Raw genomic sequence first — 72,089 nt, forward strand, 5'->3', positions numbered from 1 at the left:
AAATTCTTTATTTTATTTTAATGCAGGTTAAAGATGTATTATTTAGGGATACTAAGATAATATTGTTAGATGTAGAAATATAATTGTATTACAATGGTTTAGTTTCTAAGACTTAAGTTGTCAAGTGAAAAATAGAAGTTTATATTTGTGCTCAAAATCGTTAACCAAACTTTGATGTTTAGAGATATTAAAATAAAAGCGTGATTTAAATTGAGTTTTCACTTTTCAAGCACAAGTGTGATTTTTCAGTTTTAATATCTAATCATGGTGTCCTATTGATTAGAATTACCATTGAAGAAATAGGTTAACAAACAAACAAGGTTGAAATAAAATGATAAAGTAATTTAAAAACGATGATATTATAGGGTTTCATGACATCTAGAGGAGACGAAAACTACATCAATGCAAAGTGTTGACCCGTCGCATCGCGCGGGCACCATACTAGTAAGGTAAGAATATAAGATTAGTTCACAAAATTCAATCCTTTCATCCCAAACTATGAAACACCTGTTTAGCCTGTCAGCTTTGAATTGAAAAGCCAAACATGCCAAAAAATAGATTTTCCCAATGAAAAGACACATGATTTAATAGTTTAAAGTATTTAATAATATTCCAATTTTCCTCTCAAAAAGTTAATCTTTATCTTTTGTGTTTCCGCTCTGTATCATTTACCGAATTCATTAATAATCAAGAAAGTATAAAAGCTCAAACCTTCCTCGTAGCACACATGTTCTTGAAAGGAAGTAGTTTTTCGTATGCGTCACATTCGACTTCCTGTAAGCTATCACCAAATCCTCTCGCACTTGTGAAACCGAAACCAAACCCACTACAAAAAGAAGCTGAATTTTCCATCTAACATAGACTTAATATCATATGAAACACTAACCAACCTTTATTAGGAAACTCACTTTGTGTCGGAATTCTGGTGATTTTTGGTCGAATGAAGAACAATCTGAACAAAAGCATACCCTCTGGAACAAACTTATCCAATGCCCATTTAACAACATATTTGTTTTTTTTTACTTCCATTGACGGCTAAAGCGACGACCAAATACGAAGGCGTCGCTAAATTATCTAACCCTGTAATCTTTCCATCCTCCATGCTTAATGTTTCTGCAAAATTGCAGATAAAAACAGTGTTAAAATTCAAATTATAAAAACACAAAATTAACCAAAATTATAAACTTCATAGTCATGATTTGAATCCTAAAATTTAGAACCCAACACAATCATAAAATTCATGAAACAGAGTAAATATATTAAACAAATTAAAACCCAAATAAAGTGATTCAAAACACATAAAAAAGATGAATTTAAAGGTAAAATATTGTGAAAACTCGAATTATAAAAACAAAAAATGATAAATTTTATACCCATAAATTGAATCCCAATGTTAAAAACCCAATAAAATCAAAAAATTCTGAAACAGAGCAACTAAATAAACCCATAGCCATAAGACCCAAATAAATTGATTCAAAAGCCCAAAAAATTAAACAAAATCATAATCTCCATAGTTTAATCACAAAAGTCATAACCTGTTAAATAAGTTCTGAAACAAACGTGTAAAACAGAGCAAGTGTGTAATTGTGCACAATAAATCAAGTATTTCTTGTGTTATATCAAAACCCACAAATAAATTGTTTCAAAAAACCATTAAAAACATGAATTTAAAGATTAAAACAAAGCTTAAACTCATACCAAACCATTTGAAGAACATAACATGGATTTAACGAAACCCTAATTCGCGCTTGTAGTTCACAATTTCTCAAAACTCAAATTAAACTACAATCAGTAACCAGATATCATCATGCTTACACGAAAGAACAAAAACCAGATCTGAACAGAAAACGATTACCTAGATGAAGAAGAAATCGATGAACTTGTGATGGCAGATGAATGCGGCAAACAAAAATTGTCAAAGTGGAACGATCGCCTTAGATTAGGGTTTGTGATGAGGATATTGTTGAAAGGAAAGATCTTCAAGAATAAGAATATGGAAAGTCTTTATTTTTGGAAGATGATTTGAGAGAAGATGAGAGGATGATTGAGAGGGATTTGGGAATTCTTCTAGTGTAAGATTATGAAACGTAGAATAGGAAGAGTCTATTCAATTTGCCGCTCAAAGGGAAAAAGAGGAAACGATAAAGTGCCACGTGGCATCTAGTAGCTTAAGTTCATGCCATGTGGCCTAAGCTTGTTTTGTTTTATTATTATTATTATTATTATTATTATTATTATTTATAGATTATAGATTTTTTTATATTTTTAAATATCATATATAATTTTTATAAGATAAGATTTTGAGTATCTGTGTTTTAGCCGTTATACTTTTTTAAAATTCCGTATATATTTTTTATATTTTGAATTCACCTACTTTACATTACATATAGATTAAATTAATCTTTGAGTCCCCGTATTAGTTTAACCACTTAAGTTCAAAATAAAAATGTCTAACATCCAAAGTATCTGATTTTCCTATTTATAACCATCTGAGTCTAATTTATTAACTTTGTTAGATTTTCTCAGTTAATTGTTGTAAATGACCATAATACTCTTACTATTAAAATTAAAAACATAAATTATAACCACACATGGCACACCTCTCTTACTCTACCAGCCCCGGTTTGACCCAAGGACAATATTGAATATATATAGAGAGAATGGTAATATGATTTAATATATTAATAAACTATTTTATTTTAGTTTATTTTTAATGAAAAGGGTATTTTGATAATTTTATAAAAAAAGTAACTGAGAAAATCTAACGGGGTTAATCAATTGGACTAAAATTGTTGCAATTATAAGTAAATTGGACTTAGATGGTTAAAGATTGAAAAACCAGGGGTGTTCAACTTTTTAATTTTTGAATTCAAGTGATAAAAACCACTAAAACACAAGAATCAAAAAGTAATTTACTCTTACATATATATATATATATATATATATATATATATATATATATATATATATATATATATATATATATATATATTTAAAGAGCACCAGGGGGAATAGTGTCAGACAGTTGTCTGACACTTCCCCATTGACCTGAACAAATTACGATTTAACCCCCAGTTTAGAATTACAATTTTGTCCCAAATTCAAAATTACGATTTTGTCGATCGTTGTATCTTTTGTCAAATTACAATTTTACCCCCAGTCAATTACTATTTTGCCCCAATTTAGGATTACAATTATGTCATTGTTGTAGCTTTTGACAAATTACAATTTTACCCTAGTCAAAATTACGATGTTCTCTTAGTTCAAAATCACACTCTTTCTATAATTTTAGATTTTTTGGCAAACCCATAGCAGTGTTTTGTTTTAATTGGTTGACTCGATGTAATTTTTATTCATTACCGTTCATTCATTGGTCCTGACAAATTATAGTTTTGCTCCCAGCTAAAAATTACCCCATTGCCATCGTTTTAGTTTTTTTTTTCTACGAAAACTATGATAGTGTTTTGTTTTAAATGGTTGAGAAATATTTGGCCAAGCGCATGGCAAAACATAAAACTAGTAAATATTACCATATTATAAATTACCAACATTTTGGTGTTTAGTAGATTTGTACTTTAAGCTTTGGGGAGTTTTAAAAAAAAATTGGTTTTCCAAAAAGAAAGTTAATATTATTATACTAGGTTAGAACCCCGTGTATTACACGGGTTAAATAAATGTAATTTTATATATCAAATAATAAAAAAGTTATATCTTTAAAAACCATGTGTATTACACAGATTAAATAAATGTAATTTTGTATACTAAATACTAAAAACGTCGTATCTTTTAAAAAAACCCGTGTATAATCGGGTTGAATAAATCTACCAAATAATAAAAAATTACATCCTTAAAAACCTCGTATATTACACGTGTTGAATAGATATAAAAAAGAGTTATATCTTTAAAAACCATGTGTATTACACAGATTAAATAAATGTATTTTTGTATATTAAATACTACAAATGTCGTATCTTTAAAAAACTCGTGTATAGTCGGGTTGAAAAATCTACCAAATAATAAAAAAATTATATCCTAAATAAATGTAATTTTTTATATTAAATACTAAAACATCGTATCTTTAAAAAAACCCGTGTATAGTCCGGTTGAAAAATCAACCAAATAATAAAAAAATTATATCCTTAAAAACCTCGCGTTTTACTCGAGTTGAATAAACATAATTTTGTATACCAAATAATAAAAAAAAGTTATGTTTTTAATAAATTAGGATAACATTTAATATTAACTTATTATTTATATATTTAATATAAGATAAGTAGATAAGAGAGGTATTTGTTTTAAAAATATATTAAATTAACAATTTAGATTTGAGGATAATATTTTATTAAAGTATGATAAGATTTAATATTAATTTATTATTTATTTATTTAGATAAATATAAATTTGAGGATACCTTCAATGAATGACACGTAACTCGAACTTATACCGTCATATATTTTACTCGGCCTGTTTTCAAACAAAATTTACGTCAAAATGTAGAGTAGCTGAAAACGCACATAAAAATAAGCAAGAAAACTTATTATATTTGACATGACTCATTACCGAAAAATGTACATCAAAACATAAACCAACTGGGATCAAGGTTGGAGAACTCGCTAGTCGCTAGTCGGCCGGTGAGGTGGGGACTAGCGACTACTCGGGATTACTCGGAATTACTCGAGATTAATCGGATCGGAAATTGTATATGTAAATTTTATTATTTTTATAAATATGTATATATATACTCATACATCTATATCTATATAATACTTAAATAGGTAAAAGTAGGTCAAAATACAAACTAAACTTACATATAAGTCATAACATAACAAGTCTTAGTACTTAAAATTCAAACATTAACAAATAGCTCAAATGTAATCGTCATCCCCGTAGTGTTCAATGATTTCGACACCATCTGACTCGTATTCAATCTCCTTGTCTACTTCATCCTCTTTCTCCGACTCAAATTCTTCGTCATATTAGGGTAAGGGATAAGGAAAATGGGCTAAATTTGTAACCTTGGGCCTGTTTTGTAAGGATTTCAAATGGGCCGACTAGGGCGGCTTGGGCCGGCTTTGACCGACTAGCAATTTTTTGACTGATTAGTGAAAAATTACTCAGTAGGAGGCCGACTAGCGACTAGTCGGCGATTAATCGTCGAGTAATCGCGATTTTTGCAACACTGACTGGGATTGACATTTAACAAAGTATTTAGAAAGTTGAGTGAGTATAAATGTCAATGCTAAAAATTGAAGGGTTAAATACACAAAGAAAAAAACCCATAGGTTAGACGACGTTTTTGTAAATTTGACACAAAAAATTATATAAAGAAAATAGAGGTTGTCTTAGGTACTATTCCTAAGACATCCTCTTTTGTTATATTAACTAGAAGGAAAAGAATATATTGGTTGAAAAACCCAACATCACCGATCACGAACTAATGAATTAATTTATCCCTGTTATCCATTCGATTTCAACGCCTCTAATCACTATGTAACATGAGTTAAAGAATGTCCAAGAATATATTAATTGATTTTTGAGAAAAGGAAAGGACTTATTGATTGGATACGTGTTTTAATTTGTAACTAGTAAATGAAGCCGCGCGTTGCCGCGGCGCTTCGAACGTCGTTGTGTTTATTAATCACATATACTCAAAATTAGGCGAGCAAAACACTATAAAAGTTACTAATAAGTAATTTTACAATTTCTGGTTTAAACTTTATTTAAATAAAGTATCAAAACTTTAATTCCACGTTGATTCATCACAAATGTTTCTGTAGCACTTATGCAAAAATGAAAGGTGCATGATCAAGATTTATACCTTGACTTTCACCCTCCTCAACTACATAGAGAAATCATCATTCAAATCATCGTCTTCCCATTATTGTGTTACTTCCTTCTCTCTTTACATCCCCCTCTGCAAGTTTGATATCATAGCACACATTTGATCTATAAACATCTCCGGTTCCTTTTTGCCACTGATACTGCGTTTGAAGCTGAAACATACAACATGATATTAAAGATAAATCAGAATACCTTAAAATGTTTTATAGAGTTCAAACAATAGACTGATTATTAATAAATAATTAAATACACAATTGCATCCTATTTCTAATTTTCAAGTTGGAATGAAATTGTTTTGCCCCTAAAAAGTAAATCGGACATCAACGAACTACACATAGGTTACAACTCTAGTACTCCTATAGTCACGCAAAACAAAGATCTATAATAGTTCAATTGTTAATCAATCCACACAATCACATACTTTGGTGTAATACGATGCAATTAATCGACTGAATATGTTAATCGTTAGCGAAACATAAGCTCGCATCAATGAATCAACGAATCATTGTTGTTAATAAACTGAATGAAGATGGAGATACCATAATCGCCGGAGATGGTGAGTAGGGTTTCGCGTTCCAATAGGATGATGTGGTGGCGATGGGGATACAATAACCGATGGGAATCGTAGTTCCAGTTTGCGACGTGACCCTAACTGTTCGGCCGTTGCAGGTCGTTGGGGACCTCGACTTGAAGCCAAATCGATTGTAGGACACTGTACTACCGAACCGACATCACTGATGGAACGCTCGTCCTCCGGACAGCGTGGTATGGATGTAACCGCCGGCGTGCCGCCGGGTCTCCGCCGTAAGATTGGTGGCCGGCCCGTAAGTATCTCTCTCTCTCTTTACATTACTCTCTTTCTCTCTCTTACTCCCCTTTTTCCCTGTTAGTCACTCTCTTCCGTAAAGTATACATGGCAAAACTGTAATTTGCATCTTCATTTTGTCCAATAAATTGACTGTTCCTAAGGATCGACATAAATTGTTATATTTATATATTAACTAGGGGGTTACCCGCCCGCGCATTGCGCGGGACGCCCTTGTAAAATGCACGGGATGCCCTTGTAATCTGGTTGGTGTTCCCTGAAGTATTGAAATGGTCTCAGAACCCCTTGTAATCCGGTAGTGTTGAAATGGTCTCATTTCTCGCTTTGATGGGTCGGTACAACCCTCCACCTAAGAACCTTACACGGCCATAAAAAAAAATTTGGAAAGGCAAGCGAGGATCAATTTATTAACCACACCTCACTCTTAGCAAGGTGCTAAGAGCGTAGATAAAACATGACACCAGATTACAATACACTGACCATTATCTTCTTATATCATTCCACCGTAGAAAAAAACAATTCTACCCAAAAGTAATCTGCCCAAATCTTTGACTCTAGTTTTTCCCAGTTTAGTTGCTTCCACTTTGATGTTTCTTTTATGGCCTCCGTCAATTTTTGTTGAGAGTTTGAGCCTCCTTCGAATATCTTTTCATTGCGGCTGTTCATTTTTGTTAAGAGAGTTTGCGCCTCCTTCGAATATCTTTTCAATGCGACTGTTCCATATCTTCCACAGCGTGCACATTTCGGTTCCAGTTGCTTTCTTCTTAGCCTTGCTCAGATGTTTTTGTTCTATGTGTTGTAGTAGCCCATTTAGTCTCGAACTGAGCTGGGATAGGTAGTTGTAGCCATACACATACTTGCCACCAGATGCTTCTTGCCCTAATAAAATAACTTTATTTACAAATGTATGATTCTCAGAAAAATATTGTTTTAAGAGACATGTAAATAGATGAAAAAACTACTCTGCTAAGCATGCCTTTTTTTATCCAAGATATATAAATGCTAATGTGGAAATTAGTTTAAGTGTATAGTTTATAAATGATGAAAATGTTTCTTCTAATGCTCAAAGAAAAGTAAGTGGGTCCAGTCCAATTCACCTACATCGGTCAAATGAGTTTCGCTGGTTGAATTAATGAGTCATGCTTAAGTTGGCCAGTTGAATTGATGAATCCGAGCATGAGGCTTAAAGACATCTACTCTAATTCAAGACACTTAAAATTTTTCATCTTTAACATGATCCACGTAACCCGTTCATCTACACGGGTCAGATCGGTTTCGCGGGTTGGTTTAATGAATCATGCTCGAGTTCACGGGTTAAATTGATGAATCCGAGCATGACACTTTAATTGTGTCAAATACATCAACTCTAATCCAAAGACACTTGCACTTGTTCATCTTTAAAATGGTCCGCGTAACCCATTCATCTACACGGATCAAATGGGTTTCGCGGAAATCACTGCCTCTGTTATATGCATTGAAAACAGGGAGATTCAATCGATAAACATCTAAGGTATTTACCGTGATTTGTTTGTTTCTTTGTCATATGCAACAAAACCTTCTTCTATATCAGCATGTTTTTTTTTTTTTTTGGAAAAAAAGAAGCAGCATTCCACTTGTTTCAGGAGACAACCCGCCAATATAAAGCTTTCTTTGTGCTTGATCACGACTACTTGTGGTACTTACTTCTTCATAAGCTAGGGTGCAAACCTCCACTCATCCCTAAAACATATAAAAAACCATTTTAGCAAACAGGAAGCCACAAACAGAATAATCCGCTACCACCAGATCAAAGAAACCAAGTGCTTCAGCGATGCGTCAATAACATAAATCATGGGTAAATTATTATTGGTAGTACTATGATTATTATTATTAAAATAATTAAATAACACGTTTAAATTGATGCAAAAAGATGACCCTAGATACGGGTTCATGTAAGAAACATTGATGTCTCACTTGGTGTTTGAGCTTGTGCTCATTACTGTAGCAGTAGTTGTCTGACTTGGTGTTTCGCTATTGGCTTATTCACGTGTTTCTCGCTTTCTTTCAGGAATTCCAGTAACATTTTTTGATCTCCATTTCAGTATTTTCATTTATCATCATAAATTGACGTTAGTAAAGAGATTTATGAGGTTTTTGTGTATTTGAATACACCTGGAAGACGGGCAGAACAACTCTTGATTACCACCGGTCGATTGATCTTCAGGCGTGGCGGTTTGTTAACCACACAATGTGTACGTTTTCCACTTCCAATCTGCAAAGCATTAACAAATAAAAATATTGCCACCATATACTTTCAATAGAATTATTTTTTGAAGTACCTGTATTTATCAAACCTAACAATTACTTCTCACGTTCTCTTGAAGAAAACCTAAAAACGTTCTCCATGTTCTGCAAGTTCATAGTTTTCTAGTAAGGATCAGTCTCCAAATCAATTTATCCCCGATAGCAATTATGCCCTAATTTTAAGAACAATTAGGGTTACCAAACGGGAAAACAAATTGAAGAAGACACAAACATCTGGATACGAAAGATAAACTGGTAGAACATGAATAGAATACAAACCCAGAGCTATTGATTCGGAGGTCGGGTGGTATATTTCTAGAAAAGGGAGAGCTCAGGCGAGAGAAACTGGATCATCGGACCCTCATTTGTCTTCTGCTACTCCTGATTTTAGTCTCGTCACCTCTTCCTACCGCCGTCGAGGGTTAATGGCGAAACTAACAACCACCCCTTGCATCTAAAACGATAGAGAAGATCAAATATAGCACGCATGGTACCTTACCACCGGTTCAATCTCGACAACTGTCACACCCCAACCGATGGCGGAATCATCGGGGCGCGGCACTGAGCGAAACAGATTGTTCAGAAGTTTCCACAACAACTATCATACAATTCAGTTATATAACACGTCCCATACCGTGTCCCAAATAATAACAAGTTATCATAGAAATCAACCAAACAATATGGGAACTGTTCCGACAACTCAAATTCTTAATTATTACAGACCGAAAGTAAATATTGTTTTAAGACTTCTAGACGGCTATCCGTAAATCTTACTGACTACAGGTGCCAGTACAAGATCTACAGATAATTATGGCCCTGGGGCAGGTACGTGGACACTGTCCTAAGGTCACTGGCTCCTAGAAGCTTATTATTGCCTCGCTTCCCTAGCACGCTAGTAGCTTAAACACCTGTCACATACGTTAAAATAAAAGTCAATACATATAATGTAAAGGTGAGTACACAAGTTTGATATAGCATATAGAGTTCGAATAGTTTACGCATAACCAAGCACGTACACAAGGGCAAACGATGCATGTAAATTATCAACATGGGACCATCGATACCAATGACTTCGAGTTGACTGTCCGAGACAGTTCGCAATACATGATTACCACCGTAATCCATGCAAGTAATTGTCCTTAGCAACCCCCGTGTGAACGGGTGCTGAGTCCAAACTATAGTACTACGTTGCTAAAGCAGGCAGATAGCACTCCACGTGTAAACATAATAAACAGCAATCATTTAGACAAGTAATACATGCAAGTAGGTTAGCGTTCAAATAGTTTGTGTTGTTTGTGGATTTGATAGATTACGTATGTAACACCCAAAAGTGCTGAAAGCAAAAAGGGATCGAGTATACTCACAGTGGTTGATCGTGGATTGAAGGGAGCACTGAGAATAGGTTAGCCTGAATAGTTCGATAACACAACGATGAGTAACGCGGAAAAAGTAAACAATGTACTTGGATCGAGTAGGCCATTCGATCGGACAGCAGTTCGATCGAGTGGGCTGTTCGATTGGTTTGAAAGTCCGTTCGAACATCCATTCGATCGGCTGGCTGGCTCGATCGGCTGGTTTCTTCAAGTGGATTGTTTCTTCCTTTGATGTGAAGGATGTGTTTGTGTATGATGGTTTGTACTACCTTTCAAGTTGGCCGATCGAACAGCTGTTCGATCGGTTAGCTCAACCGATCGGTTAGCACTTCATTGTTCTCAATTATGTCACTCGATCGGCTGGCATGTTCGATCGGGTGACATTCCAATGTTTCGAAAAGTCTAAGTGTTTTGAAGTATAGTATCTCATGGTCCGAGCAGTAATGATTACAATCGAGTGGCGTAGTCGATCGAACAGTACCTCGTCAATACTACACTTCAAGAGTTTGTGGGACTAAGTGCTAGTCGATCGGTTAGCCTAGTCGATCGGCTGGCATAGTCGTTCGGTTGGGCTGTTCGATCGAACAGCCTAGCCGTTCGGCCAGCTTCTCGATTTGGTTAACCTATCACTTAACACTTGTTTCTTCCCGTTAATTGTTGATGTTTTAGAGATACTTTGACTACGAGTTGAATCACAAAACTGAAGTCCCCACTTAGCCTACTGACTCGAGCAGGAATCACCCAAACCCGGTCAGAGACGGTTTGGAACCCAAGTTTAACGTTTAACCCAGAATCGGTATATCTCTAGGTAGAACCCGAATCTTGAACCATGTGTTTGTTTAGATTGATTTGTAAATCGGTTCAAGTCTCGTTTTCACCTTTTTGAGTGTAAAAGAGTTGAAAGATAGATGAAAACCCATCTTCCAATCCTTTTCCACCGTGAATGTTAAGATCTTTGGAAGATTTTAAGTTATTGATGTGGAAATCGGTTAGATCTAGCTTATTCATGGTTGAATGAAGTCAAGAACATGAAGTTCTTGATGAACACCAAGAACACCATGATGACATCACTCAAGAACACCTAGATCTTGGTGATTTCATGGATGAAATTCAGATTTTGAAAGATAGAAAGATGGAGAATCGATCAATGAACAAAAACGTACAAGGATTAGAGTGAAATACTTACCGGTTTGAGAGAAATCTGAGATTTAGTGAGAAGAAGAGGCTGGTCGGTCAGAGCTTTTCCAAAAGTGGAAAGGTTGACAAAGACAGCCCTATTTATAGGCTTCCAAAAGAGGAAAGGGTCAGCTGATCGAACAGCATCCCTGATCGAGCAGCTGTCCGATCGAACAGCCTGTTCGATCGGCTAGCCTGTTCGATCAGGTTGCCCTGTTCGATCGGCTTGCCTGGTTCTGAGTGTTTCGCGACGATTTTCGATATTTCGAGTTCGATGAACGATGATTTGAGAATGATAGAGTTCCTAATCAAATTACTTTTAGTTCCAACTACGATATCTAACATACAAGCATCCTTACACCACGGTTTGGATTCGATTTCGATTGAGTTTGATTCACCTTGAGTCTTGATTGATTTGATTGATTCACCACACACTTTAACAGAAAAGTAAACATGCACAAGTAACACGTAAGGCACACACACACGTATAAAAGCATTAAAATCCCCACACTTGAGTTCGATGATTGATTTGATTAGCTTGATTATTGATTGACTAGCTTTATTGCATTGTTACTTCCTATCATTCACAGTCGGTCGTTGATTCACAGTTCGATTATCGGTCGATTAGTTTGATTATACAACACTTACTCCAAATAATACGAAAATCAAAATGAAACTAAAATGAAATTAATCTTTATTAATCTTAAATTCCAATAACAGTCAACACTTGACTTTGACTTTGACTTTTGGAAAACACGGGGTGTTACAGTCTCCCCTCCTTTAGGGAATTTCGTCCCGAAATTAGGCCGAGAACCGTACATCGCCGTGTGATTTTACCAATTCGATGCTTCAGATCTATCTGAATAACTGCGGGTACTTGGCCTTCATGTCACTTTCGAGTTCCCAAGTGAACTCCGCGCCTCGTTTGCCTTCCCATCGTACTTTTACAATAGGAATGCGAGAGCGTCTGAGTTGCTTGGTCTGTCGGTCCATGACTTCGACAGGCTTTTCCACGAAGTGTAGCGTCTCATTGACCTGAAGATCGTCGAGTGGTATTATTGCGTCGTGGTCGGCTACGCATTTTCGAAGGTTTGAAATATGGAAAGTCGGGTGGACATTGCTGAGTTCCTCCGGTAATTCGAGTTTGTAGGCAACTTTACCGATCCTTTCCAGAATCTTAAAAGGTCCAACAAATCGAGGCGCAAGTTTCCCTCTTTTGCCGAATCGGACTACTCCCTTCCAAGGTGATACCTTTAGGAGCACGTAGTCGCCAACTGCAAACTCGCGGGGCCTGCGTCGTTTATCGGCGTACATCTTTTGTCTGTCCCGGGCCTTTACCAAGTTTTCCCTTATCTGGTGGATCTTGTCAGTCGTTTCTTGCAGAATCTCGGGCCCAGTCAATTGCGAATGACCGACCTCGTGCCATACAATAGGCGAGCGACATCTCCTACCATACAAGGCTTCGAAAGGTGCCATTTCGATGCTGGAGTGATAGCTATTATTGTACGAAAATTCGACCAGTGGTAGGTGTTTTCTCCAACTACCACCAAAATCGATAACACACGCACGGAGCATGTCTTCAATAGTACGTATCGTTCTTTCAGTCTGCCCGTCGGTTTGCGGGTGGAATGCGGTACTCAAATTCAGCGTCGTACCTAGAGCTGCTTGAAAAGTTTCCCACAATCTCGATGTAAACCGAGCATCGCGATCCGAAATGATGTCTCGAGGCGTACCATGATTCTTAATGATCTCGTCGGTGTAGATTTGGGCTAGTTTGGCCACCTTATAGTCTTCTCGTATTGGCAAAAAGTGGGCTGATTTGGTTAGACGGTCGACTATAACCCAAATACTGTCGTGACCTGATGGCGTGGTCGGAAGCTTAGTTATGAAATCCATAGCTATGCTTTCCCACTTCCATACGGGTATCGGCGGTTGTTCGAGTAAGCCTGAGGGTCTTTGGTGTTCAGCCTTGACTCTTGCACAAGTTAAACAGCTACCAACATATAGAGCAATATCCCTTTTCATCCCAGGCCACCAGTACTTGTAGCGAAGGTCCTGGTACATTTTATCCGCACCGGGATGAATGGAATATCGGGATTTGTGGGCTTCGTTCATGATAATCTTTCGCAAATCTGTCCTCCTCGGAACCCAGATTCGGTCCAGATAATAGAATATCCCATTGGCTTTGCTCACGAGCTGAGTTCCATCGTGATAGATTCGTTCTTTCTTCAACGTACGCTCGTTAAAGCAAGCGTGTTGTGCTTCACGGATGAGAGCTTCGAGGTTATACTGAGCCTGGATGTTTCGAACACCTATCACGTAATTCTTTCTGCTAAGGGCGTCTGCAACTACATTCGCCTTGCCTGGGTGATAACGGATCTCACAGTCGTAATCGTTGAGAAGTTCTACCCATCGGCGTTGACGCATATTAAGTTCCCTCTGGTTAAAGATATGTTGTAGGCTCTTGTGATCGGTGAAGATCTTACACTTTGTACCATACAAGTAGTGTCGCCAAATCTTTAAGGCAAAGACAACTGCGCCTAGCTCGAGGTCATGGGTTGTATAGTTCTTCTCGTGGATTTTGAGCTGTCGAGATGCGTAAGCTATAACCTTGTCTCGTTGCATGAGAACACAGCCAAGTCCAAGGTTTGAAGCATCACAATAGACAACGAAGTCATCGCTTCCGTCCGGCAGTGTAAGAACTGGTGCATGGCACAGCATGTGTTTGAGGGTTTGGAAAGCAGTCTCCTGCGCGGTTCCCCACACAAAAGGCTTATCTTTATGAGTAAGGGAGGTAAGCGGTACAGCAATCTTTGAGAATCCTTCGATGAATCGTCGGTAGTAACCGGCTAATCCGAGAAAAGAGCGAACTTCCGACGGATTCCTTGGCGTAACCCATCCCTTGACTGCCTCAATCTTTGCAGGATCAACGTGTATACCCCGACTATTCACAATGTGACCCAGAAATTGAACCTCCTCCAACCAGAACTCACACTTGGAGAATTTGGCGTAGAGTTGGTTTCCCTGAAGCAACTCGAGAACCAATCGCAAATGCTGCGCATGTTCGGCCCTCGATCTGGAATAGATCAAGACATCGTCGATGAATACAATGACGAAACGGTCTAAGAACGGTTTACACACGCGATTCATCAGATCCATAAAGACCGCGGGTGCGTTGGTCAAACCAAAAGGCATGACAACAAACTCGTAGTGGCCGTATCGGGTTCGAAAAGCGGTTTTGGGTATGTCTTCCTCTTGAATCCGCAACTGATGGTAGCCTGAACGTAGATCAATCTTGGAGAAACACTGAGCACCTTGTAGTTGGTCAAACAGATCATCGATTCTTGGTAAGGGGTATCGGTTCTTGATGGTCAGCTTGTTCAATTCCCGGTAATCGATGCACATCCGGAACGACCCGTCCTTCTTTTTGACGAAAAGGACTGGTGCGCCCCAAGGAGAAGTGCTCGGGCGAATGAAGCCTTTTTCAAGTAACTCTTGGAGTTGGTTTGAGAGTTCTCGCATCTCAGATGGAGCGAGTCGATACGGAGCTTTGGCCACTGGGTTGGCTCCTGGAATAAGGTCGATTCGAAAGTCGATATCACGACTTGGAGGTAATCCAGGAAGATCATCAGGGAACACCTGAGGAAATTCTCGGACAACTGGGACATCTTTGACTTCAACTTTCTTTTTCTTGTCCGTCTCTGTTACAACAATGTTGGCCAAGAAGGCTCGATATTCCTTGCGGAGATATTTGCGAGCTTGAAGACAGGACATGAGCTTGAGATCTTTTGCAGTAGTTTCACCATAAACACATAGAATATCACCACTAGCTAGCACAAAACGAATCATCTTATCGGAACACACAACTTCAGCACGGTTTTCACGAAGAAAGTCCATGCCTACTATGACATCGAAACTTCCGAGTTGCATTGGGATGAGATTAATCGGGAACATATGGTTGTTGAGCTTGAGAGTACAATCACGGAGCACAGAATTGACAGCAATGGTTCTTCCGGTAGCGATCTCTACTTCGAAGGGTAACGAAAGATAAGAGCGCTTACGTCTAAGAAGCTTCTCAAATTCAAATGACACAAAGCAGTTATCGGCTCCAGTATCAAACAAACATGATGCATATATACCATTCACAAGGAACGTACCATTGACCACGTTGTTATCAGCTTGAGCCTGGCGTGCATTGATGTTGAAAGTTCTGGCGTGAGCGGCTTGTTGTTGAGGCTGTTGTTGTTGTTGCTGGGGTTGTTGAGCTTCTTGTTTCACCACCCTGTTCGGGCACCGGTTTGCGAAGTGGTTAGGGTCACCACATGCAAAGCAGGTCCGAACATTGGTTGTTGAGGCCTGTGCAGCTTGAGGAGCTTGAGGAGCTTGAGGAGCAGGGAGTAGAGCCTGGTTGGCAGTGACTTGGGCTTGAGCTTGACGGGGACCATAGCGGCAACTTGCAGTGAAATGCCCGTAAACGTTGCAGTGGGCACAGAATCGGCAGGCCACACCCACCGGGTGATGATAAGAACATGTAGCACAAAGTGGGTGGGGGCCGGTGTACGCACGCTTCGCTGGCGGCGCATTGATCACTGGTGCAGTGCGCTGTGGTTGTTGCTGTTGTGCTGGCACAGACTGAATGGGAGCAGCAGTGGTTGCGGCAGCGCAACTCTTGTTCTTCTTTCTCCTTTTTGAAGACTTGGAGGCTTGGGCAGTGGTGTTATCGGTTGATGCGGCGGTGACTTGATGCAGGGGCTTGACTTGCTTATCCCAGAAACCAGCCTTCACCCGCTTGTCGTTAATCTCAGCGGCGAGTAGGTAGGTTTCCTCGATCGTTGCGGGCTTGGAGGCGTGAACAAAATCTGCGACACAATCCGGAAGAGCACGGATGTATTTCTTGATGGTCATGTCAGAAGTCTTGACCTGGTCTGGACAGATAATACTCAATTGCTTGAAACGGGCGGTGAGACCAGCATTGTCTCCCTCCTTTTGCTTGATACCCCAGAACTCATCCTCCAACTTTTGGCGTTCGTGGGGAGGACAGAACTCGTCCATCATGATCGCTTTCAATTCCTTCCACGTCAGCTCGTATGCAGCGTCGTTCCCGCGCTTGTTCCTTTCTGCGGTCCACCAGTCCAAAGCTCGTGACTGGAAGACACCGGTAGCATTGAGAGTACGGAGGTGATCTGGGCATCCGCTTTGACGAAGGGTGACTTCTACCGAGTCAAACCAATGAAACAGAGCCGTAGGGCCATCTTCACCGGTAAACTCTTTTGGCCCACATGCCTTGAATTGTTTGAAGCTAAAAGTAGCTTTGTTGGAGTCTTTGGGCGTGAGGGTTCGGGATTCCTCAGATGACTTGCTCGCGTTCTCGAACACATCACTGACGGCCTTCGCCACGGTCTTAGAGATGATAGCAGCCAGACGTCGATCTCTTTTCTCCTGGCGGGTAAGACGCGAGTGTGATCTAGGTTGTCCAGATGACGACATGGTCTGCAATAGACATCGTCACAGGCTCAACACAACGAATTCGAGTCTCACACGTTCTTAGATCTCTAAAGCTTAGAATCACGTCGCATCTCTCGTCACGTAACACATATAATCACATAAGCACATAATCATAGAGGCACATAAGCACAGAAGCAATTAGGGCACATAAGCACAGAAGCAATTAGGGCACATAAGCAATTAAGCAAATAGAGCACTTAATTTCCTAAACACGTACGCAAGTTTATCACAGAGGCTTTCAGAAAACAGAAACCTATAGCCACAAGTCGAGTGTCGTTCGTTTTGCATATCGGATAGCATCACATTGTATCGTCTAACTTAGTCGTATAGCGTAGTATAGCACACTGGTTTCGTCTAGATCACATCAACAGGGATTTGAATCGAGATAGGATAGCAACAAAGGTCACGCAGATTGATAACAAATGGAGTAACCAACAAATCTTAAAACACGTAAACAGGTAAATCATATAAAATCAACAAAGCAACACTCAAAATCGGAAAATGGATTGTCTGCGGCTACTAGACTTTGACTAACCATGGCTATTTAACTATTCACAGTTGACTTGTCGTCACTTTCGACTCTAGGGGACATGTTTCTGCCTCGATTCTTGGGCATTATGCATGCGCATTCTAGGCCATACTCGTGAGTTCAGGTCGTTGGAGTCCGTCAATTGCCTTGGCGAGATAAAATAAAGTTGGAATAACTGCCAAGGTTAGGGTTTCACCCCTAGCTCAGCAATTTCTTCCTTGTTTTAAGAAAATTTAGAGGAAAGTTTTCATCAAATTACGGGTTTCAGCCCTAATTTGGTATAATTCTCCCCCGTTTGTTGATAGAAAATCGCACAAATAGTTAGCAATTATTCGTAATTTAGGCAGGAATTTGCGGGTTTCACTCCTAATCCCGTCCAAATTACAAAATTTGGCTCGGAGTTTGGATGTAATGATAGAATAGAAGGAAACAACATAAAATAAGCACATAAACTTGGTCTCTTGGTTCCTAACTATAGTCTAGGTCTCTAAGACAGCGATCCGGACTAGATCGTGTCTAACCTAATTCCCTATAGTTATGGCTCTGATACCAATCTGTCACACCCCAACCGATGGCGGAATCATCGGGGCGCGGCACTGAGCGAAACAGATTGTTCAGAAGTTTCCACAACAACTATCATACAATTCAGTTATATAACACGTCCCATACCGTGTCCCAAATAATAACAAGTTATCATAGAAATCAACCAAACAATATGGGAACTGTTCCGACAACTCAAATTCTTAATTATTACAGACCGAAAGTAAATATTGTTTTAAGACTTCTAGACGGCTATCCGTAAATCTTACTGACTACAGGTGCCAGTACAAGATCTACAGATAATTATGGCCCTGGGGCAGGTACGTGGACACTGTCCTAAGGTCACTGGCTCCTAGAAGCTTATTATTGCCTCGCTTCCCTAGCACGCTAGTAGCTTAAACACCTGTCACATACGTTAAAATAAAAGTCAATACATATAATGTAAAGGTGAGTACACAAGTTTGATATAGCATATAGAGTTCGAATAGTTTACGCATAACCAAGCACGTACACAAGGGCAAACGATGCATGTAAATTATCAACATGGGACCATCGATACCAATGACTTCGAGTTGACTGTCCGAGACAGTTCGCAATACATGATTACCACCGTAATCCATGCAAGTAATTGTCCTTAGCAACCCCCGTGTGAACGGGTGCTGAGTCCAAACTATAGTACTACGTTGCTAAAGCAGGCAGATAGCACTCCACGTGTAAACATAATAAACAGCAATCATTTAGACAAGTAATACATGCAAGTAGGTTAGCGTTCAAATAGTTTGTGTTGTTTGTGGATTTGATAGATTACGTATGTAACACCCAAAAGTGCTGAAAGCAAAAAGGGATCGAGTATACTCACAGTGGTTGATCGTGGATTGAAGGGAGCACTGAGAATAGGTTAGCCTGAATAGTTCGATAACACAACGATGAGTAACGCGGAAAAAGTAAACAATGTACTTGGATCGAGTAGGCCATTCGATCGGACAGCAGTTCGATCGAGTGGGCTGTTCGATTGGTTTGAAAGTCCGTTCGAACATCCATTCGATCGGCTGGCTGGCTCGATCGGCTGGTTTCTTCAAGTGGATTGTTTCTTCCTTTGATGTGAAGGATGTGTTTGTGTATGATGGTTTGTACTACCTTTCAAGTTGGCCGATCGAACAGCTGTTCGATCGGTTAGCTCAACCGATCGGTTAGCACTTCATTGTTCTCAATTATGTCACTCGATCGGCTGGCATGTTCGATCGGGTGACATTCCAATGTTTCGAAAAGTCTAAGTGTTTTGAAGTATAGTATCTCATGGTCCGAGCAGTAATGATTACAATCGAGTGGCGTAGTCGATCGAACAGTACCTCGTCAATACTACACTTCAAGAGTTTGTGGGACTAAGTGCTAGTCGATCGGTTAGCCTAGTCGATCGGCTGGCATAGTCGTTCGGTTGGGCTGTTCGATCGAACAGCCTAGCCGTTCGGCCAGCTTCTCGATTTGGTTAACCTATCACTTAACACTTGTTTCTTCCCGTTAATTGTTGATGTTTTAGAGATATTTTGACTACGAGTTGAATCACAAAACTGAAGTCCCCACTTAGCCTACTGACTCGAGCAGGAATCACCCAAACCCGGTCAGAGACGGTTTGGAACCCAAGTTTAACGTTTAACCCGGAATCGGTATATCTCTAGGTAGAACCCGAATCTTGAACCATGTGTTTGTTTAGATTGATTTGTAAATCGGTTCAAGTCTCGTTTTCACCTTTTTGAGTGTAAAAGAGTTGAAAGATAGATGAAAACCCATCTTCCAATCCTTTTCCACCGTGAATGTTAAGATCTTTGGAAGATTTTAAGTTATTGATGTGGAAATCGGTTAGATCTAGCTTATTCATGGTTGAATGAAGTCAAGAACATGAAGTTCTTGATGAACACCAAGAACACCATGATGACATCACTCAAGAACACCTAGATCTTGGTGATTTCATGGATGAAATTCAGATTTTGAAAGATAGAAAGATGGAGAATCGATCAATGAACAAAAACGTACAAGGATTAGAGTGAAATACTTACCGGTTTGAGAGAAATCTGAGATTTAGTGAGAAGAAGAGGCTGGTCGGTCAGAGCTTTTCCAAAAGTGGAAAGGTTGACAAAGACAGCCCTATTTATAGGCTTCCAAAAGAGGAAAGGGTCAGCTGATCGAACAGCATCCCTGATCGAGCAGCTGTCCGATCGAACAGCCTGTTCGATCGGCTAGCCTGTTCGATCAGGTTGCCCTGTTCGATCGGCTTGCCTGGTTCTGAGTGTTTCGCGACGATTTTCGATATTTCGAGTTCGATGAACGATGATTTGAGAATGATAGAGTTCCTAATCAAATTACTTTTAGTTCCAACTACGATATCTAACATACAAGCATCCTTACACCACGGTTTGGATTCGATTTCGATTGAGTTTGATTCACCTTGAGTCTTGATTGATTTGATTGATTCACCACACACTTTAACAGAAAAGTAAACATGCACAAGTAACACGTAAGGCACACACACACACGTATAAAAGCATTAAAATCCCCACACTTGAGTTCGATGATTGATTTGATTAGCTTGATTATTGATTGACTAGCTTTATTGCATTGTTACTTCCTATCATTCACAGTCGGTCGTTGATTCACAGTTCGATTATCGGTCGATTAGTTTGATTATACAACACTTACTCCAAATAATACGAAAATCAAAATGAAACTAAAATGAAATTAATCTTTATTAATCTTAAATTCCAATAACAGTCAACACTTGACTTTGACTTTGACTTTTGGAAAACACGGGGTGTTACAACAACCATCTGCCGCAGATGTACATATAAGAAATCGATCGGTGGAGAAACTGTGTGAAGTAGATAATCAACTGTGCAAGTAAAACACGTGGCTAACTAATGACTGGCAGATATAGGTTACTAAAACATAGAAACCGGAACTGTTGTTAAGAGCTTTCATCAATTGTTAATATATAAAATTAATAGTAATACAAATAGATATAGATTTTGATAGCCGTGTTAGTGTAATACACGCGTTTATTCAACCCGAGCTAAACACAAGGTTTTGATAGCGTTCACTCAGACCGTGTAATACACAGGATTATAACCTAGTAAATAATATAACAAATCGTAAATTTTGCTTATAAATATAAAAATGTTTTATCGGATAAAGTAATAACAAATATTTTCTTTCTTCTTCATTTTTTTATATTTTATTTACTAAAGTATGATAATTGTAAGTGGTAGATTAAATACGCAGTCGGAATTATATGAAAACAACTCAATAAATCTAAAATTGGTAAAGATTAGGATGCAATTTATTTATTATTGTTAAATAGATTAAATAGATAAATAGATAAAAATGCATTATTAAATATTATTCTAAAATACATTTTTTAAAATCATTTTTATATTAATTTATTATAGTTAAGGAAATATAAGAAATCGCCATGTGGCATTTAGTGGAGTCTTTTATTATAATTTAGATTAGATATTATCAATTTGTTTAGCATATTATAAATTACCAATATGTTGGTGTTTAGTAGACTTGTACTTTAAGCTTTAGGGGGTTTCCAAAAAAATGGTTTTCCAAAAAAAAAAAAATTAATATTATTATATATTATCAATTTGTAATAGGTGTAGGCTTCACAATTTTGTAACATGTGCTTTATCTTTATTTCATGCATTATCACTTGTACAACATGCTTTTTTCTCTATTAGACCCTCACTATTAAAAAACTGTTTTGTTTATACTAATAAGTTGCATGCATCCATTTATATACTATTAATTGGTAAGATTGTTAGGCATTAAAACTTGTATTTTTAGCTTATAAAGTTGGAAATTGCTTTATGATAAAACCATGTACTATAGTATTTATTTATTTATATACTATTAATTGGTAACATTGTTAGGTAGGGATGAGCACGGTACCCATTCGGTACCGGTACTGAAAAACGAGAAAAGTGGGTACTGGTACCAAATACACCGGCCGTAACATGGAGCTCATGTGTAATGTTTAGGGGTTGTTTGGTAACTTTCGAATGGTTAAGTGATGAATCAGTAAGATGTCTGAACTATTAAATAATTAAGCAGTATGAGGTCTGAATTATTAAGAGACAGTATAATGCTTAACCGTTCAAAGGCAAATGTCTGACCAATTCAGATTAAAGGTCTTAACCATTGAGACTCAGTATAATAATTAATCATTTAGATGCAAATGTCTGAAACATTCAGACATTTACTTACGAAACAAACAATATGAATCATTAGTGTTGAACCAGTAAGAGGTCTGAACCATTCAGACCCTCATTAAGAGGTAAATAAACAGCCCCCTAATAATTAACTAACCCATACTGGCTGAATTTGTAAGCCCCGGCCGCAACGCGGCGGGGGTCTTATATCTAGTTTATATTTCATTTTGCATTATTCACTAAATAAATAAATTTGGGCACCGAGTGTACAATCCTTCAGCCACATATTAGGACCACTAAATATTAGCCACGTAGGCAAAAAGAAAGTCTTTGGGGGGTATAATGCACAGCCAAATAGCCACGTAGGCAAAAAGAAAGTCTTTTGGGTATAATGCACAGCCAAATTCTTTGGGCGACTGGTTGGTTCTTTAGGCAAAAAGAAAGTCTTTTTATTTGATTAATGTTTACTTGTGTAAAAAAGTAATTAATAATAATAAAAAATAATGTGTCCATTTTGATATATATGAGCAGTCAAATGTTATTTTGATGAACTCTCTTTTAAAAGTCTTATTCTACTGAATTTATAATGTTATTAAACTTCATTTTACCTAGTTATTAATAAACTAACATTTTTATCGTGATTTTTATTTATCAATATGAATTTATATAAAACAATATTCTTTAAATTTATTTATTAGTTAACAACAATTTTCAATTTATGTGTATAAAACATCTTGGTGTAAACAATAAGCCTTAATCTTATTTCCTTTCTATATTTTAAAAGTTGACATAAAGTGTTACCTGAGTCCAGCTTTAGCTAAAAAAAACATAGAACTACTGACACAAAAGTTGTCGTGTTTTCGTGCCTTGTCAGAAGTTTAGATAGATATTTCTGTTTCAAACATTTGTCATCCACATCTTTCAACTTTTTTTCAACAATTTTTTGAACACCTAAACTACCAACTTCTGCATACAAGTATTTAAACCACCCAACAGTTTTGTAAGGGGCAATCACTATAGTACCACATCATTAGACACTAGGCAATGATATCTACATATTTAACTAACAGTTAAAGTTGACATACAAAACATTTGGCTAAACAGTTTTATTAGCGAGACAACCAACGATCCAATTCGTTAACCAATGGCTTGGTTTTTGGTTTCAATCTATAAAATCTTTTTAATACATAAACTACAATAAGTTCTACAAGCCAAGAAGTAAATCAGAATACAAATATGACAAAGACAGCAAATCTAATTTAAAAACACACATAACTGAACCTGACCCAGAATCCCTTGATAAAATTAAGGCATGTTTGACCTAAGCTCATGGAAATCAACCAATGTGGTTACTTGTTCTTGACGGTTATGCGAACTCGGTGGACCATTTGACCTCTGTCGGCCACGCGTATTGGTTCTGCTTCTAGTGGCTCGTGCATTCTCTCTAGGCGCACCTGCGTTATGAGTACTAGTCGGTCCTCTTGACCTACCAGATTCTTCGATCTCCGACTCATGTGATGACGGTGATGGTGATGATGATAAGTTAACCCCGTTATCTCTGTTATCCCAATCATCCAAAAACAGATTACTGTTATCTGCTGGCGAATCTAACTCTGGAAAAAAACTTCCGAATTCCGCTTCGAAAGCGCTAAAAAAGTTCAACATGTTCATATCCGGATCCCAGTTCGGGCTAGCGAGCTCGTAAACACCGTCCATGATCGCAATCGCCTCGTCGTCATAATCATCATCGTCAAACTCGAACTGCATACTGAGCATATCTTGCTGCTCCATATCTTGTTCCAATTTCGTCCACTCGAGTTCACGTTCCGGGTCTACGTCTGTCGGTCTAACACGTGGGTGTTCACGCCTCGCATGTTTCCTTAACTGCGAATAATTTCCGGAAAAATCACAAGTACCCAATGAACAGCTTCTCGTTTTCGAGTTCATGAACTCGCGAGCACGGTTGACCACAATCCACTTGTTGATTTGACCTCTGCAAAGCGGGCAAACAAGCTTGGTTTGTGCGGTTTGTTCTCCGTCGTCGTTCAACATCTTCTGAAACTGATCGAGACAGTTCGAGTGGCGCGCGCTTGTGTCGCAGATGTACGGGAGACATCCTTTTTCACGTGACGAACAGACTAAAAGGACGGCGTTGTGAGGGTGTTCCATACAGATACAACATCTGGTTTCTTCCCATTCGTTCTCGTTCCCGATCGGTAGAGATGGAGATTTGGGTGTCCTTTTGTTAGAATTCTTGTTGTAACGGGTATATGGAGACGCCCTATACCTATGCGACGAAGATCTTCTATCGTTGGGCATCTTTATGGCTTTCAAGTGTCTGCTTATCAACAATATATATTAATATTGAGATTAAACATAAGTGCTCAGAAATTCATAAAGAGCTATAAATCATAATCACAAATAGTTCTTACCACATTATTGCCTTATTATATGAAATCATAGAAATAATTGCATTAAATTCCAGTTCTTAAAAAAAAAAAAAAAAAAAGAAATTAACAAAAAAATCTGTGTTCACAGATAAGATGGCAAAAATTGTTCATCCTGATCAGCCAAATAATACAGCAACTGAAATAGGTGTAGCTGCAGCCCAGGGGTGAGCAATAACCGACACGTTAACTGAAACTGAACCGAAAACTAAACCATTCATATTTTCATATATTTCTAATTTTTATACCTCAATTTCATGTATTTCATGTTTAATGCTTCTGCTTCATATACCTCAATTTCATTTACATGTATTTTAAGCAAAAAAATTTAGTGCCAAGTTTGGTTTTGGTTATTAACCAAACCAAATCGAAAACCATGGATGAGCAAATGGTACCGGGTACCGTACCAAACAATTTCTGGTACCCACTTTTTGCATTTTTCGGGATAGATACTTTCAGTTTGATACGGTACTGGTAATTCTGGTTTATTTACCTTCGAAATACCAAGCACTTTCAGAACCGGTACCAATTTTTAGATATTTTTGGGATCGGCACTTTCGGTACCAGCACGGTACCAAGCTCATTCCGAACGAAAACCAACAAACAAACCGAATAAACCGAACTAATTAACCGAAAACCAATTGGTAAATAAAATAGATTAACTGATGACTACGGTTTCGGTTGAGGCTAAAAAACGAACCGAACCGAACTTAACCGCAGACATCCCTAGCTACAAGTATATCTAGCGTAAAATTCAAGGTTAAAACTGGAATTAGGGCTTTATTAATTAAAAAATTCAAACAACTAATTTTCTCAAAACTACAATAAAAAATTCAAAAGTCATAAACCATAATCTTAGGGTTTCACCACCTAAATTAACAATCAAACATCAGATAAAGTGATAAACAATAAACCTCTTTCAAAATCACCTTCATAGATTCTCAATTTCAATCTAAAACATCAAAACCTAACAGATAATCCTAACCACCAGATCATAACAAGAACGATCTAAACATCTAAAAACATCAACATACAAAACCTAGTTTACAACGAAAGCGACATAATCGAGCAATTAAAACATGAAAAACAGTAAACATAGGTTCGATTTACAAAGGTAGGAGGTGGAAATCGGACCTGAGTGGTGATCTAAAAGCCAATTTTTGGATTAGGTGAAGAAGATTGTGGAAATTGCAGGTTGAGAAAGTGCGTAAGCGACATGAATGAACTGTATTTGTTTAGGAAGAAAGATGTTGGGTGTGATTGTGTGAATTTACATTTATAGCCGTACAGAAAACCATGGACCCTCTTTGCCACCTCAGCTTCCCCAATGGGCTTATGGGCCGTTCAAATATTGGGCCAGGTTTCAGTGTTTTAGGTCCAACTTCATTGGACCGACCCGTGGATTTTTTTTTTTGCTATCTATTTTGGGTTTTGTTTCACGTTCTTTATGTTTTCTTTCCAAAACAATCTATGCATTTAAAATTATCAACGGTCTTTGTTTTTTTTTGAACGGTAAATTTGGATCACTGACAGACCACTGGAGTATCATCAACAGAATCACCCAACTGACAGATCACTGGAGTATCACCAACAGAATCACCCAATCATATCCATCTTCAATAGGCAATGCCTATACACCAATTCAGAAGGATACCCAATAACTATGGAAAAACTCCCTTGTGGAATCAAACTCAGAACCAATTGGTCACAAAGTCCTATCCCAGCCTCAAGATACCACAAGGTTATAAAGCCATGGGCTATCAACAAACTTTGTTACATGACAAATGTGAAATTGACTATACATGTCATATGTGTATCTGTTTAGTCGTGAAATCAGAGCATTCATATTTGATCCTTTATAATTATGTGAGTGTGTCCTCTGTATTATATAGAGTGATTGTAAGTGGAGGGAGATAAAATGTTACTGTTAATCAGTAAACTTAGAGAAACACTTTTTACCCTCTATAAGTTTTTAATATTATTGAAATTGGTTGTGAGTTGAAAAAAGAGAAAAAATAATAATAAAAGTATATAAAATATTATTTAATTAAAAAGAAAAGAGAAAAGATAGTAATTTTTAACATAATATTCCTAGATAAAGCTATGACTTATGAGCTTCTCTTCATTTAACACATGTTACACGTCATTTTTTACGAGCGAATTAATGGACCCGTTTTTGTTTGCAGCTAATATTTGTAGGCCATTCATTTAAACAGTTAAAATTTATTTTTTTATTTATAAGTGTTTGAAATAATCACTTTTGCAAGGGCAAGCACGAAACATTAAATTAAATGGAAAATATTAAAAGACATTATAAAAAACGATCCATGATTAAAAAAAAAAAACACATTTGTTATAAAAAGACAAAACATCCAAACCCAAACCCGAACTTAAAACCTAAGCGGATCACTGGCCGAAACCGGACCCGATCCACTACAAACAACATCAAAGCACAATGCCATTACATAAAACAACAACGACATTCACCTTATTATTATTAACTAAAAAACACAAACAACAAAATAACCAACAACCATGCCATCAGTTGTTCCTCCTAGTCGTAGTTGTAGTGGTAGGAGCAACAGTCCCACCAAAGTCCTCATCCTCCTCCTCACCCGCCATTCCAAAGGTCTGCTTCACCTTCTCAGCTGCACCCTGAGCCATGCTCTTCACTTGCTCAGTCGTCCGCTGCACCACGCCACCCGTCTTCTCTTTCCCCGCTTCCGCCGTCTCTTTTGTCGCCTGTCCCATCTCCCCCGCCTTCTCCTTCGCTGCAGCCGCCTTGTTCGACAAGTAACTGGCGGTCTCGTCTTTCGCCTCTCTGGTTTTGTCCATCATCTGACCGGTTTTTTCCTCAGCTTGGCCTTTGGCTTCACCGGCTCTGTAGCTCTGCTTGTGTGATGCCATTTTCTTTTGGAAGATGTTTTGATTGTTGTATGATTTGTAGAAGAAGTGTGAGTTTTTGTTTGAGGATTGATTGGTGAATGAAGAACCAATGGGGATTGAGTGGGGTTATATAGGAATGTAATGAGGTGACACATATGCTGCTTGGTTGACTCGTGTAGGGCATATATGGCTTCTTGATGTTGATTCGTTAATTGTGTTTGTTGGTTAAATAAAATTTGGGTACTTGAGCTTCTTAATTTATGTTATCTATACTTATCCTAGAGATATACCTTGGTGATTAAGCTACGTATGTATGTACTCTGGTCATTTCGATATTAATTTTTGTGTATTTTTTTTTTTAACGACCAACAAAATTCATTTTATTAATCAAAGGGTTAACAACAAATTAGTCCACACCATTACATACGTCAATACAAAACTATACTACAAACATTTCCTCGATACATCAAAATTACACCACTCTTCCCACGATATCTCCTTTAAAGATGATCGATTTCCAACCCATAAGAAACTTAGGTGCTTAATCTCCGCCGTCAAATGTTCCAGATTCGCCTGTTTGCCATTGAAAACTCGACCATTTCTGCATCTCCATATTACCCAAATCGATACTTGCATAATTGCGTATACCAGCTTCCTCCATTTTTCCGTACCCCGAATATGTTTATGCCATCCCAACAAATCCTTTACCCTAAAAGCATATATACTTGAGATTTTACACCATTGAGAAACGAAATTCCAAACCTCTTGTGCCATTTCACAGCTTACGAACAGATGTTCCACGTCTTCATCAAATTGACCACATAAATTGCAAGAAGTCTGACATGTAATAACGTTCCTGTGTGCTAAAGCTGCAAGAGTCGGCAACCGATCTAACGAAACTCTCCATGCCAAGAAGTTTACCTTTATCGGGTTCCAATTATTCCATCTAAAGTCATTTCCCAAGTCTGAGAATCTTGCAGCCTGTAGTGTGCACTTAAGGCTTTTTACCGAGAAGGTGCCTGAACCATCAAGTTCCCAGCCCCATCGATCACCCCCATCTCCCCATGCCGTCTTGAACAGCTCCTCGGACAGCTTCTGTACATCGCTTAGTTCCTGCTGCGTCTCTGGCTGCCGTACCCAGTTAAAGATCAGAGTCATCACATCACTTGTAACCTTTACTCGATCCAAAACGGCTGCGTTTTTACTTTTTTCCAACTCACACAGGCCCGGATACTGACTTTTTAATGTTCCACCTTCTGTCCACCTCTCTTTCCAAAAGGAAATCGAATCTCCACTCCCGGTATCGCCCAGAAACAGTCCGAAATATTCAGCCCATATTTTTCCATGTCTTTTGAAACTCTGAAAACTTGCTTCCATGGACCGGCTATTGACAATCTCCCAGGAATCGGGTTCCACTTTCTTTCACTATGGTGTATACTCCAAATTACTTTACGCCATAAACTATCCGGATCCGTCTTAAATCTCCACCACCACTTGGCGAGCATTGCTAGGTTCGCATCTTTCAAGGACCCGACACCAACCCCTCCTAATTCCTTTGGTGTCATAACATTATCCCAGGCTACCAAACTCATTTTCCCCTTTCCGGCATTATACCCCAAAGAAATTCGCGTCGTAACCTTTCAAGTTGGTCAATAACCTGTGCCGGGGCTCTATACAAAGAGAAATAATACGTTGGAAGTGCGTTTAACACCGACTTAATTAATGTCAACCTTCCGCCAAATGATAGAGTTTTCGCTTTCCAAATCGCCAACCTTTTTTTAAAAACTTCTACTACCGGCTGCCAATTTCTTACCAAGTTCATGTTTGCCCCCACTTGTAATCCTAAGTGTTTAAACGGAAAACACCCGACTCTGCACCCCAATGTATTGGCCATATTCTGAATATGAGCATCACATACATTCACACCAAAAAACCGACTTTTACCAAGATTTACCCGAAGCCCCGATGCTAAGAAGAAACACCGAAGAATTCTCCTTAAATTATGTACATTATTCACCGACCACCTCCCAACAAAAATAACGTCGTCTGCATATAGGAAGTGGGAAAGAACCGAACCTTGATTCACGAACCGGACCCCTTCATATAAGCCAAGTGAGCATGCTTTCTTCATTACTCCTGACAAGGCTTCCATTGCGATGATGAATAAAAATGGGGATAAGGGATCCCCTTGTCGCAATCCCCTATAGCATGTGAACTCCTGCGTAGGTGACCCGTTTACTAATACAGAAGCCCTAGCATTTTTTACCGTGGCCATAACCCAACTGATATACATCGAGGGAAACTTCATTTGCTCCATGATGCTTTCCACGAATACCCAATTTAGCGAATCATAAGCCTTTTCAATATCCGCTTTGAATATAAACCCCTCCTTTCTATTAGAACTCATCCACGGAATTAACTCATTAAGTATCAACGGCCCATCCAATATACTCCTGTTGGCTAGAAATGCAGTCTGTTCCTCCGAAATTTGCTTATTAATAACTATCTTCATTCTATTAGCCAATACTTTCGAGATCACCTTTTTTATGCATCCAATAAGACTAATTGGCCGGCCTATAATCCCCCATGCCATTTGGATCATTACACTTAGGAATAAGTGTAATAAACGATGAGGTACACCCATGAGAAATGGTTGCATTTTGTGAAAACTCCTCAAACACTTTAATGAAATCCGCCTGTAATGATCCCCAACATTTCTTAATAAACCTGAAATTGATGCCGTCAGGGCCCGGTGCCTTTTCACTTCCACAATCCCAAATAGTGTCTTTTATCTCTGTTAATGAGAACGGGGCTACTAACATCTCCCCCTCTGCATCAGTCACCTGACCAAGGTACGGACACGTTAACCTGGGCCTAACCTCCATCGGTTCCTGGAACTTTTGTGCGAAAAAGGAGCATATTGAATCCTTAATCAGCGGCGGATCTGTCTCCCATACCCTATTTATCATAAGCCCGTTTATGCGATTAGAGCTTTAATTTGCATTTACAATATTATGAAAGAAGCTCGTGTTTTCATCCCCCTCCACGGCCCACTTCACCCTTAACCTATGCTTCAGATCCATTACTTTGACTCTATCTGCCTCCATAATAATCCTTTTACATTCTGCCCTATTACCCAGTTCGTCCGGAGAAAGATCCCGCTCCTCCGCTATTAACTCCAAAGCCTCCAACGTTTCCATCTTTTCTTTATAAACCAACTCCTTTTCTGATTTAATAATGTTCACCCGCTCCTTTATCTTGAACTTAATCCACTTTAGTTTTACTGCGAGGCCCATATCCGCCGCCCCTTGGAAGGAAAAACTCCCTAAAGCTTGCTGAATATACTCCATGATACCAGGCATAACTAACCAGGAGTTGAAAATCCTGGTTGGAATAGGCCCAACATCTTGAGCTAAAACTGACATCAAGATTGGACAGTGGTCCGAGACCACATTGGACAAAGCAACAACCGAAGCAACGACCATTTTGCCTGAAATTCTCTACAAACCAAATACCGATCCAATTTGATTTTGTGCACCCCATTATCTAAATGATACGTAAATTTTAGCCCACCCATATGGTACTCTACCAAGTCTGCTCTTTCAATAAACCAGTTAAACCATTCAGCGTTCAAGGCTACGAAATCTGAATTGAATCTTTCACTCGGACCCCTGACGTCATTAAAATCCCCACCGAACACCCACACACCTTCTAACGACTGCTTTAGCAAAAACAACTCCTCCCATAAGGCCCTACGTTCTACCGGATCATTATAAGCATACACGTTAACTATGTTAATTAATTCTCCAGTATGTTTAATGCTACCTTGCACCACTATGAATCTTTGGTCTCTGATAACATCAATATATTCAAACACATAAGGATCCCACATGCTGATCAAACCCCCTGACCTACCAACAGCGTCCACAGACACCATTTCGAACCGCGATCTACCCCAAAATTTTCCGGCTATGAACTGTGTAATACCCCCCAATTTTGTTTCCTGTATTACTAGGAAGTGTACCCCGTGCGATGTTTTTAAGCCTCTAACCCAATCAACTTTCCTCTGGTCCCCGACCCCCCTTAGATTAACAGACATAAAATTCATCATAAATCATTTTGTTCACCAATAATAATCTCTCTAACTTGATTGTGAAAATCACCTAGTTGAAACCCAACCGATGACCCGACTGCCACTGTATCAGCCGCTTCTTCTTGAACACCCCTGTCATTCGCCGTCTTCGGTACTTCAGGACAACCAGGTGGACTCTGATCCGAGATCCCACCTCCCATGTTTTCTCCAGTATCGACCAGAACATCCCCACAGTCCTCTCTACTTGCTTCGAAAACATTACCTCCATCCTTGTTTACCGAGTCGCCCACAGGATCCTCCACCATATGTGTAGAATTATTTAGATCAAACGATCTTTCTAGGTTCCGTATATGTGACTGTGCTGGATAAACATTATCCATATCATCATCTTGTGGGCTCCTAGCCCTCCTTGGCCTTTTCCTGGACATGGTTCCTGGGCCCTGGCCCAACCCACTATTGGGCTCCTCAAAATAACCACCCACGTAATTTTCTGCTAGGTATCCATCATCATTAAAATTTTGTTTTTTGCACGTGTCATCAGCCGCCGAATTAAATGTACCCCCATTATGATTCCCATGCACACCTTGCATGGGGGATGATGGTTCCGATTCTCGAAGGTGCTCTTTCGACTTCTCACCCCCGCCTGTTCGAATTTCCCCTTCCTCATCTTCATCGTCCGGAGATGCTGCCGACTCCGATGACCTTGCCGGCGAACCTTTCCTAACCTCTAATAGTTCCGTAACCACATCCTTTAACCATGGATTAAATTCTTCTCTCACCCAAACATTGTAAATTCTCCCTCGCCATTCTATGTTTACCTCCTCCTCGATACGCTTCCCGACTCCAGTCACTATCCAGCATCTACTGTCCGAATTATCCATCTTCGTCCACGAAAATTCTGATGACCCTACCAGTCTTCCGAATCATTCCCCCACCCGGTTATACATCTTGCTGTCTCTGAGATGAATAGGAAGTCCACAAGTTTTTATCCACACCAGACGATCATACTCCAAATCCTGTCCTTTCCATAACGTGGCCGACAAGACTAACTGGTTCCACTCTTCGCCATTGATTCTAGTAAATTCCATCGCCTGCCCTTTCTCTTTAAACACCACTATGCACTTCAATCCACCGAGGTAAGACACCGGATATTCACCAAGCCCCCTTACTTCCATCATCCTTCTGAACTCTTTTAATGCTCCGACATCTTTTAATTCAACTATGACTGCCCTCATCATGTAATGGTCTGAATAAACCGCAATCCTATCTTCTGCAATATCTGTCTTATTTTCCTTTATCTGTGACTCCTGTTTTCCTTTGACCACATCCGAATACGTGACTCCTTCTTTCACCGGCTTGTATTCATACACCGGCCTTCGCTATGAGATCGGGTCACTATACGGAACTTTAGTACGTGACTGCTGACCAGCTCCATCGTCATAACCATGACTCTGAAACAGCCTGTGGTTTTTATCAAATTTCGCCACCGAGACACTCACTTTTGCTTCAAATATTTTTACCTTGTTCATGGCTTGCAGTGTTGTCATCACGTCATGCACACCCTCGTATCGAACAAAACCGAAGTGATTACCTCTGGAGTCTTTTTTTCGTGCCACATACGCCTCCTTTAACACACCATACTGTTGAAAGGCCCTCCATAAAATCATTCTAGACACACCCCCCGGAAGATTCGTAACATAAAACGATGTTACCTGCTTCCCCCCGAGGTAATGCTTAGGGAGACCTGGGTTGTGGAAACTCCCCATCACCCTACCCAAGAAGAAGCAGACCCCGATAGCGAATGGAATCGATAGAGAATCGAGATATAATGAGAGGTATAGATAGCCACAAGCAATATGCAGACCCAAACACACCTCCACACGATATCCCAACTTCCACTCTTCGTCGAGCTACCAGCGGTCTCTCTTCCATCAAAGAAACAAGGAAAGAACACAGATAACCGAATCCCGGCAGGCGAATGGGAGTATCAGTGGATCGGGTTAGGATGAAAGGTCAGCCGGAAGAGCAACCTTGCACGCTAACCCAACAGACCTAGCTCCGTCGAGCCCCCGACGATCGGTATTCTAGAGATAATTTTTTTGTATTTAATTGGATAACTGACAAATCATTGCAATATGATTGTGTCACTAGCAAAACCATCTAATCATAACTATCTCCGGTAGCAATAATGCCTATATACAAATTCAGAAGGAAATCTAATAAATATAGGAAAAACTCCCTTATGTATCTAAACGTGTTAAGTATTTCTTCGTATACATATTTTTTATTAAATCTTTAGATCGATAACATTAAGGTAACTATTTTCTGAACAGTAGATGACAAGATAACTAGCCGTCATGTAGTATGTTCAGTCAAACTTAACCCAATAGTTAATTCAGGTTCGTGTGTTCAAGTTGAGCTCAAATTGTATAATAATACTATGTTACACATAAGTTTATATAATTATATTATGTGTGAAAATATATGTAAGACGCTAGGTCCAAAGATTTTTAACTCGGTCGAGTTATGTGATCTAAATTTAGGAGTTTCATGAAATACAATAAATAATTTGTTAGAAGTTAGCTCATTAATATGTAGAATGTTCCACTCATTATTAACTAAGTCACGTTGTGTGTGTTTCCACGATATTCAACAACTCTAAACACAATATTATCGTGATGTAGGAATGCTTTAAATATCAATGAGCTATCAAAATTGACGTGAGGTTGCCTATAACAAAAAATGTCTTCTCCAATGACTCCAACTTTGCTAGTAGCTTTACCTTCCTTATTCGTATATTTTTGATAAATCTTTGTGAGGTTGCCTATAACAAAAAATGTCTTCTCCAATGACTCCAACTTTGCTAGTAGCTTTACCTTCCTTATTCGTATATTTTTGATAAATCTTTGTATATTTTTGATAAATCTTTGTGAGATATGTGTTATATATAACTAATTAACTATATATTAAAGTTTATCGACGTTGAATAGTAAAACAAAAAGTTTCTTCTCCAATTGAGATTTCCCACATTTGTAACACCTGCTCTTGCCACTTCCTACTACTTTCTACAAAATATGGTTTCTCTGAACCTTCGCTACATCCTTCTTTATACAACACCTCCTGCTTACCTTGTTCGATTGTTTTCTTTTCCTTTTCTATTGTTTGTGTCAAAATGGAAGGTGTCATCCAAACCAAAGGGCTTTTAAACCTCCAATTTCTTCCTCCCATCAAACCCTCAAATCAGATTCTTTCTCAACAAAATCCCATAACAATCTCTCAAACAAAGAATCAATCTGGTTCGTGGTTTCAATGTTTTGTCTAAGCAAGCCCTTTTCTATACTGTAATTCTTCCATTTATCAGGTTTTTGGGGGTTTTCAGGTTAGTTTTGTATCCACTTAACAATTATTTTCAACCAATTACACTTGCCGATAAGCTTCTTTCTTTTAGGGACCTTAGTTTTTTGGACCGTTCACGATTGTGAGAACTTGAAGTTTTTGTTTGCTTTATGTGATGGCTGAGCTTTGAGGTAGTGTCATGGTTTCAGTTTTGTTTTGCAGATTTGCTAATCAGGTATGATGGTTTTATTATGTTTTTAAGTGTTTATATTCCTTGATATTAACATCGAATGGAGGATTTTAACATAAGTTTGTTTTTTTTATTGTGGATGAAGTATGAATTTAATTGAGTTAAGTGTTTCGGGCCACAAAGTTGTTGTAATTGAGGTTTAATTTTTTAGATGTGTTTGGTTGAATTTGATTTTATTTAAGTTTTATAGGCCATAAGTTTGGTGTATATCTCTTTATTTTCGAGTACCCCTTGGGAGTTAATGAACGATATTGAACGTATTAATGAAGGGTTTGTATTTGGAAGAGAAAATGTTACCGATTTTTGTCATTTTCACTATTTTATATAGTTGTTGGAGCTACACTGATTCAGTATGTGGAAGAACCAATGGTACAATTTAAACTATACATATCTATATACTATATAATAAAAGAAACCATTTGAGGGACACTTAACATCATATAAGACCATGTCTTATATATAATTATAATTTTAGTTTAATCTTTTCTAATTAATTATAGATAATTCTCCTATTAAATATTGTTTAGTTTAATATCTTATAGATAATTATTATTTAGTTTAATATCCTTCGCATTTATAATATTATTTATTTGAATTAATTATTACTTTTATATTTATATAATTTACTTCAAATTCAAACTTAGTTATCTAATTTGATGTTAACTATATATTTGAACGTTTTGTTTACTTTGGTATCAAATAGATTTTATGAAACTTAAAATAAAACTAACTAATTGTAGGATTCTTGTGTATTTGACCAAGTTTGCTAAATGTGCAGTGTTGGCTCAAATTCTGTTGAATAAACAGTGAGATGTTGGCTTGGTGGATGGGTTGGCAGTTGTTGTGGATGCTCCTTTTTGCTTCATCTTGTTCCGATTCTAGCCTTATGTTTCAGGGGAGTTTTCGTGTTCCCGCCTTCCTTTATTTGTATTGAATTCGCAATTCCTTTGCTTATTCAATTTTTTGTTGTACATCGAGGGCGATGTACAATTTAAGTGTGGGGAGGTGGTCTATCGCTTGAGCTTTGTTGTCAAAATAAAAATAATAATAATAATAATAATAATAATAATAATAATGCAAAGCTCTCTTTTAACATTTTTTTTGGCATACAAATCAAATCAACATAAGTATCTAAATAAGCACCAAAATTTTTGATAAATAAATTGGGTTAGCGCAAAAAGGGGTTCACTCGTGTAAGGAAAAACCGTCAAGTAATATGTTTTTTTGTATAAAATTGAGCATGAGAAATCAAGCGATTGACCTACTTGTTTGCCTTGCATATTTACCCAATACGCCCGTTTCCGTGAGTTATTTTTGAGCCTTATAGCTTTAGGATTATTTTTGCTCATGTTTTTGCGGGCAAAGATTGAGTGTGCCGGATAACTTTTGCGATTTAGAACTTGTGTTAGGTATACATTTCGAGGCCACAAAGCGAGAATACAAGCATAGAAATGATTGAGGCATTAGGAAACCTTTTCATTTTAGCCATTTTGATTCACCTCCTTACCCAAATTATTCCCCTAGTCAAACCAATTCGAGCCTTTCCCGTTCGTTTCTAGAAAACCCCAAAACATTAGCCACTTAGCCAAATTAGCCTTTTATATTTTTAACCCATTTTTGGTTGGAAGCCCGGTTCGGTTAATGATTAACTTGTAGCTTTTGTATAATTTCTTCTTAGTTTTTATATCCCTCATGATCAAGAGTTTTTAGTTAAGTAGACATACTTAGTTCTCTCCAAAGCATGGGTTATAAAAAAAACCCAAAGAAATATAGTTGAAAAAGCCTTATCAAATGGCTTTGTTAGAGCAATTTTGGGAGTAGAAAAACAAATATTTGTTGGTTAGCTCTCGGTTAGTTATCTTATAGTTGTATAGTTCTATTTTTCTTATGTTTTAAATTAGTCAAACCGTCGGGTTACAACCGTTTTAGCCACTTTTCAAAATCCACTTCCACACCCTTAACCCAAGCCAAGTTACAACCCAATCAAGACCTCATGATTTATGCTATATTTTTTCTGAGTGATTAGATTTGATCCTTCCACAAGCTTATGATATCGCATGGTTATCGTCTTGGCATCGAGTGTTCTAAACATACTCCACAAATTGTATGTGCACCTATATTTAGCCGAGTGTGTGTGAACATTGTGAGGATGCTTGGTGAATTTGTAGGGATTTCTAAGATGGACCATTGCTCATAAACATATTTTACATATTTCTTTTCGGTTCTTTCTTTATATCGAGCACCCCTTGATTGTTTTGACCCAAGTTATTTGTTTGTGCTTATGAAATGCTAGTTGAGATGATTGCCATTTAGAGAGTTTCGTTGATTTTAGTTTGCTTGAGGACAAGCAAAGTTCAAGTGTGGGGATGTTTGATGTATAAGAATTTATACATCTTTTAAACGTCAAATACGCCCCATTTATGCGAAAACTCTTTGTATTTTCATTGATTTTGGTACTCATTTGAGTTGTTTGTGAAAATACAGGTTCGCGCTTCGGCCCGGTGATGAAACGAAGGCTTTTGGAGCAAAATGGAGTGAAAATGATGCATTCCAGGAAATTGCCAGATACGGCACTACCGTGCCATACACTGGCACGACCGCGCCAAGCCTTCCGACATCGGCACTCTCAGCCAGCACTAGCATCCAGCAGCCAAACCAGACTAGCATCCAGCAGCCAAACCATCGAAATCAGGTGACGCACGACCGTGCCAACCACTCGCACGACCGTGCCAGGTCAATTTCAGCCCCAGATCATCTTGTTTCCGAGATCGACTCGATCACAGCCGAGCACTATCGGCTCGCACGACCAGGCCATGCCCGAGCACGGTCGTGCTACCTCGGGAACTTTTGAGCGCAATTTTTCCCAAAATGGTAGCATACTTGGTCAACATTCAAGAAAGTGGGTCTGACACTTGCCAAGCACGACCGTACCAAAAGGTGGCATGGTAGTGCCAAAAGCCCAGAGTTTAAATACGAGTTCTAAGCTCATTTGCAGGAGAGTTGGAGCATTTTGGTGACTTTTTCTCTCAAGAATCTGGTCTTGGAAGCTTGTTGGAGCCAAGATGAAGCTTTGAAGAGGACTAAATCACTTGAAGATCTACTCAAACACCATTTTAATCTTGTCTTTAACTTGGTTAGCTTACTACATTATGAACAATTTATGTTTCTTTGCATTTGATTTGGTAGCCATGAGCCTTATGGGCTAAACATTTGAGTTGTCTAAACTTTGTTGAAGCTAATGAATATGTGATAACATGGAAGTAGATGTGATGATTGTTCTTGTTAATCTTCATGTTGACATTTAATCTTGTTCTTGGAGTTCTTGTACATGCTTAAAGTTCTTGTTCTTGAATGTTTGCTCATAAGTATTTACATGTTGTGTTGGAAAGCCCATGTAGAGATTATGATTATTGAATCTTGTTAATTTATTAGTATGATTCATAGCTTAAAACTAGGAATGGTGATTGCTAATGTGATTGAATGATGATTTGAGCATGTGTATGAATTCTTGCATCTAGATTTGGAAAGATCAAAAGTATGTTTATATGGATTCTATAGTTTGTGTTCATGTTAGTTTGATGATTTAGGCCAAAATTGTTAGCTAGCATGACCATGCTTGTGGTTCATATCAAGAACATGATGATAGTGCCAACTACTTGAAACCAAGTTAGGGTGATTAGTGTGTTGTTCATATTAGTTTTCCCTAATTTGTAGAGTTAGGAGTTTTGACAAACAAATAACTCATGATTAAAGGTTAACATCAACTTAGCAAGTGAGCTTAAAAGAATAATTTTTAGGTGATTAGAATGTTAATTCATTTTTAGTTTTCCTAAGAATTATAGACTAGGAAGCCTTGATTGGGGACTTAGTCAAATTTTAGAGCTTGCATCATCACAAAACCTTCCACCTTGTTGTCATATGTTTGTTAGTGGAGACTTAGTTTAGGCAACCCTTTCTTAGATATTGTTCTTTGTTAGAATTCTTAGTAGTTTATTTATTTGCATGCTAGTTTAGAAAAAAATCAACCGAATCATTTGAAAAGGCTTTAAAGTAACAAAAGTTTAGTATCGAGACACCGCATCCACGGATTGATATCCGGTTCTTACCGATTAGCTATATTACCACCCGACGGGTACACTTGCCCTTTTGTGTGTGTAGTTAGTTTCTAGGTGAAAAACCATTTTTAAAACTAAATTTGTGTGAAGAAAAACTCAATTAAAAATATATTTAATTCACGCACATCAAGTTTTTGGCGCCGTTGCCGGGGATGCGATCTTCTTGAAAACGATTCGAGTTATTTATTTAGCCACCTGTGAAAATTGTATAAAGTTTTTGTTTACTTGTTTTATCTGCCTTTGCTTGAGTATTTGAAAAAAAAATGATTATTTGCTAGTTGTTTTTGTTTTTGTATATATATATAGTGCATTGTGCTCCTCCTTATTCCCTACAGGCCGTGCATGTCCTCAACCCCCACTGCTGATATCGTTGAGCCTTCATCGGAGCCGGAGCGTGATCTTCGCCGGAGACCGCGGGAGCGGTTCCGCGTGGTAGCCGAGGCGATCGAGGTAGACGCGGGAGGAGACGACACATTCTACGAGGTTCAAGTCGACATGGCGGACGCGGAAGAGAATAGTATCTTGAATGAAATTGGAAAACCGTTACTCGATGGTTTGCCTGCGAGCATCAATGCACCGACAATCGACAATAATAATTTCGAGATCAAGGCTGGCACCATATCAATGTTGCAGAATGCGGTGCAGTTTTATGGCAAGGATCACGAGGATCCTAGTGTTCACATCGCGGGGTTTCTAGAGGTTTGTGCCACATTTAGGATTCATGATGCATCACCGGATGCTATCCGCCTTCGACTCTTTCCGTTTTCTTTACGGGATGGAGCCAAGGAGTGGCTTCTTTCACTTCCAGCTGGATCTATCACTACATGGAATCAATTAGCTGAGAAGTTCCTTCAGAAATATTTCCCTCCAGAGAAAACTGTTCGGTTGAGAACCAAGATTCTGAACTTTCGTCAGGACGAGGACGAGTCCCTTTACGAGGATTGGGAGCGTTTTAAAGAGCTTATGAGAAAGGTCCCACATCACGGGTTGCCTAAGTGGCAACAATGTCAGATCTTCTACCATGGCTTGGACAGTCAGGGACAGATGATGGTTGATACATACTCGGGTGGTGATATCGGCACGAAAAATGCCACCGAGGCATTTGAGATTCTTGAAAAGTGTGCCGCGAAAAACCGGACGCAACAGCCCCCGAGGGGAAAGAGTTCTCGGCAAGGAGTTCATCATGTGGACGACTACACAGCCATGACAGCACGTATGGATGCCTTATCTTCAAAATTTGATCGAGTGATGGAAATGCACTCGAGAGGTTCTTCGAGTGGGGGAGCATATCAGGTAGGTGATTTACCGACGGGAGAGATGTCACACGAGCATGTTGATTTCATGGGAAACCAATACCGTCCTCAAAACAATCCCAACAGCAATACTTATAATCCGGGATGGAAGAATCATCCAAACTTTAGTTGGAAGCCCGATGCTTCTAACCAGCATCCACCCGGATTTGCTCCACGTCCCACAACTCCAGCTCATGGAGCATATGGTCCACCTCGACCTCAGCAGGCACCTTCCTCTAGTGATCCTAGTGTGCATGATATTCTTAGTCAAATCTTAGCTGGTCAAAACACTCAAAAGGCAAAGAATGAGAAGCGTTTTAAGGAGTATGACGGTCGTTTCACGAGGCACGAGAGTGAGTTGAGAAGCCAAAAGGCTTCCATGCAGGCCATTGAGAACCAAGTCGGCCAGATTGCCAAGATGTTGTCTGAGAGACAACGGGGGGGGCCTTCCGAGCAACACAGAGCCTAATCCAAATGCTACTGCAAAGGCCATCACGTTGAGAAGCGGCAAGACCACTCAAGCTATCCCTCCGGCTGTTCCAGAAAAGCCAGTCGATGACGATGAGGTTGATGAGGAGATTGAGGCTGAGTCTCCGGGTGAGGTGCAACAGAGGCGAGTCCCAGCAAGTACCGCACGACCCAAGGAGCCAGTGAGAGAGTATGTCCCTCCCATTCCATATCCGGGGAGGTTGAAGAAGCAGAAAATGGAAGAACACTATGGTAAATTCCTCGAGCTTTTTAAGCAACTTCATATAAATTTACCATTTGTCGAGGCACTTGCTCAAATGCCTAAGTATGCCAAGTTTCTGAAGGATATCCTATCCAACAAAAAGAAACTTGAGGAGCTTTCGCAGGTGACCTTGAATGAAGAGTGTTCAGCAGTTCTTCAGAACAAACTACCGAAGAAGATGAATGATCCTGGGAGTTTCACTATCCCGTGTTTGATTGGTAGTTTATCGGTCAGCAATGCATTAGCTGATCTTGGAGCTAGCATAAACCTCATGCCATATGCGGTTTTTGCCAAGCTAGACTTGGGCGAGCCCAAGCCGACTCGTATGAGCATTCAGCTAGCCGACCGTTCAGTGAAGTACCCTCGAGGCATAGTTGAGAATATGATGGTGAAAATCGACAAGTTTGTCTTTCCTGTCGATTTCGTGATTCTAGACATGGATGAGGACAAAAATGTTCCACTTATCTTAGGTCGCCCATTCCTAGCCACTGCGAGAGCCTTGATTGATGTCTGCACCGGTAGACTTACTCTTAGGGTTGATGATGAGGAGGTTACCTTTGACATTGGGAAATCCATGCAACACTCACAAAATCAAGATGATACACTCTACTTTATTGAGACTATCGATACTATTGTGAGTGATCATCTTCATGCTACATTCGAGGAGGATGTTATGGACACACAGCTGCTAGGAGGGGAGATTTTTAGTTCGCCTAGTGTGGACCGAATGATTGAGGAAGTGACCTGTCTGATAGGTCACGCGTCTCCCCCGTGTCCCGAGGTTTTTGAGGTTGTGGATCACGTTACTGAGCCTAAAGCACGCCCTTCTATTAAGGATCCACCTTCGGTTGAGCTTGAGGAGCTCCCAGATCATTTGGAGTATGCCTTCTTGGAGGGTGAGACTCATCTGCCCGTTATCATTTTTGCCAAATTGTCGAAGGAAGAGAAGGATCGATTGCTTGAAGTCCTGAAGCAGCACAAGAAGGTGATTGCTTGGAAGATTATGGATATAAAAGGGATCAATCCATCCTTTTGTACCCATAAGATCTTGATGGAGGAGGACTTTAAACCTGTAGTACAGCATCAGAGGCGTTTGAACCCCAACATGCAGGAGGTTGTGAAGAAAGAGGTTATCAAACTACTTGATGCAGGTTTGATATACCCGATCTCTGATTCACCGTGGGTTAGCCCTGTACAGGTAGTCCCGAAGAAAGGAGGCATGACAGTGGTGACCAATGAGAAAAAACGAGTTGATTCCTACTCGTACTGTCACCGGATGGAGAGTTTGCATTGACTACCGCAAACTCAATGATGCCACGAGGAAGGATCATTTCCCACTCCCTTTCATTGATCAGATGTTGGAGAGGTTGTCGGGAAGGATGTACTACTGCTTCCTTGATGGTTTTTCAGGATATTTTCAGATTCCCATCTCTCCGGAGGATCAGGAGAAGACGACATTCACATGTCCCTATGGCACATTCGCCTACCGGCGGATGCCCTTTGGACTGTGTAATGCCCCACCCACATTTCAGAGGTGTATGGTGGCCATTTTTCACGACATGATCGAGGACTCCATGGAGGTTTTCATGGATGATTTTTCTGTGTTTGGAAGTTCTTTTGATCAGTGTCTCAGGAATCTGAACAAGATGTTGGCTAGATGTGAAGAAGCCAACCTTGTGTTGAATTGGGAGAAGTGCCACTTCATGGTGAAGGAGGGCATTGTGCTTGGGCACAAGATTTCACAGGTGGGGCTCGAGGTTGACCGAGCCAAAGTCGAGACTATTTCGAAACTCCCGCCTCCCACATCCGTGAAATCTATTAGGAGTTTTCTGGGTCATGCAGGTTTTTACCGGCGATTCATAAAGGACTTTTCCAAAATCGCCCGTCCCATGACTCAGCTCCTCGAGAAGGATGCCCAGTTTGTTTTCTCTGATGAGTGCCTTCGGGAATTTGAGTTGTTGAAGGAGAAGTTGGTGAATGCCCCGATCATGGTTGCTCCCGACTGGGAGCTGCCATTTGAGTTGATGTGTGATGCGAGTGACTTCGCAGTCGGGGCTGTCTTGGGTCAAAGGAAAGATAAACACTTTCACCCGATTTACGATGCGAGCAAGACCTTGAATGATGCTCAGGAGCACTACACCACAACAGAGAAAGAGCTCCTAGGTGTGGTCTTTGCCTTCGATAAGTTTCGGTCATATCTTGTCCTTTCCAAGACCATTGTGTACACGGATCATGCAGCACTTCGGTACCTTTTTAGCAAGCAGGATGCTAAACCAAGACTGATATGTTGGATTTTGTTGCTGCAAGAGTTTGATATTGAAATCCGTGATAAAAAAGGGGCTGAGAATTTGGCAGCTGATCATTTGTCTCGACTTGAGCATTCCAAGGGAAAGGAAACTCGTGGGCCTAACATCAATGACAATTTCCCCCACGAGTTCCTCATGAGGATTGAGACTAGTGATGATTCCCCATGGTTTGCTGACTTTGCAAACTACCTAGCTAGTGGCATCCTGATCAAGGGGATGACTCATCAGCAGAAGCGAAGTTCTTTGCAGATGTCAAGCATTACTTCTGGGATGACCCTTACTTGTTTAGGGTAGGAGCGGATCGGATGATCCGGCGATGTGTGCATGGAGACGAGGCGAGAGATATTTTATGCCACTGTCACGAAGGACCCACGGGAGGCCACCACGGAGCGAACAACACATCAAAAAAAGTGTTTGATGCCGGATTCTTTTGGCCGACTATTTTCCGTGATGCCCATGAGTGGGTGAGGTCCTGTGATGCTTGCCAGAGGGCGAGCAACATTTCTGCACGCCATGAGATGCCACAAAACGACATCTAAGTTTGTGAGGTTTTTGACGTGTGGGGGCTAGACTTCATGGGCCCCTTTCCGACCTCTTTTGGTAACCGCTACATCCTAGTCGCTGTTGATTACGTTTCAAAGTGGGCCGAAGCACAGGCTTTGCCCACTAATGATGCTAGGGTAGTGGTGAGGTTTTTGAAAAAGTTGTTTGCTCGCTTTGGTGCCCCGAAGGCATTGATTAGTGACCGTGGGACGCATTTCTGTAATGCTCAGCTTGAGAAAGCATTGTCCCGATATGGTGTTCAACATCGATTCCTACACCATATCATCCGCAGACAAGCGGACAGGTCGAGGTTACTAATCGGGGTATCAAGCGGATTTTGGAGAAAACGGTTAATTCTAGCCGTAAGGATTGGTCCGAGAAATTGGACGATGCACTATGGGCTTTTCGGACAGCCTACAAGACTCCTATAGGCACCACACCGTTTAAATTGTTCTATGGGAAGTCTTGTCATTTGCCTGTTGAACTCAAGCACAAAGCATACTGGGCTTTGAAGACAGTTAATCTTGACATGGCTGCTGCGGGTGAGAACAGGTTTGTGCAGATTCACGAGATTGAGGAGCTTAGGCACGATGCGTATGCAAGCTCCAAGCTGTACAAGGAACATACTAAGACATTTCACGATGCCCGCTTGAAGGACAAAAAGGAATTCCGAGTGGGCGATCGTGTGTTGTTGTACAACTCACGTCTCAAGTTGTTTCCTGGTAAGCTCAAATCTCGTTGGTTGGGTCCCTACACTATACGGTCAGTGTTTCCTTACGGGACCGTGGAGATAGGCCATGAGGATGGCCGGTTGTTCAAAGTCAACGGGCATAGGTTAAAGGCTTATGTTGGAGGGCCCGTTGACCCGAGTGAGGAGGTTGGTACCCTCCACCCCAAGAACAAATGAATTCGGGGTGGTGAGTCTAGCTGAAGATTCGTAAATAAACTTAGCATGTTTTGTGTTTATTATTTTGTTATTATATTTGTGTGTGGTTGTCTTTTTATTTTTAGGTTGCGGTTCGTTCTGGTCGTGAGGGATGTTAGAGCTTGTTGCCGGCTCTCAGGTATGTTAGTTCGGTTCTTTTTCTTGGTAGGAGATGCTTCGTGAGTGCCCCGGGTTCAAGGAGTTTAACTAAAGAGATGTCCATTTTCTACACCCTCAAAAAAAATTAAATTAAAATTAAAATTCAAAAATGCTGCACTATCATCAAAGTCTGGCACCACCAGACAACTTTTGCAGGCCAATAATAGAACTAATAAGAATAAAACCAACCACCACCACAAATTCTTCATAACTTCATCCCCTTCCTCCATTGAACCCACTTCAAGCACTCACGGATTCTTGCGTCTCCTAGCTTCCTCTAAGAAATTCTTTCATTCCAACATCATTCCAGGTACGAATCCTTCCTTTTTCTAGTTAGTTTCATGTGTTTTGATGTCATGTTCTTCATGTTCTTCATAGTTAGTTTCTTTAAGTTTTAGGGCTTGGTCTAAATCACCCGATTCAAGCCCGTTTTTCGTGTTTTTTGTGTTGGTTTGAGCCACAAGTGACCGATTTACAAAACCCCTATGCAAAAACGTGAAAAAATCGGGGTTTTGGGGCTGTTTTGAGCGATTTTTCCGGTCTGGGTTCCGTCGAGCACGAGGGTGCTATATACGAGCACGGTCGTGATCTTCATAAATTCGTCGGATCTTCATAAGTTTCCCAGAAAAATTCAAACGGCACGAGGGTGCCAATATATGGCATGGTCGTGCTTCATGCCAAATCGCTCATCTCGGTTCGCAGTTTTCGGTCAGACACGAGGGTGCCACATGGTGGCACGATCGTGTTTCTCAGAAAATGTGGTTCAAATCCGAGCTGTTTACGGCCGAGCACGATAGTACCGTGGGATGGCACGGTCGTGCTCTTGGGGAATTAAAACCCAGACTTCATAATTTTCCCAGAAATCTTCATAAACTCACTGATTTGCAGGTCTCGCACGGTAGTGCCATATGGTGGCACGACCGTGCCATATTGTCCAGTCCCGAAATTTTTGTCTGTTTGTTTTGGCTGCTGATTAATCTTATCTCAATTTTGCAGATGGATCACCCCTACTTGAGGTTCTCCGACAATGCCAGGGAAGGGTATTGTATCCCGAAAGTGGAGAGGTTGTGGGCCCGACGACACCTTATTGAGCCCATGAGGAGGCTGCAGATGGTGGATTTGGATCTGCTCGGACAGTCCGAAAGGTTCAATGATCTGATGACTCCCCCTTGGTCCCGTCTTTTTGAGATCGCGGAACCTCAATATGTGGAGCTGGTTATTGAGTTTTTCGTATCCTTCCAATTCACTTTCCCATGTCCGGATGTCTACGACAAAAATGTTGGTGTTAAATACCGGTTGGGGAGGAAATGGCATCACCAATCAATGAGCCGATTCGGGACGGTGTTGGGGTTATACGAAGACGATGAAATAGACTCGGAACTGTTTCATGGGAGCCTGCAAGATTGGGAGCCAGACACAAGCAAGTCAGCCTTTTGGGAGGAGATCACTGTGCCGGGTCGGATTTGGGACCCTCGTAGAGCCAAGGCTACATGGATACTTGACCCGCTTCATAGAGTCATCGAGCGCGCCATTTTCCACGTGATCGGAGGTCGAGGTGATAGCACAGGGAACATCACCACCCGTGACCTCTTTCACCTATACTGCATCATTTCTGGTTCAAACTGCAACCTAGCGGTCAGCGTTGCAGAATCGATATTTCGAGGCGTTGGTTCGACACCCACGTTGCGGATTTGTGGAGGAGCCTTTGCAACTAGACTTGCCAAATTCTATCGGGTTTGGTTAGACCACCTGACCGAAGCTTGCGACTACGGCCTTCTCGATTTGCAACAGTTGAACTCGATGCATCTGACCAGGAAAGTGAACGGGATTCCGAAGCTTGTTGACCGAATGGGAAGAATTTGGGACCCGCTACCTGTAGTTGAGAAAGGTGATGGTGGTGATCATTATGTGCACATGAACGATATCCCGGTTCAGGGGCAGGATAGGGGCGCTGGAGGAGCGAACCCCCACATGCAGGTTGGACAGGTGATTCACGGATTTGATAGCCCGAATTGTGATAACGTGTATGGTGGCTTTGGTGGTGGAGGTTATGAGCATGGGGGTTATGGCGCCTATGGTCCTTCCGAGCTGTCATCGATGGATCTCTGGAGGCGCATGGACGGGCTGGCATTGGACCAAGAAGAAGTGAGGCGAGATGTGGGTCTCATACGCGCGGAGCAACACCGACAGGGCAACTTTTTGGAGGAAATATACGAGCAGACCCGACGCAACATGGATTGGTTGTTTGGTTCGCAGCAACACATCGCGAACTCAATTAACCATCCATACACACAGCCGCCGCCACATTTTGCGCGTAGATCCAGATTTGATCGCAGGGACGACGCCGGTCCTTCGGGACCCGGTGAGAGGTTTTAGTCCCGCTCCCCATCTCGTATTTTTATTACTATTTCGTGTTTGAGGGGTGTGCCATTTTCCATCGTACGTACACCCCTCCGTCGTAGGTGGTTAGTTTTTATTGTTTTGATTAGTGGGTTAAATTAATAAACCAAGGCGTGGGAAAAATGGGTTGGGTAAAATTCTTGTGTATTTGACTATGTTTGCTAAATATGCAGTGTTGGCTCAAATTCTGTTGAATAAACAGTGAGATGTTGGGTTGGTGGATGGGTTGGCAGTTGTTGTGGATGCTCCTTTTTTGCTTCATCTTGTTCCGATTCTAGCCTTATGTTTCAAGGGAGTTTTCGTGTTCCCGCCTTCCTTTATTTGTATTGAATTCGCAATTCCTTTGCTTATTCAATTTTTTTTGTACATCGAGGGCGATGTACAATTCAAGTGTGGGGAGGTGGTCTATCGCTTGAGCTTTGTTGTCAAAATAATAATAATAATAATAATAATAATAATAATAATAATAATAATAATAATAATAATAATAATGCAAAGCTCTCTTTTAACATTTTTTTGGGCATACAAATCAAATCAACATAAGTATCTAAATAAGCACCAAAATTTTTGATAAATAAATTGGGTTAGCGCAAAAAGGGGTTCACTCGTGTAAGGAAAAACCGTCAAGTAATATGTTTTTTGTATAAAATTGAGCATGAGAAATCAAGCGATTGACCTACTTGTTTGCCTTGCATATTTACCCAATACGCCCGTTTCCGTGAGTTATTTTTGAGCCTTATAGCTTTAGGATTATTTTTGCTCATGTTTTTGCGGGCAAAGATTGAGTGTGCCGGATAACTTTTGCGATTTAGAACTTGTGTTAGGTATACATTTCGAGGCCACAAAGCGAGAATACAAGCATAGAAATGATTGAGGCATTAGGAAACCTTTTCATTTTAGCCATTTTGATTCACCTCCTTACCCAAATTATTCCCCTAGTCAAACCAATTCGAGCCTTTCCCGTTCGTTTCTAGAAAACCCCAAAACATTAGCCACTTAGCCAAATTAGCCTTTTATATTTTTAACCCATTTTTGGTTGGAAGCCCGGTTCGGTTAATGATTAACTTGTAGCTTTTGTATAATTTCTTCTTAGTTTTTATATCCCTCATGATCAAGAGTTTTTAGTTAAGTAGACATACTTAATTCTCTCCAAAGCATGGGTTATAAAAAAAACCCAAAGAAATATAGTTGAAAAAGCCTTATCAAATGGCTTTGTTAGAGCAATTTTGGGAGTAGAAAAATAAATATTTGTTGGTTAGCTCTCGGTTAGTTATCTTATAGTTGTATAGTTCTATTTTTCTTATGATTTAAATTAGTCAAACCGTCGGGTTACAACCGTTTTAGCCACTTTTCAAAATCCACTTCCACACCCTTAACCCAAGCCAAGTTACAACCCAATCAAGACCTCATGATTTATGCTATATTTTTTCTGAGTGATTAGATTTGATCCTTCCACAAGCTTATGATATCGCATGGTTATCGTCTTGGCATCGAGTGTTCTAAACATACTCCACAAATTGTATGTGCACCTATATTTAGCCGAGTGTGTGTGAACATTGTGAGGATGCTTGGTGAATTTGTAGGGATTTCTAAGATGGACCATTGCTCATAAACATATTTTACATATTTCTTTTCGGTTCTTTCTTTATATCGAGCACCCCTTGATTGTTTTGACCCAAGTTATTTGTTTGTGCTTATGAAATGCTAGTTGAGATGATTGCCATTTAGAGAGTTTCGTTGATTTTAGTTTGCTTGATGACAAGCAAAGTTCAAGTGTGGGGATGTTTGATGTATAAGAATTTATACATCTTTTAAACGTCAAATACGCCCCATTTATGCGAAAACTCTTTGTATTTTCATTGATTTTGGTACTCATTTGAGTTGTTTGTGAAAATACAGGTTCGCGCTTCGGCCCGGTGATGAAACGAAGGCTTTTGGAGCAAAATGGAGCGAAAATGATGCATTCCAGCAAACTGCCAGATACGGCACTACCGTGCCGTACACTGGCACGACCGTGCCAAGCCTTCCGACATCGGCACTCTCAGCCAGCACTAGCATCCAGCAGCCAAACCATCGAAATCAGGGGATGCACGATCGTGCCAGGTCAATTTCAGCCCCAGATCATCTTGTTTCCGAGATCGACTCGATCACAGTCGAGCACTATCGGCTCGCACGACCAGGCCATGCCCGAGCACGGTCGTGCTACCTCGGGAACTTTTGAGCGCGATTTTTCCCAAAATGGTAGCATACTTGGTCAACATTCAAGAAAGTGGGTCTGACACTTGCCAAGCACGACCGTGCCAAATGGTGGCATGGTAGTGCCAAACGCCCAGAGTTTAAATACGAGTTCTTAGCTCATTTGCAGGAGAGTTGGAGCATTTTGGTGACTTTTTCTCTCAAGAATCTGGTCTTGGAAGCTTGTTGGAGCCAAGAGGAAGCCTTGAAGAGGACTAAATCACTTGAAGATCTACTCAAACACCATTTTAATCTTGTCTTTAACTTGGTTAGCTTACTACATTATGAACAATTTACGTTTCTTTGCATTTGATTTGGTAGCCATGAGCCTTATGGGCTAAACATTTGAGTTGTCTAAACTTTGTTGAAGCTAATGAATATGTGATAACATGGAAGTAGATGTGATGATTGTTCTTGTTAATCTTCATGTTGACGTTTAATCTTGTTCTTGGAGTTCTTGTACATGCTTAAAGTTCTTGTTCTTGAATGTTTGCTCATAAGTATTTACATGTTGTGTTGGAAAGCCCATGTAGAGATTATGATTATTGAATCTTGTTAACTTGTTAGTATGATTCATCGCATGAAACTAGGAATGGTGATTGCTAATGTGATTGAATGATGATTTGAGCATGTGTATGAATTCTTGCATCTAGATTTGGAAAGATCAAAAGTATGTTTATATGGATTCTATAGTTTGTGTTCATGTTAGTTTGATGATTTAGGCCAAAATTGTTAGCTAGCATGACCATGCTTGTGGTTCATATCAAGAACATGATGATAGTGCCAACTACTTGAAACCAAGTTAGGGTGATTAGTGTGTTGTTCATATTAGTTTTCCCTAATTTGTAGAGTTAGGAGTTTTGACAAACAAATAATTCATGATTAAAGGTTAACATCAACTTAGCAAGTGAGCTTAAAAGAATAATTTTTAGGTGATTAGAATGTTAATTCATTTTTAGTTTTCCTAAGAATTATAGACTAGCAAGCCTTGATTAGGGACTTAGTCAAATTTTAGAGCTTGCATCATCACAAAACCTTCCACCTTGTTGTCATATGTTTGTTAGTGGAGACTTAGTTTAGGCAACCCTTTCTTAGATATTGTTCTTTGGTAGAATTCTTAGTAGTTTATTTATTTGCATGCTAGTTTAGAAAAAATCAACCCAATCATTTGAAAAGGCTTTAAAGTAACAAAAGTTTAGTATCGAGACACCGCATCCACGGATTGATATCCGGTTCTTACCGATTAGCTATATTACCACCCGACGGGTACACTTGCCCTTTTGTGTGTGTAGTTAGTTTCTAGGTGAAAAACCATTTTTAAAACTAAATTTGTGTGAAGAAAAACTCAATTAAAAATATATTTAATTCACGCACATCAATAGAGAATCGAGATATAATGAGAGGTATAGATAGCCACAAGCAATATGCAGACCCAAACACACCTCCACACGATATCCCAACTTCCACTCTTCGTCGAGCTATCGGCGGTCACTCTTCCACCAAAGAAACAAGGAAAGAACACAGATAACCGAATCTCGGCAGGCGAATAGGAGTATCAGTGGATCGGGTTAGGATGAAAGGTCAGCCGGAAGAGCAACCTTGCATGCTAACCCAACAGACCTAGCTCCGTCGAGCCCCCGACGATCGGTATTCTAGAGATAATTTTTGTGTATTTAATTGGATAACTGACAAATCATTGCAATATCATTGTGTCACCAGCAAAACCATCTGATCATAACTATCTCCGGTAGTAATAATGCCTATATACTAATTCAGAAGGAAATCTAATAAATATAGGAAAAACTCCCTTATGTATCTAAACTTGTTAAGTATTTCTTCGTATACATATTTTTTATTAAATCTTTAGATCGATAACATTAAGGTAACTATTTTCTGAACAGTAGATGACAAGATAACTAGCCGTCATGTAGTATGTTCAGTCAAACTAAACCCAATAGTTAATTCAGGTTTGTGTGTTCAAGTTGAGCTCAAATTGTATAATAATACTATGTTACACACTCTAAGTTTATATAATTATATTATGTGTGAAAATATATGTAAGACGCTAGGTCCAAAGATTTTTAACTCGGTCGAGTTATGTGATCTAAATTTAGGAGTTTCATGAAATACAACAAAGAATTTGTTAGAAGTTAGCTCATTAATATGTAGAATGTTCCACTCATTATTAACTAAGTCACGTTGTGTGTGTTTCCACGATATTCAACAACTCTAAACACAATATTATCGTGATGTAGGAATGCTTTAAATATCAATGAGCTATCAAAATTGACGTGAGGTTGCCTATAACAAAAAATGTCTTCTCCAATGACTCCAACTTTGCTAGTAGCTTTACCTTCCTTATTCGTATATTTTTGATAAATCTTTGTATATTTTTGATAAATCTTTGTGAGGTTGCCTATAACAAAAAATGTCTTCTCCAATGACTCCAACTTTGCTAGTAGCTTTACCTTCCTTATTCGTATATTTTTGATAAATCTTTGTATATTTTTGATAAATCATTGTGAGATATGTGTTATATATAACTAATTAACTATATATTAAAGTTTATCGACGTTGAATAGTAAAACAAAAAGTTTCTTCTCCAATTGAGATATCCCACATTTGCAACACCTGCTCTTGCCACTTCCTACTACTTTCTACAAAATATGGCTTCTCTGAACCTTCGCTACATCCTTCTTTATACAACTCCTCCTGCTTACCTTGTTCGATTGTTTTCTTTTCCTTTTCTATTGTTTGTGTCAAAATGGAAGGTGTCATCCAAACCAAAGGGCTTTTAAACCTCCAATTTCTTCCTCCCATCAAACCCTCAAATCAGATTCTTTCTCAACAAAATCCCATAACAATCTCTCAGACAAAGAATCAATCTGGTTCGTGGTTTTGATGTTTTGTCTAAGCAAGCCCTTTTCTATACTGTAATTCTTCCATTTATCAGGTTTTTGGGGTTTTGCAGGTTAGTTTTGTATCCACTTAACAATTATTTTCAACCAATTACACTTGCCGATAAGCTTCTTGCTTTTAGGGACCTTAGTTTTTTGGACCGTTCACGATTGTGAGAACTTGAAGTTTTTGTTTGCTTTATGTGATGGCTGAGCTTTGAGGTAGTGTCGTGGTTTCAGTTTCGTTTTGCAGATTTGCTAATCAGGTATGATGGTTTTATTATGTTTTTAAGTGTTTATATTCCTTGATATTAACATCGAATGGAGGATTTTAACATAAGTTTGTTTTTTTATTGTTGATGAAGTATGAATTTAATTGAGTTAAGTGTTTCGGGCCACAAAGTTGTTGTAATTGAGGTTTAAATTTTTAGATGTGTTTGGGTGAATTTGATTTTATTTAAGTTTTATAGGCCATAAGTTTGGTGTATATCTCTTTATTTTCGAGTACCCCTTGGGAGTTAATGAACGACATTGAACGTATTAATGAAGGGTTTGTATTTGGAAGAGAAAATGTTCCCGATTTTTGTCATTTTCACTATTTTATGTAGTTGTTGAGCTACACTGATTCAGTATGTGGAAGAACTAATGATATACTCTAAACTATACATATCTATATACTATATAATAAAAGAAACCATTTGAGGGACACTTATCATCATATTAGACCATGTCTTATATATAATTATTATTTTAGTTTAATCTTTTCTAATTAATTATAGATAATTCTCCTATTAAATATTATTTAGTTTAATATCTTATGGATAATTATTATTTAGTTTAATATCCTTGTCATTTATAATATTATTTATTTGAATTAATTATTACTTTTATATTTATATAATTTACTTCAAATTCAAACTTAGTTATCTAATTTGATCTTAACTATATATTTGAACGTTTTGTTTACTTTGGTATCAAATAGATTTTACGAAACTTAAAATAAAACTAACTAATTGTAGGATCGTGTAGTTGACCCGAACGAGTCGTTCAGAGGAGTTTTACTTTGTTTCAGGTGCGAAAAACAAGAAACAAAGGTAGACACAGCTTGAATATCACTTTAATACTCTTTCTGATTGATTTAACAGCTAATACATCCAAGAATCAAACCGGCAACACCTCGGTATGATTTTCAACAAATGTTACAACTATTTCCTGATTTCGCTCGGACACACTATATATAGGCACTCTGATTCCGCTTGAACATGCTCAAGAGGAATCATCACTTCAAGCGAAATCTACACTAAACAATTCAAGCGGAATCAGAACAAGTGGTTTCGCTTGAAATGACTAGGTGTCATTTCAAGCGGAATCAGCCTATTTGACATCTAATTCTGCTATTTTCTCGTAAAACGTGCCCTGATCTATCCTATCTACACTAAGACTCGATACAAGACGAAGTCGACAGATACATGCACTAAGTATAGCACATTCTTCAATGTAGTGATTTATAGCTTTTTGCTTCGACATCATTGTTGCGTTCATCATTGTCAAAGCGTCTTCTCTCTCGGAGTTTGTCTTTTGAAGACCCGTTACTGTTCTATTCAAAACGTCATAAGACTCTTTCACATAGTTGAGATTGAATAGTAATTGATCCTTCATTTTCACAAGCTCAGCCAACTTTTCATCTTTTGCTGCACATTCCTTGCATGGTTCTAAACACTTTGTGCAAGGTTTGATGACTTCCACAATTTTTTCTACTTCAATTGTTTTCACCACCTCAACCACCTTTTCTGTTTCAAAAATCTCCTCAGCAACACTTCTAACTTCATCATTTTAAACAGCCTCATCTTCTTGAGCAGCATTTTTAAGCTTCATATGCTTTTGCTCTTTTGCTGCTCTTCTCTCCTTCAGCTTCTCCAAGCGATCTGCAAAATAAAAATGAAAACTTTCAGGAGAGAGATGAGATTTTGCAACATTAATATGTCTTTCTTCTTCATCGTCACTACTGTCATCAGTCGGTGACTGATCAAACTCAATTGATTTTTCAGAATTATCATGCAAAGAACCAGAATCAGATGGTGTTTGATAAAAAACAGCTTCTTTTTCTGAACTTTCATCACTTTGTACACTTTCATCTGAACTCTGTGAGCATTCTTCTGATGAAACAGACTTTTCATCTTCATTCTTCACAATAACTCCAATAGACTTCATCCATTCAGTAAACATGTCCGGTTCTTTCACAATCTTAGCAATGAAAGCTTTGAAATCTCCTTTCTCATCTATAAACATATCCCAGCTGAAACCTTCTGGTAATCTTTCATCATCCTGAAAGTTCTAGTTAAAGTTTTCTTGATTCCCCAGACACGCTCTCTTTGAATCCTCAATCACTTTTCTACCAGGAGCCACTTGTGGTTCTTGCTGTTGCTGTTGACCAACCTGTTGATATATGGCTTTCCGGTAGTAGTCATCTTTTCCGAATGGATTCTTCACATCATTAGCTTCTCTGTTCTTGCATTCCCTCTTGAAATGACCTTTCTCCTTGCATTTAAAACAAGTAACTTTAGATTTATCAAAACCTAAAGTAGAAACATGTGCATCAAGAAAGTCATTTTTTCCGGTAATCAATTTGAACTTCTCGGCTCTTCTTAGGACACTAGCTAGACACCATTTGATGTCCATGAGCTCCATCTCTTCAGCGTCTATCTGATCGTAATCCTCCTTTGTGAGCATAGGATTCCCGATCCATCCTGCAACCAAGCCTTCATAGGATAGGAGCACGGAACCAAGTAATGCCATGTGATCTTTCGCAACTTCTTCAGAGAAACTTTGACCATCAGGAAGATTCAAAGCAATGTTGCATTGTATCACACAACCATTTCCATTTTTAGAACTTTGATGTTGAAAACTTGATGTTGAATCTTTTGGATTGACACTTAGGTATGAAGAGAAACCACTGCTTTTGTTCGAACTTTGATCAACTTTTTTCAGACGAGTCTCCAGCACTAAAAGCAGTTTGAATCTTAGGGCTTCTTTCAACTTCTGGAATACTGCCTTTGTAGTACATTTTCACATCTTGTTGACCACTCGGATTGGTCATCCTTGCAATCTTTTGCTGTTCCAGATCTTGACTCTCTATCTTCTCAATGAATTGAGAAATTGTCAACCCATCATATACCCCAGTGTTTTTCAGAATCATCAAGTAAGTACCCCACTCTTTTTGTGGTAAAGCATCAGCTAACTTGTCGACCCATTCTTCACGATCTTTGGATATGCTTAGCATCCACATGGATCGTACTAAGTGGCAATATCGTTCAATTAGCTTCTTTGTATCTTCTCCGGGCAAACTTGTAAAAAGATCAAATTCTTTCTTGAGCAGTGCCTTTTTACTCTTCATCATATTCTCACTACCCTCAAACTTAACTTTAAGATCATCCCAAATCGATTTTGAAGTTTTTTCATGTTGGAGTAATACAAAGACGTCTTCTTTGATGGCTTGCTGAAGCAAACTAATCATCATCTTTTCAGCTCTGTATATTTCTCGTTCTTGATCATTAAATTCTGAGATTTGTTTTTCAGTTTGCAATTCAGTACGAGGTAGCACATATCTATTCAGAATACACTCCCATGATCTAAGATGGTTAGCTTGAACCCAGTTTTCAAAATGATCTTTCCATCCGTAATATTCTTCAATGCTCATTAGTTTCGGGGGTTTTTGCGTAGTTCCGATTTCATTTTCCAAATTCATGTTCTGAGCAATCGAAGCCGGAGTAACCGAAGATGTGGCAAACGCATTGTAGAATTCTTCACTCATGATGAAATCAAGTTCAAGCGAAATCTCCCAAACTGTCTTCTCGAGCGGAATTACGAAATTCAGGTTCAAGCGGAATAGCCCTGAAACAACAAACTTCAAGCAGAATAAGCAATTCAACAAAATGACCTGATTTCGCTTGAAATTCAAGCGGAATCAGGATGATTTGGAGCGGAATCAAACTTCGAATTAAAACACTGATTTCGCTTGAAATACTTTCAAGCGGAATAGGATGATTGAAGCGGAATCATAGGTCTTTCAAGCGAAATAGCAGATTTCGCTTGAAATTTTCAAGCAAAACAAGCAAATTCGAGCGGAATCAAAAAAATGGTCCGTTCAAGCGGAACCACTTCGAAGGTCCATTTCTCTCACTTTTAGTCTGAATTTTAAGCTGAAACTTTTAAGGATTTGTTAACATGCACTTTTACACCATATATGTGAAATTTAGCGGATTTTAACCATTAAAATTTGTTTTAATGAAGAAAGAAGGTGTAGAAGTAAGAAAATGCAATGAAAATCAACTGTAATCTGCAGAACTCCTCCTCCTGAGCTTTGATACCACTTATAGCGAAATCTACACTAAACAATTCAAGCGGAATCAGAACAAGTGGTTTCGCTTGAAATGACTAGGTGTCATTTCAAGCGGAATCAGCCTATTTGACATCTAATTCTGCTATTTTCTCGTAAAATGTGCCCTGGATCTATCCTATCTAGACTAAGACTCGATACAAGACGAAGTCGACAGATGCATGCACTAACAGACTCCCCCTCAGATGTTGACGAGTCGTACGTGTCGAGTCTTTGCAACTTCAGTCTTGATCCGTCTCTGGGCTTCACTCTTTTTAACAATCATCAGCAGACTCCCCTTAACAATGTGCTGGCATTCCTTAAGTTCATCAGCATCATCTGCTTCAGGATCGTAGTCTGGCTCATTTCCCAAGATCTCCTAGCTCTATTCTTCAATTCAGAATCCCCAGGTATCGGAACCTGGCTCTCTAAACACAAGCTTCTTAGGATCAATCAGCCTGGCTCTACTAACACTCAGCCTTGATGTTGTTCCAAGATCATGCCCTGGTTCTCATCCAGCTCAGGATTGACACCTGGCTCAAACTTGCACCTGCACAATCTCTACCTCAAAGTAAATTTCACATATTTACACATTTCAAATATAGAGACATGCACTAACTTAGACTCCTTCTTAAAATTAACTCTACAATCTTGATGAACCACTTGAAGATTTAATTAACACACTTTTCATTAAACACAAACTCCCTCTCACAAAATGTCATCATGTGTCACACCCCAATTTTCCACGTGTTACCAGTGGGCCCGGCGGGGAGTATCGTGACGTAGTTGATATCATCATTGTCAACACACACAACAATATAGCACAGCGGAAGGCTGGGTAAATAAACTATTACAAACCATACTGTCTGTCGATGTTTGAATACATGAATAATACAGACTGGAATGTAATAAGATCCACAGGCGGATCATAAAGTACAAAGAAACATAAACTACAGACTCCGGGTATCTATGGGATTTGCAAGATCCTCTACAACACCCTATAGCTCCAGCCTATTTCGATAAGTACCTGTCAATTCAATCTTTAGGAAAATACGTCAGTATACACTGGTAAATACAATTTAACTGACTCGTTTTGAAAACATTTAAGAAAATTGATTTAGATGCACATGGCACAAATCCTTTATAACTTGGGACAATCTTTGTTAAGATCTTGTATACAACTTTACATATTTGTCATACAAGTGGGGCCGGTTTGGAAGCCGGACATGATTAACTAACTCACCACTTATAGAACCCACAAAGGAGTTATCCCCAACTTGTGGGTAATTTAATATTTAGCATTTGCATCTGTCAGGTGCATGCCTGCACCCCGTGCATAGGTCGTGGCCATTAATAATTTAAATGAGCCAAGGATATCCAGGACACGGTCGTTAACCCCCAATTGTTTATGTTATCAAATAATACAGATTAAGCCATGACCAGGATCAAGCCATCAATCATATCAAACATAGCATTTAATAATAATAAAAGTCATTAAAGTAGTTCATCATAACATGATTGATGTTTCAAAAACCAAGCATTGTTTAAGTAGCGGAAGCATTGTTGTAAACCCAAGTTAAAAATACTGAAATGTCATAAGTGTCTAACAAAGTAATACGATCCTTGTCCACAACGACCGGCTCCTCTTTGTGCAAGCTCCATGTACCTAACGATCTGCAAGGCATGTAACAGAATGATCAACAAACTAGTTGAGCGAGTTCACAGTAAGTAAATGCATAACAGTAAGTAACGAGTGGCTCTACTGGGCCGATAGTAAGTTGTATAGGTGGGGGCTTCCCATGTTATGTGACCACTAGACTATTCGTATCAACTACTCGTATCATCCCTGTTCTTCTTCCGAGAACAGTAGCGCGTATGGGGTGTACGTAGGTTTTACGCACGTATCCTTCACAACCGAGGATAGGAGACGCGGGGGTGTACATGGGTTTCACGTACGTATCCTTTGTACCGAGGATAGAAGTAAGTAATGCGTACACGTAGGTTTTACGTGCGTGCCTGACATCCGAGGCAGTAATTGGCATATGACCACGTAGGTGTTATCCTAACCTACGGAACCGTCCTGACATCCGAGGATCATGGTAGGTGATAGTCTAGGAAAAGCATATGTACGTTCTTAATAAATGGTAACCTTTATCCCATTCCCACGACCCGGGAATCCCATGCCTTAGTAGGAGTGTGAACTCACCTGGGTTTGCTCGGCAGACAATAAAATGCTCAAGTATACAAGTAAGGGATCAACCACGTCCTATCATGGTTACTTATGCAAGTTAGGTTCGTACTCAACTATTGTACGTATAAGCTACACGTATGTATACACATATAATCATGGCAATGTACACGTATTCCAATAGTAGTCCAAAACAAACAGTAAACAAATATCCAAGTGCCCGGTCTAAACCAATTGGGCCTGTATAGTAAAAGTCCAATAGCATGGCCCGTCTCGAGTCGCAACGAGGAGATCCCGAGTCGCAACGGGACTCGTAACGGTGATGTTCTCGAGTCGCAATCGGAGCTGGTCTCGAGTTGTTAAGGTCCGGTTACGAGTCGCAACGGGACTCGCAACCGTGGTTTCGGTTCATCATGGTCCGGTTACGAGTCGCAACGGGACTCGCAACCATGGTCTCGGCTTGTGCCGTTGTGGTCTCGAGTCGTGATTGTGAGGTTTCGAGTCGCAACTGTGTTACCGAGTCGCAACCGGGTGTGTGTAACTGGTTTCCATAATCATAAGCAACAATCATTCCGTAATTTATGCAAACAACTAAGCAGTTTCACAATTCAGATCAAACCTAATAATTTGCAGATTTTTATATCATATTCAACGTGTTCATCTTTAAACAAATGCATAACAGTATCAAGAATAAACAATCGGATCATAATCAAATATATAGCAACCGGTTGGTTTTAAATCTTGCAACCCTATCATGCATCCTAACCGATTAACACATACATGCAACCGATTTACAATCAACATCACGAATCACTGTTAGGCTTCTATCATACAACCCGGTTTGTGTGAATATACATAAGAGCCGATTTACATACAAGCAGATTGGTTATGATAACCTATGTCACTTAATCAGTTTAGCTCGATAACATAACTCATCCGATTACAATCATATGGTGAACAAACGATTTGCAAGAACACAAACTAAACCACATAAATCGTACAAGAACATAATCAATCATACTAACCGGTTACAAGTAAAGGAGTGTGATCCGAATGGGAAGTTGGTTCTTGTGCCGCCGGTTTCCAAGCAATGAGAGGGAGAGAGAGTTTGTGTGTGTGTTGCTTTGTGGTTGCAAAGATTGTAAAACTAAAACCCTAAGATGTGTATGTGTATATATACGTAGAGGGGATGTGGGCCGAAACCCCCACATGGGTTTTCTCATGGTCTCGAGTCCACTAAATGGACCGAGTGGGTTTGTGTTCGGTGTGGTTCGATAATTATAACATTAAATCACATAATTCACGTAATACGTATCATTCATATAAATTAAATCTCGTAAAAGCATAACATATTCACATACAGTTCACAAAGTAGGTCTAGAATTCGAGTTGTCACATTATCCCCATCTAATTGGAAATTTCGTCCCGAAATTTGGTATGCACTCACTGAGGAAGCTAGGTAAGTTCAATCGTTCACTGATTTTCCTGGGGTGTCACATCCTCCCCCCGTTGATCTGGAATTTCGTCCCGAAATTCCGAAGTAGTAGCTTCAGCCTCAGTAGTGGTTGCATTGGTTTCGAATAACTGGGGGTACTTTTCTGTCATCCTGTCTTCGCGTTCCCAGGTGTACTCTGGGCCACGTTTGGAGTTCCAACGAACTCGAACAAGAGGGATTCTCTTGTTTTTGAGGACCTTCACATCCCGGTCCGTGATTTCTACTGGTTCCTCGACGAACTGCAACCGCTCGTCGATAGTGAGTTCCTTAAAAGGAATGATGAGGGTTTCATCTGATAAGCACTTCTTTAGGTTCGACACATGAAAGACATTGTGAACTGCTCCGAGTTCAGCTGGTAGGTTCAACTTGTAGGCTACCTTGCCAATCTTTTCTAAGATTTCGAATGGTCCGACGTACCGCGGATTCAGTTTGCCCCTTTTGCCAAAACGTACCACACCCTTCCAGGGTGAGACTTTCAATAATACCCGGTCCCCGACCTGAAATTCCAAAGGCTTTCTACGCTTGTCCGCGTAGGCTTTCTGACGGTCGCGTGCTGCCGCCATGCGTTGTCGTATCTGAGCTATCTTTTCTGTGGCGTCCACTACAATCTCTGGACCCGTAATCTGACTATCCCCCACCTCTGCCCAACAGAGAGGTGACCGGCATTTACGTCCGTACAATGCCTCGAATGGAGCGGCTTGAATGCTGGTATGGTAACTGTTATTATACGAGAACTCCACCAAAGGGAGATGCTTTTCCCAGCCGTTGCCGAAATCGATAACGCATGCCCTAAGCATGTCTTCAAGTGTTTGGATCGTTCGCTCAGACTGCCCATCCGTCTGAGGATGATATGCTGTGCTCATGTCTAATCGTGAGCCGAAGGATTTGTGCATTGCTTGCCATAGCTCTGAAGTGAATCGTGCATCGCGATACGAAATAATAGAGGTGGGCACTCCGTGCCTCGAAACAACTTCTTTAAGATAGACGTCTGCGAGAGTGGAGAACTTGTCCGTTTCCTTAATCGGCAGGAAGTGTGCAGACTTGGTGAGTCGATCAACTATGACCCATATTGTATCGTTCCCACGCTGAGATCTAGGTAAGCCTGTAACAAAATCCATGGAAATTTCTTCCCATTTCCATTGAGGTATCTTAGGCTGCTGAAGTAGACCAGCTGGTTTCTGGTATTCGACCTTGACTCTCGCACAGGTCAAACATTTTCCAACGTACGTAGCGATGTGGGCCTTCATGCTAGGCCACCAATAAGTAGTGCTGATGTCGTGGTACATTTTATCCGACCCTGGATGTACCGAATAGCGAGACTTGTGAGCTTCATCCATTACAAGTTCGCGTAAACCGCCATAGAGAGGGACCCAAATCCGGCCCGTTACATAGTAGGCGCCGTCTTCCTTTTGTTCCATTTGTTGTCGTGAGCCGCGTAAGGCTTCAGCCTTGACGTTTTCGGGCTTCAATGCTTCTACCTGAGCATTTCGTATCTGTGCTGGAAGGTTAGACTGAATCGTAAGCTGTAGCGCTCGCACGCGCTTCGGTAAGGTGTCCTTTCGACTTAGAGCGTCAGCCACAACATTGGCTTTGCCTGGATGGTACTTGATGGCGCATTCGTAGTCGTTAAGTAACTCGACCCATCGTCGTTGACGCATGTTCAAATCCTTCTGCTTAAGGATATGCTCGAGACTCCTGTGATCGGTGTAAATCGTGCACCTGGTACCGTACAGATAGTGTCGCCATATCTTAAGCGCGAAAACAACAGCTCCCAGCTCTAGATCGTGCGTCGTGTAATTCCGTTCATGAACCTTTAGTTGACGAGAAGCGTAGGCTATCACTTTATCACGTTGCATCAACACACATCCAAGACCCTGGATGGATGCATCACAATATACTACGAAGTCTTCTGTGCCTTCTGGCAATGAGAGAATAGGTGCGCTGCAAAGCCTATCCTTTAGATACTGAAAAGCAGTTTCCTGCGTGTTGCCCCAACGGTAGGTGACACCCTTCTGTGTCAGTAGTGTAAGTGGTTGCGCGATCTTTGAAAAGTCTTTAATAAACCGTCTGTAGTAGCCTGCCAAACCCAAGAATTGGCGTATTTCTGTTGGTGTACGCGGTGCAGGCCAATTTCTGATCGAATCTACCTTGGATGGATCGACATGAATCCCATCCTTGTTTACCACGTGGCCTAAGAAGTGGACTTCACGAAGCCAGAAGTCGCATTTTGAAAGCTTGGCGTACAACTGTTCCTTCCGAAGGAGTTCCAATATAAGGCGTAGATGTTGCTCGTGTTCCTCCTGACTCTTGGAGTAAATCAGGATGTCGTCGATGAAAACAATGACGAACTTGTCGAGATAGGGTTTGCACACCCTGTTCATAAGATCCATGAATACTGCAGGTGCGTTCGTAAGTCCGAACGGCATAACCAAGAACTCATAGTGACCATAGCGAGTTCTGAATGCTGTCTTAGAGACGTCCTCCTCACGGACTCTCAGTTGATGATATCCTGACCGTAGGTCGATCTTGGAATAGTAACACGACCCTTGCAACTGGTCGAATAAGTCGTCTATGCGTGGAAGAGGATAACGGTTCTTCACCGTCACCTTGTTCAGTTCCCTGTAGTCTATACACATCCTGAACGTACCGTCTTTCTTTTTCACGAAAAGCACTGGAGCTCCCCAAGGCGAAGAGCTTGGACGAATGAAGCCCTTTTCCAAGAGCTCTTGTAGCTGCTTTGACAATTCTCCCAATTCTGATGGAGCTAGACGATATGGTGCGCGAGCTATGGGTGCTGCTCCTGGAGCGAGCTCGATCTGAAATTCAACCTGACGATGAGGCGGTAAGCCAGGTAAATCTTCAGGAAACACCTGAGGGAAGTCACGTACGACTGGTATATCCTCCAATTTCTTTTCCTTTACTGATGCGTCTGAAACAAGAGCCAAAATGGCTGTGTGACCTTTACGTAAGCACTTCTGAGCCTTCAAGAATGAGATGATGCCAACCACAGCACCACTCTTGTCGCCTTGGACTTCAAGAGGTTCTTGACCAGAACGTGGAATACGAATGATCTTCTCACTGCATAAGATTTCTGCCTGGTGTTGGGATAACCAATCCATCCCAATCACGACGTCGAAACTTCCCAGAACTATGGGAATGAGATCTATAGAGAAGGCTTGACCAGCTAGGATAAGATTACAACCCTGAACTACGTGCGTGGCTTCTAGACTTTTACCGTTAGCTAACTCTACTACGTGCTTGGTGGGTAAAAGTGTTGGTGCACGTTTTAGCAGTTGACACATTTTCACAGACATATAGCTTGTATCCGCACCCGAATCAAATAAAACAGTAACGTAAACATTGTCGAGGAGAAACTTACCCATAACAACGTTGGGATCGTTCACTGCGTCGCCACGACCTAGTACGAATGCACGGCCCCTTGCCTCGTTGCCGTTGTTGTTTCCTCCGTTGTTGTTGTTGCCGTTGCCCTGGTTGTTGTTGTTGTTGTTGTTGTTGTTCTGGTTCCTGTTGAGCTGTGGGCAGTGTCTCTTGATGTGGCCTTCAGCACCACAATTGTAGCATCCCTTGTTGCCCTGTTGTTGGTTAGGCTGAGCGTGAGGCTGCTGCTGATTTTGGTTCGCAGGACGAAGGCTTCTACAGTCTTTGGCCTCGTGACCCATCTTGAGGCATCTTTGGCAACGACCCTTGGTACACTGACCGTTGTGGTGCCTGTTGCAGTTGTTGCACTTTGGAAGATTTCCGCGATATCCACCCTGCCTGTGGCTACCTGACGACTGTTGGTTAGGGCTTTGATAGTTGTCAGTCTTTCGCTGCTGATTCTGGGACTGAACCGAAACTGATGCTTTGCTTGAATCCCCCTCCCATTTCCTCTTGTTGTCACTGAGGGTAACGGGAGTGGCTGAAGGAGTGACTGTAGCAGTAGCGCTGACACGCTTAGGCAGTTTATTCTGATCCACTGCCTGATCGGTGATACGATGAGCGAGACGCTGGATTTCCTGGATGTTGTCGAGGTTAGCCGAGGTAACATGGCTCTGGATTTCTGGTGCCAACCCCTTGAGATACATCTCGATACGCTTGTATGGAGGGTCTACCATAGTTGGACACAGCACGGCCAGCTCGTTTGACCGCTTGGTATACGCTTCATTCTCCGACCCAACCATTTTCAGATTATACAGCTCGTCTTCTAGCTTGTGAATATCTTCACGCGTACAATACTCTCTCTTGATGAGTTCCTTAAAATCGTTTCAGGGTGTGGCGTTAGCAGCTGCCAACCCCAGAATTTGCACCTGCGCGTTCCACCAGGTTAGCGCGATTCCTTCTAAAGTGCCGGTGGCGTATTTCACCCTGCGTGCCTCAGGGCATTCACACATTTCGAATACTGATTCTAGCTTCTCAAACCAGTGGAGGAGTCCAACCGCTCCTTCTGTGCCGCTGAACGTGCCGGGACGGCAGTCCATAAAGTTCTTGAATGTGCAGACAGGCTGCTGCGCATGTTGACCTGCTTGAGCTGCTGCAACTGCCGCAGCAACTTGGGCTTGAACAAGAGCCTCTAACTGGGCTTGTGTCATGTTAATTCTTCCAGCCATTGATCTTCATGTCAAAGGCGAAATAGGTGAGAAAAGTTCGCGAATAGTGCGATGACAGAAAAGTGTAAGCACGTAGGGTTTCTCATGCTATAGTATCATGTGTATCTAAACGTAATGCGAGCAAAGTTCTAAGCAGTTCTAGCATACAGGCAATAAACATAAACCTTATTACCTAGGATGTCGAGTCTTGCACGTGGAGCGAAGCGTCGTTGTGGATCGTTGAGAGCACTGTTCGGGTTATAGTCTGGTTTTAATAAAAACTTTTTCCCGTATTAAAACCAAGTTCTCTATAACCAATGGCTCTGATACCAATCTGTCACACCCCCAAAATCCACACGCGGAGTACCACCGCTTGGGAGCGTGACATGACCAGGATCAAGCCATCAATCATATCAAATATAGCATTTAATAATAATAAAAGTCATTAAAGTAGTTCATCATAACATGATTGATGTTTCAAAAACCAAGCATTGTTTAAGTAGCGGAAGCATTGTTGTAAACCCAAGTTAAAAATACTGAAATGTCATAAGTGTCTAACAAAGTAATACGATCCTTGTCCACAACGACCGGCTCCTCTTTGTGCAAGCTCCATGTACCTAACGATCTGCAAGGCATGTAACAGAATGATCAACAAACTAGTTGAGCGAGTTCACAGTAAGTAAATGCATAACAGTAAGTAACGAGTGGCTCTACTGGGCCGATAGTAAGTTGTATAGGTGGGGGCTTCCCATGTTATGTGACCACTAGACTATTCGTATCAACTACTCGTATCATCCCTGTTCTTCTTCCGAGAACAGTAGCGCGTATGGGGTGTACGTAGGTTTTACGCACGTATCCTTCACAACCGAGGATAGGAGACGCGGGGGTGTACATGGGTTTCACGTACGTATCCTTTGTACCGAGGATAGAAGTAAGTAATGCGTACACGTAGGTTTTACGTGCGTGCCTGACATCCGAGGCAGTAATTGGCATATGACCACGTAGGTGTTATCCTAACCTACGGAACCGTCCTGACATCCGAGGATCATGGTAGGTGATAGTCTAGGAAAAGCATATGTACGTTCTTAATAAATGGTAACCTTTATCCCATTCCCACGACCCGGGAATCCCATGCCTTAGTAGGAGTGTGAACTCACCTGGGTTTGCTCGGCAGACAATAAAATGCTCAAGTATACAAGTAAGGGATCAACCACGTCCTATCATGGTTACTTATGCAAGTTAGGTTCGTACTCAACTATTGTACGTATAAGCTACACGTATGTATACACATATAATCATGGCAATGTACACGTATTCCAATAGTAGTCCAAAACAAACAGTAAACAAATATCCAAGTGCCCGGTCTAAACCAATTGGGCCTGTATAGTAAAAGTCCAATAGCATGGCCCGTCTCGAGTCGCAACGAGGAGATCCCGAGTCGCAACGGGACTCGTAACGGTGATGTTCTCGAGTCGCAATCGGAGCTGGTCTCGAGTTGTTAAGGTCCGGTTACGAGTCGCAACGGGACTCGCAACCGTGGTTTCGGTTCATCATGGTCCGGTTACGAGTCGCAACGGGACTCGCAACCATGGTCTCGGCTTGTGCCGTTGTGGTCTCGAGTCGTGATTGTGAGGTTTCGAGTCGCAACTGTGTTACCGAGTCGCAACCGGGTGTGTGTAACTGGTTTCCATAATCATAAGCAACAATCATTCCGTAATTTATGCAAACAACTAAGCAGTTTCACAATTCAGATCAAACCTAATAATTTGCAGATTTTTATATCATATTCAACGTGTTCATCTTTAAACAAATGCATAACAGTATCAAGAATAAACAATCGGATCATAATCAAATATATAGCAACCGGTTGGTTTTAAATCTTGCAACCCTATCATGCATCCTAACCGATTAACACATACATGCAACCGATTTACAATCAACATCACGAATCACTGTTAGGCTTCTATCATACAACCCGGTTTGTGTGAATATACATAAGAGCCGATTTACATACAAGCAGATTGGTTATGATAACCTATGTCACTTAATCAGTTTAGCTCGATAACATAACTCATCCGATTACAATCATATGGTGAACAAACGATTTGCAAGAACACAAACTAAACCACATAAATCGTACAAGAACATAATCAATCATACTAACCGGTTACAAGTAAAGGAGTGTGATCCGAATGGGAAGTTGGTTCTTGTGCCGCCGGTTTCCAAGCAACGAGAGGGAGAGAGAGTTTGTGTGTGTGTTGCTTTGTGGTTGCAAAGATTGTAAAACTAAAACCCTAAGATGTGTATGTGTATATATACGTAGAGGGGATGTGGGCCGAAACCCCCACATGGGTTTTCTCATGGTCTCGAGTCCACTAAATGGACCGAGTGGGTTTGTGTTCGGTGTGGTTCGATAATTATAACATTAAATCACATAATTCACGTAATACGTATCATTCATATAAATTAAATCTCGTAAAAGCATAACATATTCACATACAGTTCACAAAGTAGGTCTAGAATTCGAGTTGTCACATTATCCCCATCTAATTGGAAATTCCGTCCCGAAATTTGGTATGCACTCACTGAGGAAGCTAGGTAAGTTCAATCGTTCACTGATTTTCCTGGGGTGTCACAGGCGGCGGCTAGGGTTTCACTGGTACATCTGTAAATGTCTTTTTCCTAATTTTCATTGAATTTGTTTTCCTTCTATTACATTAATATCACGTAAATATTATTATCCCAGTTGGCAGTTTCCCTTCGATTGCATTTGTTTTCCATTAACGATTTCTATCGATTACATCTGTCTTTCTAAGTATATGATCTTTTCGATTTCATCTGTTAGTATATAGGTTGCTGAATTTGGAAATTACCGGATGTTGTTGTCACTTGGTAGAACTTTAATGCTACAAAAGCCAACATTCTAACCATAATGTATTGAAATTTTCTTTTAATCGTGGGATTTGAGTATTTAGTTTCTTTAATAGGTCCTATGTCAAAAGTAATATTACGAGATCAGTATGCAAAGTACACGTATTGGGATGTATTGAGTTTGTGGGGTGGGACTTGATTAATCTTTATTTTATAACAAATGATAGGTTGGACAATAAATCTCAAATAATTGCTGGAATTGCTTATGCGTGTTGAAGAGGGTTGATCGTTGGAAAGTTTCTGAAATCAGATTTGGCAAAAGTCATCACCTTCTTAAGGATATATGGTTCCACAGTCATGTATGTTTATCGTACTTAATAAACTACTTCCCAAATTCATACTCTTCAAGAAATGTGAAGGTCGCCCGGTTGGGTAACGGGTCAAAACATGTTGTGGTCAATGTGAGTATTTCCTTTTTTTTTTGCTTATTTCAACAATTTGAATGTGCGGTTTCCATTACAAAACTTCTTTGATATAAGTTTAATGTAAATGGTGGTTTATTGATATATGTAGGCTGGTGGATAAAATCAACTGGACAGTATCCTACCTTAAAAAGTGTTTGATGGGGTCCTTGATATATACGATGTGAAAGATTTAAGAACAACTGGTCAACTGTATATTTTCATATTTCATGTGTTTTAAGAAGTAGCTACCATTCACTTTGGAAAGCCAAATGCTGTATACCTGGAAAATTGGAATAAATTAAACTTTTTAAATAACTACATATACTTTTAAGGCATGTATGCATGGATATTTCACATGATCAAGGCACGTATGGATTTGTTGTCAAGTTTTATCTTCTTATTCTTATGATATGCTTAATTTTTATTAATTACATTATCTAAAATATTTAATACCTTTATATATTAGCTGCAACAGTTGCATAATGGACGGTTGGTAGAACTTCATTGAAATTTTTAATGGAAGTCAAAAGGAGACATGGTAAAATCTATTTTACTTTGCTCTTTAGAAAGTGTTTAGGACTACTTACTCGTTCTTTGGATTTTGTAATGAGTCAAATTGTTTATCTTGAAAATTTGGTTATAAGTAGAACTTAGCTAATGGTTTTGGTGATAATCTATTTTGCTCACAAGTTGGTTTATTCAAGTTATAGATTACATTTAACCATGCTTGTAAAAGTCCCGCTTATGCTCTAAGTACTCACTACAAGGTATGCTGTCGAGCACCGAGTACTGTTCGCCTAGCCAAATGGGTCACGATTGGGTAAGACGGGAATAAAAAAATGTCACTTTGTATTTATTTTATTTACTCATTTATGATTTATGTAAATCAAATGATGTGTTGTCACTTTTAATACTAGAAGTGACTGAAAAAATTTGAATGCCAGATGAAAAAAATGTAGGATGCTTTTATTGATTTCCCATAAGTATTTAGGGTATCAACGTAATTTTTTTCATTAATTATTTTGTTTTTATATTGATTCATTAGTTTTAAACACTTTTATATATTATTTTGCAATTCAAATTTGTTATTTTTGTTATTAGATAATGCATAATTTGTACAATTTATTTGATACACGATGTTGGAAGATTTTTGTCAACCACGTTTAGGAAATGGATTGCGCTGTCCATTTTCCATGCTTTGTAACTTATTATAAAAACGAATGTAAAAATATTTTTTAAAAGTGAACTTTTGAAGACGTTTGTTTATATAAGATCAGTTTTGATTGATTTTTCTTATTTATTTGCTTAATTTTGCAGGCATTTTTAGTGATGGTAAGGCACAAGAAGTGTGTTGGGTACACGTATGAATCACATTTTGGTGTGAGTGAGTTTTGGGGAAGTCCCATGCCACAACAAGGGGGTGCTAGAGTGAGTCTTGGTGTATACTTTCTGTTGGTAAATGAAGCATAATTTATCGAAGAAAGGTGCAACCCATGCTTGGAGAATGTAGTACCATTAAACAAAGGTAGTTAATTCTTTCTACAACAAATTTTCGTATTGATTGATAAATGCATTTTAGAAACGTTTTTTTATTGTAGCTTAAATGGACACTTGAGGCTGAGCAGATGTCAAAACCCTGTTAGATATTTTTTAGGCAATTGAATACTTTTGATAACTCAAAGTCGGATTGTTTTCGTGTTTTTTTACACATTACCGCCCACATTACGACAATTGTATTATATTTTTCATAACCGATTTTTATGTATTTTTTAAAAGTATTTAGTCGTTATGCTTAGTTGTGTTGTTTAGCTAAATAAATGGAGTTTTTTGCAGCTTAAATTTAACTGCAGTCATACCCGCATAAGATATTGATCGGGAGGCAAGCGCAAATTGCGACGATTAAGCAAATGGGTGGACTTGATGGTTTGCCGAAGAGAGTAAACATGAAACTTTTGGTGTTGGTCATGTAGCATTTCTACGAGTTTAGGTAAGTTCTCTAACTTAGCTTCATATCATAGAATTTGAAATGTATATTTATATAGTATTCGATTTAGTGCTTAGGATAATCAGGTTGGTTGGTTTAACCGATGAACCTGCATACAACCTCTATATATATATATATATATATATATATTATACGTTTTAAAAATATCAACCTAACCTAACACACTATGGGTAGGTGAGGCATACGATGTAGGAAATATGTAAAAAAACTGAATCCCTGTTTTAATTCTGTCCTTTGATACCTTATGTGAAAAAAAGTGTTTGTTATTTTGCATAGGATATGCGTAATAATAGCTGAAGATGGTAGATAGAAGAGAAAGGTGGCACTTGCATGGAATAGCTTTTGGTACTGATTCAATCACTTTCTCTAAAGACTTTCCTAGCGGATTTGCTGTTTTTATGAAAGACAATTATCTGTTAGAAAGACATTAATCTCAAGCTCAAGGCTTTAGAAGCGGCAGGTAGCAAGTCCGTTGGAAGAAGTCATGTAATAGAAGTATAGGGGGACATTTTGTTTTGACTGTGAAAATTCATATATTACAAGATTCTAATAGAAGTCATGTATGTTAAAGTTCTTTAATTCAAACAATATTTCATGTTGGTCGGAAGAACATGATTGTTATGACTTATGATGGGAAATCACTTTGTTGTTATTACATGGGTTGTGAACGTATAATTATGTATTAATCATAAGTAGTTTTTAGTACAAGTAATTTTCTCGAGCCCGGGAAGCAATCCCTGGTGATAACCTAGTGTGGTTTCATAACCACTTTCAATTTAATCAGTGGTTAAGCCACATGTAATTAAAACGAAAGTCAAACTGATTAAACACTAAGTTTGACTTTTAAGTAATTAAGCTAAATTAAACAACTAAATAAGTAATTAGAAGCTTACTAATGGTCCTAGCAATCTTTTCTACACTTGTAATCCACTTGTTACTGCTGAGAGGTCCAGAGCAAGTCCCACAAGAGAAGTGTTTGTAAATGTGCTTATGAACACAAAAGGAGGTGCACTTATGTAACAATTCTCATGGATTTAGATCATCTCCAGGTGGATTTGGGGGCCCTAGGATCACTCCAGGTGTCCTAGCATGTTCTATAAACCGACATAAGGCTTCAGGGGTCGTTACAAACGAAGTAAGGCGGTGGAACAGCCTTAACCCGCACCTGGCAGCAACATTCTGTATCTGGCAGTCTGACGCGGGACGCGTAAGA

The 72,089-nt window shown here is 39.6% G+C and overlaps 4 protein-coding genes and 5 long non-coding RNA genes across 9 annotated transcripts; 4 read left to right on the top strand and 5 right to left on the bottom strand.

Moving 5' to 3' along the window:
- Positions 1–5,730: 5,730 nt before the first annotated feature.
- Positions 5,731–6,748, bottom strand: LOC110882758. The gene is made up of 2 exons (XR_002560202.2): positions 6,381–6,748; positions 5,731–5,993 (listed from the first exon to the last, which is right to left on the bottom strand). It is a non-coding gene; the product is annotated as an uncharacterized LOC110882758 (long non-coding RNA).
- A 686-nt stretch (positions 6,749–7,434) lies between these two features.
- On the bottom strand, positions 7,435–9,076 carry LOC110882757. The gene is made up of 4 exons (XR_002560201.2): positions 8,986–9,076; positions 8,621–8,918; positions 8,186–8,386; positions 7,435–7,546 (listed from the first exon to the last, which is right to left on the bottom strand). It is a non-coding gene; the product is annotated as an uncharacterized LOC110882757 (long non-coding RNA).
- Positions 9,077–23,369: 14,293 nt separating this feature from the next.
- On the bottom strand, positions 23,370–25,982 carry LOC110885741. Its single transcript, XM_022133449.2, has 2 exons — positions 25,860–25,982; positions 23,370–24,616 (listed from the first exon to the last, which is right to left on the bottom strand). Exon 2 carries the CDS (start codon positions 24,595–24,597, stop codon positions 23,584–23,586), a length of 1,014 nt encoding a protein of 337 aa, XP_021989141.1. The 5' UTR covers positions 24,598–24,616; positions 25,860–25,982; the 3' UTR covers positions 23,370–23,583.
- A 1,183-nt stretch (positions 25,983–27,165) lies between these two features.
- LOC110882618 (late embryogenesis abundant protein Dc3) lies at positions 27,166–27,702 on the bottom strand. The gene has a single exon (XM_022130596.2). It carries the CDS (start codon positions 27,630–27,632, stop codon positions 27,267–27,269), a length of 366 nt encoding a protein of 121 aa, XP_021986288.1. The 5' UTR covers positions 27,633–27,702; the 3' UTR covers positions 27,166–27,266.
- Positions 27,703–28,055: 353 nt separating this feature from the next.
- LOC110882583 lies at positions 28,056–28,988 on the bottom strand. Its single transcript, XM_022130568.1, has one exon. The coding sequence runs from the start codon at positions 28,986–28,988 to the stop codon at positions 28,056–28,058; it is 933 nt and encodes a 310-aa protein (XP_021986260.1).
- Positions 28,989–34,629: 5,641 nt separating this feature from the next.
- On the top strand, positions 34,630–38,590 carry LOC110885742. The gene is made up of 3 exons (XR_002562384.2): positions 34,630–35,083; positions 35,153–35,275; positions 36,069–38,590. It is a non-coding gene; the product is annotated as an uncharacterized LOC110885742 (long non-coding RNA).
- Positions 38,591–44,308: 5,718 nt separating this feature from the next.
- Positions 44,309–45,183, top strand: LOC110882584. The gene is made up of 2 exons (XM_022130569.1): positions 44,309–44,464; positions 44,569–45,183. Exons 1-2 carry the CDS (start codon positions 44,309–44,311, stop codon positions 45,181–45,183), a joined length of 771 nt encoding a protein of 256 aa, XP_021986261.1.
- A 22,990-nt stretch (positions 45,184–68,173) lies between these two features.
- On the top strand, positions 68,174–69,016 carry LOC110885743. The gene is made up of 3 exons (XR_002562385.1): positions 68,174–68,195; positions 68,635–68,868; positions 68,981–69,016. It is a non-coding gene; the product is annotated as an uncharacterized LOC110885743 (long non-coding RNA).
- A 209-nt stretch (positions 69,017–69,225) lies between these two features.
- LOC110885744 lies at positions 69,226–71,476 on the top strand. The gene is made up of 3 exons (XR_004869560.1): positions 69,226–69,409; positions 70,189–70,396; positions 70,705–71,476. It is a non-coding gene; the product is annotated as an uncharacterized LOC110885744 (long non-coding RNA).
- The last annotated feature ends 613 nt before the right edge of the window (positions 71,477–72,089 follow it).

Source organism: Helianthus annuus, chromosome 10 (assembly GCF_002127325.2).
Source record: "Helianthus annuus cultivar XRQ/B chromosome 10, HanXRQr2.0-SUNRISE, whole genome shotgun sequence".
NCBI lineage: Eukaryota > Viridiplantae > Streptophyta > Magnoliopsida > Asterales > Asteraceae > Helianthus > Helianthus annuus.

What these genes read in the sequence shown, in the direction of transcription:
- LOC110885741 (XM_022133449.2), bottom strand. Translation starts at nt 24,597, where the DNA reads ATGCCCAACGATAGAAGATCTTCGTCGCATAGGTATAGGGCGTCTCCA.
- LOC110882618 (XM_022130596.2), bottom strand. Translation starts at nt 27,632, where the DNA reads ATGGCATCACACAAGCAGAGCTACAGAGCCGGTGAAGCCAAAGGCCAA.
- LOC110882583 (XM_022130568.1), bottom strand. Translation starts at nt 28,988, where the DNA reads ATGGAAGCAAGTTTTCAGAGTTTCAAAAGACATGGAAAAATATGGGCT.
- LOC110882584 (XM_022130569.1), top strand. Translation starts at nt 44,309, where the DNA reads ATGGGCCCCTTTCCGACCTCTTTTGGTAACCGCTACATCCTAGTCGCT. An exon ending in CTCGCTTTGGTGCCCCGAAG is followed by an intron (nt 44,465 to 44,568) that starts GCATTGATTAGT and finishes TATCATCCGCAG; the next exon opens with ACAAGCGGACAGGTCGAGGT.